The sequence below is a fragment of the Pinus tabuliformis genome, chromosome 5_1 (assembly GCF_031772625.1).
Source record: "Pinus tabuliformis cultivar Carrire ecotype Pingquan chromosome 5_1, CPIR1, whole genome shotgun sequence".
Taxonomy (NCBI): Eukaryota; Viridiplantae; Streptophyta; class Pinopsida; order Pinales; family Pinaceae; genus Pinus; species Pinus tabuliformis.
Window position 1 is genome coordinate 303,456,099 of NC_142305.1, and position 72,089 is coordinate 303,528,187.

Genomic DNA, 72,089 nt, shown 5'->3' on the forward strand with positions numbered 1-72,089 from the left:
AACCACACTCAGTGATCATCCAGATAACGGATCAATCAACTTAAATTAGCTCATGCATGTAGAGAATTTTAGTTAACCAGTTGAGATGGATATTTCAAGGCAATTTACTATCAGTTGTAGACTATTCCCATGTGTACAGGTGGTGCATGTAGTCAAAGGAAAGACCTAGAGGAATTGTGCAATTCAATAGTGGGAAATTCCTAAATAATAGGGGCTAATTTCCTCAAGGAACAGTGATCTGATTTGGATCGTTATATTTTTTCATCCATCTCGATGCACTTGGAGTGGAAAAAGTGGAGGAATCAGCTCACGGGACTGTTTTTATTGGCGGGACCTAGTTTGACAATAAGGGGTCTGAAACCTTCTGGGAGTGTTCTAAGGCATCAAACGAATTTTTTTTTGGGTAAAACTTTTCCTCTTTATCGTAGCACCTTTTCTTGTTATTCTACACATAAATACCTTTCTAACTGTGCAAGAAGTGCGTCAATCAGAGTCTGTATGAAAAAGTTTTGCCACTCATAAGTTGACCTTCCTCACACCTATAGTTCGGGAGGATGTCGCGTCAGCCCCCATTATTTATGAAAAAGGGGCTAGCCATGTGTTTTTGATGTAAAATACTCTATAAAAGTCTATTTTGTAACTCTATTTAAGATTTGAAGTAGCCAAACTTAACCACTAGTAGGTTATGGAACTGTGTTATAACCGGGCCACTAAGAGGAAGAGACATTCCATACTTTCGGGGAAATTTTGTTCCATAAATGAGAAAAGATAGCGAGGAAAGATATGAGGTAGAGAAAAAAGAGAGGTTCTATGCACTGTAGCAGCCCAGGGCCACAGGAATTACTTCTTTGTACCTGCAGCGATATTTCCAGACAGAGAAAAAGAGTGAAGAAGCCTCACCTTCCAGCTAGGTTTTCTCCTGAAAGGGCTTCCTAGAGAACATATCTTGTGTCGTGTGTGTGTGTATTCTTATTTTGTCATTCTCTATTTTTCTACATAATTTCCATTCTCATGTATGCACTAATTACAATTAAATTCATAGATCTTAAAGTTTAATAAATTGTAATAGTGTAAAATTTTCAGAGTCTTAATATAATATTATTAGATTTGTTGTGATGAATTGTCGAGTGGAATATACACAACAGTTTACGGATAAAACAACGTAAGGAAATAGGATCTTGGAGGGCTTAAAAATTAGCGAAGTGTTGGTCAAAGTCAGTCAGTCAGGCAAAGAGTAGACTATACACGTGTAGGTTGTGCTCAGGCTTCAACAAGCATATGTATTTCATCTCTATTCTTTGATTAATGCAATATAGATAGGAAGGGGTTTTGAGCAATTACTTTCTCCTAGATAATTATTTGTGCATATCTGATGTTTCCTTTTTCATGTATATGATTTGTGTTCTATCTGATGAATTAACTACCGAATATTAGTAGAGTCACTTCGAGTCTCATGATTTAGTAAACTTCAAGAGCAATTTCGAATCTACACATTAATTTCTACATATATTGTATCACAAATTTATGTTTGTATGACACATATTTCAATGACATTAAATCAAGAAAAAAATACACAGTAAGTGAACAATATGGTTTTGCAATATCGATACTCATTTCCATTACTTCCCGTAAATGTTGGATTTGATATTTTCAATTTCTATTTATTAAGAGTGTCGTATGTGGTAGTTTTCATGGCAAGAATAACAACAACTGGTAGTTGGGGCTAGAGTAGAAAATTATGAATTTATGCAACATTGCAAATGAATATAAGTAGCAGATAAGTGAACCAAGCTATTTTCACTTATACAATCAACGGAAAAGAATAGAAACATAGACATTTTCACTAGCAAATACTTTCCCCGTCTTACATCTCAGTAGATTCAACATTATTCAAGAATTCATTTTCTCAATTGCTCAAGTTATTTTGCAATTTTCTCTACAACATATTTCTTTTTCTGCACAATGGTTTAGGGATTTGTATTTTCTCATTTCTTACTTTATCAACACAAGAAATATTGCAAAAGTTTCAACACATGCAATAGTCATTGCATCTTATGAATTCACTATTTCTTTTTATTTTCCCTTTGATATTTGTATTTTCTTTGCCGTGATAACCTAAATTTCATCCGATAAAATACCTAATACAATTTTTGCATGTCATAATGTGCAAACAAATACCGCCTCTAAATCTTTGTTTAATTCAAAATATGTTTTCATAAAACATTGTATATTAAATTTGTGGGCAATCAATTATCAAATATCCACAATGAACACCCAAATACTAGTTGAAGCGAGACTAAAACAAAAATCCCTAAATCTTGCACAACAATATTCACCTTCCACACCTGTAACCGGTGCAACATCATCCATGATTATGCGAAAGAGAAAAAAATCCTAGTTCTGAAAAACTGGTCATTCGTGACTCAACAAGTGGTCAAAATGAACAAGGTATTTCACAAATTATTTTTAGACCAAACTCATACAATTCAAACAATAAAGTCAAAAAGTGTCGTAAATAGAGAAAGCATTCAACAACTAATAGACATGGAAAGTGGTAGAAGTGAACCACCTTATTGGGTTTCTACTCGTTTAGCAAAGAATCAAAATATAATGGAGCAAATTGAAGAAGAGGACATTATTTTTGATGAATGTCTCATCACATTGCAAAATGAAAAATATGACAAGGGCAACAAAAAATTGAAAATTGAAAAGGAAAGGGTTGAAAATAAAAAGATTATTGATCAAGAAAACATGGAAATTGATCTATCTGGCGATGGCACGATGGGGCTCATGGTATTGAATCAATATACCAATGATGCAATTACTCAAAATGTTACCAATGTGCTTGTAGAAAATCACATGTTGAAAAGGAAATTAAAAGAACTACAAGACATTGCAAATCCAATTCCTATATTAACGACTCCATTGGCAATACAATCACCTTCATTGTCAAGTTCTATTGTTACAACACCACAAATATTTAACAAGTTTGCGAGTCTTCTTACTACAATGAAGGCATATATCCTCGATAACATATGACAAATATTAGAAATTATTGATGATGCATGGAAATAAATTTTCAATTTAACATGTTTGCAAGAGAAAATGATGATATTTATGCAATTGGCTAATAATAATCTTGCAAAAGACAAGAAATTTGTTGACAGTGAATTATATACTTTTAAGTAAAGGCTAAAACTACTTATGACTTTGAGAAGGAAAACCAACAACTACCAGATATTGAATGGGTGAAGCAATTGGAAGCTCGATGGGTGGAAAGGGTCACTACACTTGAGAATATATATTTTTCCTGTAGTGACTTATGCAAAAGGAGAGCTAATTCCTATCTCAGGGAAATGGATATTATAAAAGGATTAAACGGTCCACCCATGCTACTGGATTCTATGTTAATTTCAAATGACATGTTACAAACTTAATTGCAAGATAAAAAAACAGAAAATGGTAGTGGGGTTTGATAGCATCAATGATTTTACTGCAAAACACATTAACACATGGCTAATTACTTTTTCCAATGTTAATAAGGAAAACACTCAGTCGATTCTCGACAAGACTACATTAAAAAATGATGAACATTTTTCTTCAACGAGTCATGGAATCGTAATACATGTTACATACTGTTATCGCATTTAAGTAACTGGAACACCAATTTCCGATACAAAAAATTCGTTTAATTTACAGTTTCTATTTAGTAATTTTTTCATTTAAGACTATGTTTTGAATATGATCTCATACAAATATGATTGTGATTCTATATCAATGTTATGATACTATTTTCTTTAAATTTCAAAAACATTTCTTTCAACTTTTCTATTACATTGAATGTTGTGTTTTTGCTTTAAACAAAATTGAACATTTCACAATGGTTTGGTATTTTATACATATATCTCTTAATAATAAAATATTGACACAATGTCTTCAGACCTGCACAAATTTCATTCCACAAAGTAATTAATTAATCATATTTCTGACACACCCTTTCTACTTATATCAAGATAACTCTCCGTATTATAGTTCTGAACTTGTTGAGCTTCATTTGCTAATTTTGTGTTATTTAGTTCCTTGTGCAGAGGTTACAATGAAAAGTTTTGTTGTGCAGAGCAAGTTTCTTTCACACAGTGAAATCTCTACACAAAGAAATACTGTATGGCCACGATCATTGACATTTTATTTTGAATATAATTCTTACTAAATCTAATTTTGTATTAATGTTATGATAGTTTTTTCTATAAATTTCCAAAAAAATGCTTTCAAGTTTTCTATTATATTCAATGTTGTGTTGTTTCTTTAAACGATATTGAATGTTTGATAATGGTTTTTCATCTTAGACATATATCTTTTAATAATAGAATATTGGCACAATGTCTTCAAACCTGCATAGATTTCATTCCACGTAATAATTAATTAATTATCTTTCCGACATGTTAGCACCTAAATCTGCCTTAGGCTGAAGGAAGGCAAAATTCAGGGTAACCACAAACCACGCTCAGTCTGGTAGCTAGCCCTACCAGAAAAGGAGAGGGCTCTCTCCGAGTCACGCTCAGCAAATAAGTATACGGAATGGTCTGAGATGACTAACAGTGAAATATTGATCTTAGGCTAGTAAGTAAATATGGATACAAGAAGCAATTTTTTATGAATGACTAAGTTTTTGGGATGGTATGGGACCAATGGACAGTAATGAGCAGAGAATTTAATACAAAGGCACAGATTACTTCGTGAGGCAAGACAGGCAGAAAGTCTAGCAATTTAGTTTGAAATAATGTGGAATGGAGGAATTGCTTAGGAGGGTGAAAAGGGCATAAGTACATGAATCCTTTTCAACAGAAGAAGAACACTGAACATGAAATTTTCCCATAGGCAGAGCAATAAAAATGAATTCTACCTTATCTAACTTAGAAAATTTCACTGGAAATGAATATGAAATGAACTGTGAAACATTAAGAAATGCATATGAAACATAAGAGACACATTTGCTACACTCACAACCACATGAATCTCATGAAACAGAGCCGCTGCCTTTCATTAATCCTCTGTCAAAATATACAATGAAGAACTGAGTTTCTCTCCCACAGTCTCCCAGAAATTACAAGCCAACCCAACCCTTTGCAAATGGTTTGCATACAATAAATAGACTATGCCATGAGGAAATAGACCGACCAAGAGTTGGGGAGTTTTTCAAATCATTACAAAGTGAAAGTGGAAAGCCAACCATTAGTTACAGGTGCAACGTTACAAAAATGACAAATGGCTTGGGTGACTGCTCGCCTTCCTTTGCCACTTGGATAGGATTCCACCTTTAGTGAAAATGATTTTTAAACATTGCCTTAGTTGCCAAGAAAAATATAGTGTAAATGAGCGGACCCACTTGGAGAAAGTCGCGAATCGAAATTTCGCGAAACGAGCGCGATTTTGGCCTTTTTCTCTATATGCATCGCGCCCAATTCTATATGTGCTGTGCCACTTTGGAGGCTATTTTGAGGTACCTACAGGAGTCCAAAATGTGCCCAAGTGTGCTTGTTGGAAATCCTGGCCTGTCTAATTTTCAACCCAAGTGGATTTCTGAATTTGGTGCTCATTTTCCCCTCCAAAACTTCATTCTCCCAAGACTGCTTCTTGTGTGTCAAAATAGGGCCAGAGAGGTCATTTTTTGAGTGTTTTTGACCTCCTGGAGACTTAAATCATGCCCAAATTTCTTGTCCAAGCACCAGTAGTCGTGATTTTTCATCCTGAATCCAAAAATGCAAACCATTTGTGATTTGGAGCTCCAATCCTAAGCGTCGCACCAGTGGCGTGGCGCACAGGGAGAAAAAACCTGTGTTGTGACAAAAAAATCTGCCATGTGACCAAAATTGCCCCAAATTTCTTGAAATTTGGGCTAGAGCTTCCTTATCAAGTGTTATGCTGGGTCAAAGAGGCTTCGGCCAATATCTGAAGTCGATTGAGCTCCCTTTGCCTCTTTTTCTTCTTGATTGCCTTCCTCAATTTCGCCCTTTGCCTCTTTTTCTTCTTGATTGCCTTCCTCAATTTCACCTTTAAATTCCTGATTCGGGCCTTGCACACTTTGTTTTACGCCATGTAGTGGAAAGCCATGTGTCTTAGTAATGCATGGTCCTTGTCAGCCTTTTCCAGTAGCCTCTCCAAGTGCATGTTAACTCTCTCAAGGTTGGCCTCCCGATCCTCATTAATCTCTTGCTCCAATGACGTGAGCTCAACTCTTCTCCTTTGTGCAGCTTGGCGATGCTCACGAATGTTTTGTAGCTCCATGATCGCTTGCTGATCCTCCAGCTATTTGTTCCTCTGCTCTAGATATTTCATGTTCCACTTAGCCCTCTCCAAATCAAGGGACAAGGCTTCGATCTCTGATTGCTGCTCCTGGATGATCTCTTTGAGTTGTGCACTTGTCGGTTCTGTATCTGTATCATCATCATGAAGGAGAACGAATTCAGTCTCTCGTTCACCTGATGGCTCACTTGAAGGCCCCTCATCATGCATTGGATCCTTACCTCTGTCCTGTACCTGTAGTGATGATGTCGGAAGCGAGGCCCCTTCCACCCCGGGTGGAGATAACACTCGCTTTGTTGCTGCAAACAAATGCCTATTGCCTCTCTGATAGGTGATGAATATTGGCATAGTAGTGGTCTCATGGCGCTCATACTGATGAGAAGGACTACCTATCTCATGTTCAACCTTTGACTCTACCTGTGAAGTGTTGAAGAGGTCACGGGAGATGAAGTCATCCCAAGTAATGCCCTGCAATCCCAACTGATGATCCACCAAAATCTTAATAAGGGCAAAGTGATAAACACTGTTAAGTTGCTGCTGAGGGGTCTTGTGTTGCATGAAGGTGTTCATCCTCTCTATGTTCCTGCAAATGAAAAATGGGATGTTCATCATCCGTACCCTGGTAAAGTGCATGAGAAACCTGATGTGATAGGCATATAGACGAGAGAACCTCCCCTCACAGCTGAAATATTTCATGATCACCCCCATGAGTGGAGCATATTCATCTCTCAAATATCTGAATGGAAAGACTCTTGTGAGCTGCCTCAAGCAACTGGCCTTAATGTAAGGCTCATAATGCTTCTGATTAACCTTTTGTTTCTTGTGCCATGGTTCTCCAACATTCGGTATGCCGGTTGCGAATGAGACAGTTTCGGGTGTCAGTGTGAAGGTGACCCAGGCCAAGATAGAGTGATCTCCATGTAGGTGAAGCACAAAAAGATGGGCCAACTCATGATGAACTCGAACATTAACCACTCTTTGACAAAACTCAAAACATGATAGATGTTGGAAACATGACATAGCAAGAGGGCATGTCTGCAATTCTGTGAGGGTGGTTGGCTCATCCCTAACATGTTTGCCACTCTTGTGATGTCACCTGGGAGCCTATTCTTCTGAGGATGAATCACTTTGTGTCTCATATCATACTTTGATGAATGCTCAGATGCCATGACTGTTGTGTGTACTATACTTGGGCTACCCTTTGATGATGGTGTGAAACTAGGTGTTGTTGTGATATCTGCCACCAAGGGGAATAATGAAAAAGAGAGTATTAGGAGGGGAATAATATGATGGGAATAGGGGTTATGGGGAGAAGTTTTGTTTAGGGATATGTAGGGGGGTTTGGGGGATTTGATAAGGTAGGGTTTTGGGGTTTTAATAAGGTGTGGTTTTGGGGTGTTATGTTGACAAATAAGAGGAGGGGATAGGGAATAGGGTTTGGTAGTGTTTTAGGGTAGGGATAATAGGAAAAATGAGAAAGGGAGGATAGGGAAAAATGGTAGGTGAGCGAAAAGTGGTGGGTGAAAATGGAACCTTGGCCTCAATACCACAATTATGCAACCCTAGCAACAATGGCCTTTGGTGTTTTCTTGTGGTTGATTTTATGAGTTTTGTTGCATTCAAACATAGCCATAAACCACCATATCATTTATAAACTTTGATGAACAAGTCATGTCATAGAGCCTACCTTTCAATTTGATGGGCTTCACAAGAAATTTGAGGTGATTTGGCACGGTTTTGGCCCTTTGTGGGTGTGCGCCGCGCGCCAAACCCAGTGCGCTGCGCCCTGGGTGTGCGCCACGCCCGTTGAAAACTTGAACTGAGGGGTGGCTCTGTGTGCACTGCGCCCTCTGTGTGCGCTGTGCCCCTGTGTATATGCGCCGCGCTCCTGGAAACTGCCTCCAACTCTCTCCAAACACGCACTTTGCCTCTCAAACACTTTGCAATTTCTCCCTATGCACTTGATTTGCACAATGCCTCTGATTTTGGTGAAAACTTGTATATAAAGACTTGGAAGTCATGGGTTAAATTTTTGCTTCTACAAAATCCCATTTATCTAATGTTATGTTTTGACACTTTTTCACTGACTTAAAGCAACACTGATTTTCACTTTCCCTTTGAAATTTTAGCTCAAATGATGAAATTTTCGGCACTCATTGCAGGGATTGCATGGCAGGACATTTGGCCACGGAAACCATGCCTGCACCTGAAGAAATCAACCGACGACCTTTTTTGAAAATTTTATCACAAATGACACTGTTTGACTTTTCTTCAAAATAGAGTTTTGAAGAAGAGTCGAAGTCTATCCACATGACGATGAAAATCTCTGAATCATAACTTTGTAAGGGCCCCACTCTGGCCTGCATGGCTTTATAGGACATGGTTGAAGACCAAATTGATTAATCCCTAGACCTGATTATCGAAAATGACTTTTGTCCATTAAAGGACCAGACCTTGACTGTCATGGACTTAGTGATCATTGACAAAAGACCTAAGCCAGCAGGAGCCAGACATGAGGGGAAATTACTAGCATGACCTTTTCCGTCAGATTATGGCATGCTCCTAGCAGAATGCAGCTGGGTAAATGGAGCGGGACTCCTAAAAATGAAATTCATAAAGAGTTTTGATCTCTGACAGAGGACTGACCAGACCGACTCTAACATTGGCTCCAATGGGGGATGGTAGCTCCTTGGAGGTGCCAAGAACAACAGATCTCTGGAAGAGCTAGACAGTGCCTTCGTCCATTGGGCTATGGAGTCATTTTTTCGACAAACAACACAGGACTCTTACTAATTTATGAAACTAAAATGACCTAAAAATTGACTCAAACTTGACATTGAAATGACTTGAAGACTAACTTGACAAACTCAAACCAAACTGAAATAAAAATGGTATTTACAATGACAGTGGAAGCAGCGTTAATAACTCAGAAATGGTACCGCTTGAGCAGCCGACCATTGATCGGCCCTCCTGGACAATCTTCCCCGTTCATTTCCTTCAGAAGAAAGGCATTCTGACCCCGATATGCTGCAATCTTGAAAGGACCTTTCCAAATATTCTCGAACTTACCGTGCTTACCTTTTTCCTCATTCCTTGCATCCCACTTCAGCACCACATCATCCAACTGAAATTTATCCGCCTTTGCTTTTCTGTCATAAATTTTCTTGATCTTCTCCTGCAATTTGGATGTGTTCTTGAAAACTTCTTCTCTGGTCTGCTGCAAGTGGACCATTTGATTCAACCTTCTCTGCATGGGATCTTCTTCACTGCCGGCCTCCTGAAGAAGTTTGACTACTGGGGCAGCGAGAGAGGTAGGAAATACTGTATCAACTCCATAAACAAGCTCAAACGGTGACGTACCAATGGATTTCTTCTGGCTGACCCGATCTGCCCAAAGTGCACTGACCAACCTCTTATGCCAGCTCTTCTTATTTATTTCCAGCAGCTTCTTGATGATGTTGACCAATGATTTGTTCGAAGACTCCGCCAATCCATTGCCTTGTGGATGATAGGCAGTTGAGTGACCCAAAATGATGTGATATTTATGACAAAACTCTACCATCCTTTTTTATTTGAAAGTTGTTGCGTTATCAGTGATTAACTTATTCGGGCCACCAAAGCAAGACAAGATGTTATTTTCAAGGAATGAAATGATTACCGCATCATTAGCTTGCCTGGTGGGAATTGCCTCGATCCATTTTGTGAAATAATCTGTCGCTATGGGGATCCATCTATGCTGACCGGAAGAAGCGGGATGAATTTCACCAATGAAATCCAATCCCCATTGCTGAAAAGGGGCACTCACCTCAATAGGCTTAAGTGGCAAAGGTTGTAACTTCTGCTTTCCTTCGAAAATCTGACACTTATGACAGCACTTGACCATATTATATACATCAGCGAACAATGTCGGCCAATAGTACCCTGCTCTCAGAATTTTATTTGCTGTTGACTTCCAAAAAATGTGACCCCCACAATCTCCTTGGTGGTAGTCCTCCATGACCTTCTTTGCTTCTTCTTCCACCAAGCAATTTAATAGAATGCCACCGGGATCTTTCCAATACAGTGCGGAATTAAGAATGCAAAACTTGGCAGCTTTCAACTTGAGTGTTCTCGCTTTGTTTCTAGTCATGCCAGGCGGTGGTGACAAATTTTTAAGCACGTATATGATATCTGAATACCACGGAGAGAGAGCAAACATTTCAGATACCTGAATTGATGATGCTTCCTCATTCTCATCGGACATAGCAGCGATCAGATTTATGTCCAAGGCGTGCAAGTTTGATTCAGCCATTAACTTTTCCAATCCCTGTCCTTTAACCAGCTTTGTGGGCTTTATTTCCACATCATATTCCAACAAGGCTGCAATCCATTTGCCTCGTCTTCCTTCCGGATCGGTCTACACTAAAACATCTTTGATAGCAGCATTAGGAACATAGGCCAAAATATGAGAATGAAGAATATATACCCGGAAATCTTTCAGTGCCTTCACAAGTGCAAAGGCTTGCTTCTCAATGATGTTGTATTTTAAGGCTGCATCTCTTATAGCTCTGTTGAAGAATGCAATGGGTCTTTCGTGATCATCTCTTTTCTGCAATAATACAACTGCCATAGTGTGCTCCGAAGCAAATGAAAAAAATATGAAATCCTGAGTGTAGTCTGAGCTGACTAGAACGGGAGCTGAAGAAAGAGCCAATTTGACTAAATTGAAAGATTTTACAGCCTCCTCCATCCACTTCACTTGGCTGTCCTTCTTAAGCATGTTTTTAATCTCTCTTACGTGCTCAGTAAGATTAGGTACAAAGCGACGTAGAAAATTCATTTTACCATTGAAAGATTGTATCTCTTTCTTATTCCGGGGCAAATCGATTTGCTGAATTGCTTGCACACGTGCTGGGTCAATACGAATGCCATCTTTTGAGATAATGTGCCCGAGTAGCTTGCCTTCCTCCATGGCGAACAAGCTCTTTTTCGGATTCAGTGACAAGCCATATTTTCTGCACTTTTGAAAGACAGTTTTTAGATGGTACATGTGCTCTTCATCATATTTGGAAAACACCGTCAAATCGTCCAGGTACACAACCAAAAAGACATCCTTCTCATTTGCAAAAGCCAAGTCCATTGCACGCTGAAATGTGGCACCCGCATTCTTTAAACCGAAAGGCATTTTAGCGTAATGAAAGGTTCCCCATGGAGTGGTGAACGTTGTCTTGTCTCGGTCATCTTCATGGACAAAAACTTGGTTATATCCAGAATAACCATCAAGTAGTGACATACGAGATGCTCCCACTACTCGCTGAAGTATATGGTCCATTTTGGGTAGTGGATAATTATCTTTCAACGAAACTTTATTGAGATTTCTAAAATCAATGCATAAGTGAATCTCACCTGTACTTTTTGTACGGGCACCAAATTAGAGATCCAATCTGAAAATCTGATGGGAACAATGATCCCTGATTTGTACAACCTGTTTATCTCCTTTTCAATAGATGGAAGCAACTTTGGATTTAGCCTTCTCAACTTCTGTCTGAATGGTTTTTGATTGGGCTTGATGGGTATAGTGTGCTGGATTATATTGGTATCATACGTCTTTAAGTCAGAATAGTCCCAAGCAAACACATCTGCAAATGAAGACATAAAACTGATATATTTGTCCTTGATCTTTGGTGGCAATGCTTTAGACAGTTTTACCAATTTAGGATTAGCAACTGTTTCAAAATTGACCTCTTCCACACCCTTCTCTGTTGGCTGCAATGTTGGTTTGCGGGCTACATCATCTTGATCGAAGAGTTCTTCTAAAGGTATCAAGCCTTTAGGAATAACGTTATTCTTTAGCTGCAACACGTCCATTTGATTGATCTGCACATCATCTGTACCATTACCTTTACCATCGTCATTTTCTACATCAATTGAGGTTTCTTTGAACTTACCTTTGTTTTGCAGAAAATCATCAATCTCCTTATCATCTTGGAAAACTTGCCAATATCTCTGATTGTCTGGGATAGTCAAACGATGCTTGACATGGATTTCGAATTTATTACTAGAGTTCATGGGGATCTTCAAACTACTTGTTGCCTTAGCAAGAGCATCAACAATACTATTTTGTATACGAGGCACACATGTCAAGGTGTATTCTGAAAATAATTTTAGGATGTCTAGGACTGCATTACGGTAAGCCCGCATCCGAGGATGCTTTGCTTGATATTTGCCTCTGACCTGCTTAATCACCAACTCGGAGTCGCCATAGACTGCAATCCTCTTAGCATTCAGCTTTCTTAGAATCTTTAGGCCAACAATCAGAGCTTCATACTCAGCCTCATTGTTTGAACAATCAAAAGTCAACTTGTAAGAGCATACCCGCACGTTACTAGGCACTTTGTTCGGGGGTGAGAAAGGACTGCGTACCCAAATCCCAATTCCAGCGCCATCATTTCCCACTACTCCATCGAAATCCATGGTCCACAAACCTTCTTCCTCCTCTTGCAAGTGTTGAAAATCTGTTTTATGTGCTTGGTCTGCTTGCTGTCCATTACTTTCAGCTGATCGCTTAGCGGTGCTCTGCTGTTTTTGTCCTTCTTTCTTTAAAACTCCTCTGAAAATTTCTGTTATTTCCAGAATATCATCTTCTTCTACTAACTGACTATCGATATCATTGAAACTATCAGAATACAAAACAAAAGACTCTAAATCTGTATGTACATAATTAATCGGATGATTTATTGGTTTCTCCTTGCTTGTGACCATGTATTTCATTTTTTTTTCCTGATACAATTTCCTCATTTGGCCAAACATCGGAATCGTTGCATAGGAGAAATCTAGTTGTAGTGTCCCTTTCAATTTCGCTACCCAAGACCTGGAAAGAAGCATGCCAAACCTGGGAGGAATATCTGCTACAACAACATCCATCAAAACATTCTTCATTGGGAGCTGATCCAGACTCACAACCAAATCTTTGATGAGTCCTATACATCTTACTCTGCTGGAATCAAATGAATAGAGATCATGGTATTGCCGGGTGATGTCCAGACCAAGCTTATCCATGATAGCCTTGGGCATGAGATTGTGAGAAGCTTCGGAATTGAACATGGCATTATGTAACACAAAATCATGCAACCTTAAACTGATATAAAAGGGTGGCACATCACTATCAGGAGACTCACCATTCGATGCTAGCCCAAAAATCATTTCAGGTTGATCGTCTTCGACATTCACCATGTCAAACATTGGGTCCAAATTCAACATTTTAGATACTTACCCTCTATAACTGCTATTCCTCATTATTTCAGTCAAGGGGATAGATACCTTTAATTTAGAAATCTCATTCTCTAAATTAAAAGTGGGAATCTTTTCTACCTCTTTGACTGAGATTTCTTTGTTTTCCTTTTCTTTCGATGCAACTTGCTGATATGATTGTTCTGCTGATGGTGATTTGCTGCTCTCCGGACCAACCGCCTCCTTTCCTTTCCTTTGTGTAACTGATGAATCATTCTTTGATGCCTCAACATCCTTCCTTTTCTGAATTGGTTTGACCAACACATCTCTGTTTCTAAGTGAATATTGCTGCTGTTGGGCGGACAGAGCGTTCATATAGCCTCTTTGGTACTCATCTGATTCTTCCTCCAAGACGGTGTTGTTTGCTAGAATGAAATCTACATCTTTGTGTGCAGCCGAACCTTCTGCATACTCCTCCTCCTCAGTGAGATAAATAGGCAAATCATCAAGAGTAAAGAGGTGGTTTTCTTCACCTATTATATTCCCGTCCTCATCTGACTCCGGTCCATGCACAAAATTTTGCTGCAAAGGTGTCTATACTGGCTGTTGTGTTGTCTGCTCTTGGGCTTGCTGATCTCTTTGTCTTATTCTATATTGTGGTTGTTGCTAACCACGAAAGTTAGGATTTCTAACTTGTGGCTTCGGTTTTTCAAGTTTCACCCTTTCAAGCATCTGCTCTACCTTCTTGAGTAATTGATCCATCAAGGAAGACTCTTCCTTGACTGTGACCTTCTTTTCTGCTTTCGCTCTAGCTCTTTTGGACAACAGATTTGCTTCAACGCTGACCGCTATCTTTTGCATGTCTTCCATTGTGGTCGGTTCTCTCTCTCTTAATTGATAAGCCATGTCAGCATCAAAACCATCCGGGAACTTCACCATGGCTAGTCCCACAGGTGGCCTTAGATGATCTGGAATTTCGTTATAAACTGAATTGAATCTAACGCAATAGTCTTGGACTGACTCACCAGCGTTTCGTTTGATTTGCTCATATTCAGCCAGAATTTGAAGAGGATTCTTTTTCACTTCCCATCGGTTTAAAAATTGTCTTTGTAGGTCAGCCAAGGTAGCGATACGTGCCGCCGGAAAACCTCTGAACCATTTCCTCACTTCACCTGCAAATGTCTGTACAAAGAGTCTCATTGCCACATTCTCCGCATCGATCTCATGAAGTTCATAGAAATCTACCATTCTGTCCACATGTTGCTGAGCAGTAATGCTGTTAGGAGTGCCATCAAAAAATGGGATTTTGCTTTGATAATCTGCGGGCATATCATCTAGAACTTGAGGCAGAACCAGGGGTGCAAAACGGGCAGCCATCACTCTTGGTGGATTTGGCCTTGGAGGTGTTGGAGGAGTGTGCACAATTTGTAAGGGGCTAGCAATTGGAGTTTGAAGCAGAGCTATAATGTAATTATCAATTGACCAGTTAGCCCTTTCTGTCTCCAAGTCTACAAGAAATTGTGGATTGGGGACAATATAGTCAACAGCCCTTTCGGATTTGGTCTCGAACAATGATAGTTCAAACTACTCATCAAACTCAAGCTCTTCAAGATACTCAAAAATGTCAGGACATGAATGGGATTTGAACATGGGAGGTATAGTGCTCTCTTGACGAAGGAGTCTTGGAATCAAGTTGGGATTTTTGTAAATATGAGGAGGATCCAGATCTGGATTGGCTCTGGTATATCGTCTCGAAGCCAGCGTGCTATTTTCGAAAAAATCAGAAGGACAAGAACAACTTACTCAGCCTATCAAATCCTAAACTTATCATCCGGAAGCTTAGAATTATCAAGAAGTAAGGGTATTAATTTCGATTCCCTAGTATGGTCGCCACTATGTTAGCACCTAAATCTGCCTTAGGTTGAAGGAAGGCAAAATTCAGGGTAACCACAAACCACGCTCAGTCTGGTAGCTAGCCCTACCAGAACAGGAGAGGGCTCTCTCCGAGTCACGCTCAGCAAATAAGTATACGGAATGGTCTAAGATGACTAATAGTGAAATATTGATCTTAGGCTAGTAAGTAAATATGGATACAAGAAGCAATTTTTTATGAATGACTGAGTTTCTGGGATGGTATGGGACCAACGGACAGTAATGAGCAGAGAATTTAATACAAAGGCACAGATTACTTCGTGAGGCAAGACAGGCGGAAAGTCTAGCAATTTAGTTTGAAATAACGCGGAATGGAGGAATTGCTTAGGAGGGTGAAAAGGGCATAAGTACATGAATCCTTTTCAATAGAAGAAGAACACTGAACATGAAATTTTCCCACAGGCAGAGCAATAAAAATGAATTCTACCTTATCTAACTTAGAAAATTTCACTGGAAATGAATATGAAATGAACTGTGAAACATTACGAAATGCATATCAAACATAAGAGACACATTTGATAACTCACAACCACATGAATCTCATGAAATAGAGTCGTTGCCTTTCATTAATCCTCTGTCAAAATATACAATGAAGAACTGAGTTTCTCTCCCACAGTCTCCCAGAAATTACAAGCCAACCCAACCCTTTGCAAATGGTTTGCATAAAATAAATAGACTATGCCATAAGGAAATAGAACGACCAAGAGTTGGGTAGTTTCTCGAATCATTACAAAGTGGAAGTGGAAAGCCAACCATTAGTTACAGGTGCAGCGTTACAAAAATGACAAATGGCTTGGGTGACTGCTCGCCTTCCTTTGCCACTTGGATAGGAGCCCACCTTTAGTGAAAATGCTTTTTAAACATTACCTTAGTTTCTGAGAAAAATATAGTGTAAATGAGCGGGCCCACTTGGAGAAAGTCGTGAATCGAAATTTCATGAAACGGGCGCGATTTTGGCCTTTTTCTCTATATGCGTCGCACCCAATTCTATATGCGCCGCGCCACTTTGGAGGCTATTTTGAGGTACCTTCAGGAGTCCAAAATGTGCCCAAGTGTGCTTGTTGGAAATCCTGGCCTGTCTACTTTCCAACCCAAGTGGAATTTCTGAATTTGGTGCTCATTTTCCCCTCCAAAACTTCATTCTCCCAAGACTGCTTCCTGTGTGTCAAAATAGGGGCAGAGAGGTCATTTTTTGAGTGTTTTTGACCTCCTGGAGACTCAAATCATGCCCAAATTTCTTGTCCAAGCACCAGTAGTCGTGATTTTTCATGATGAATCCAAAAATGCAAACCATTTGTGATTTGGAGCTCCCAATCCTAAGCACCGCACCAGTGGCGCGGCGCACAGGGAGAAAAAACCTGTGTTGTGACCAAAAATTTGCCATGTGACCAAAATTGCCCCAAATTTCTTGAAATTTGGGCTGGAGCTTCCTTATCAAGTGTTATGCTGGGCCAAAGAGGCTTCAGCCAATATCTAAAGTCGATCGAGCTCCCTTTGCCTCTTTTGCTTCTTGATTGCCTTCCTCAATTTCGCCTTCAAATTCCTGATTCGAGCCTTGCACACTTTGTTTCGCGCCATGTAGTGGAAAGCCATGTGTCTCAGCAATGCATGGTCCTTGTCAGCCTTTTCCAGCAGCCTCTCTAAGTGCATGTTAACTCTCTCAAGGTTGGCCTCCCGATCCTCATTAATCTCTTGCTTCAATGACGTCAGCTCAACTCTTCTCCTTTGTGCAGCTTGGCGATGCTCACGAATGTTTTGTAGCTCCATGATCGCTTGATGATCCTCCAACTGTTTATTCCTCTGCTCCAGATATTTCATGTTCCACTTAGCCCTCTCCAAATCAAGGGATGAGGCTTCGATCTCTGATTGCTTCTCCTGGATGATCTCTTTGAGTTGTGCACTTGTCGGTTCTGTATCTGTATCATCATCATGAAGGAGAACGAATTCGGTCTCTCGTTCACCTGATGGCTCACCTGAAGGCCCCTCATCATGCATTGGCTCCTTACCTCTGTCCTGTACCTGTAGTGCTGATGTTGGAAGCGAGGCCCCTTCCACCCCGGGTGGAGATAACACTCGCTTTGTTGCTGCAAACAAATGCCTACTGCCTCTCTGATAGGTGATGAATACTGGCATAGTAGTGGTCTCATGGCGCTCATACTGATGAGAAGGACCACCTATCTCATGTTCAACCTTTGACTCTACCTGTGAAGTGCTGAAGAGGTCACGGGAGATGAAGTCATCCCAAGTAATGCCCTGCAATCCCAACTGATGATCCACCAAAATCTTAATAAGAGCAAAGTGATAAACACTGTTAAGTTGCTGCTGAGGGGTCTTGTGTTGCATGAAGGTATTCATCCTCTCTATGTTCCTGCAAATGGAAAATGGGATGTTCATCATCCGTACCCTGGTAAAGTGCATGAGCAACCTGATGTGAAAGGCATATAGACGAGAGAACCTCCCCTCACAGCTGAAATATTTCATGATCACCCTCATGAGTGGAGCATATTCATCTCTCAAATATCTGAATGGAAAGACTCTTGTGAGATGCCTCAAGAAACTAGCCTTAATGTAAGGCTCATAATGCTGCCGATCAACCTTCTGTTTCTTGTGCCATGGTTCTCCAACATTCGGTATGCCGGTTGCTAATGAGATAGTTTCGGGTGTCAGTGTGAAGGTGACCCCGGCCAAGATAGAGTGATCTCCATGTAGGTGAAGCACAAAAAGATGGGCCAACTCATGATGAACTCGAACATTAGCCACTCTTTGAAAAAACTCAAAACATGATAGATGCTGGAAACATGACATAGCAAGAGGGCATGCCTGCAATTCTGTGAGGGTGGTTGGCTCATCCCTAACATGTTTGCCACTCTTGTGATGTCTCCTGGGAGCCTGTTCTTCCGAGGATGAATCACTTTGTGTCTCCATCTCATACTCTAATGAATGCTCAGATGCCATGACTGCTGTGTGTACTGTACTTGGGCTGCCCTTTGATGATGGTGTGAAACTAGGTGTTGTTGTGATATCTGCCACCAAGGGGAATAATGAAAAAGAGAGTATTAGGGGGAAATAATAGGATGGGAATAGGGGTTATGGGGAGAAGTTTTGTTTAGGGATATGTAGGGGGGTTTGGGGGATTTGATAAGGTAGGGTTTTGGGGTGTTATGTTGACAAATAAGAGGAGGGGATAGGGAATAAGGTTTGGTAGTGTTTTAGGGTAGGGATAATAGGAAAAATGAGAAAGGGAGGATAGGGAAAAATGGTAGGTGAGAGAAAAATGGTGGGTGAAAATGGAACCTTGGCCTCAATACCACAATTATGCAACCCTAGCAACAATGGCCTTTGGTGTTTTCTTGTGGTTGATTTTATGAGTTTTGTTGCATTCAAACATAGCCATAAACCACCATATCATTTATAAACTTTGATGAACAAGTCATGTCATAGAGCCTACCTTTCAATTTGATGGGCTTCACAAGAAATTTGAGGTGATTTGGCACGGTTTGGCCCCTTTGTGGGTGTGCGTCGCACGCCAAACCCAGTGCGCCGTGCCCTGGGTGTGCGCCACACCTGTTGAAAACTTGAAGTGAGGGGTGGCTCTGTGTGCGCTGCGCCCCTATGTATATGCGTCGCGCTCCTAGAAACTGCCTCCAACTCTCTCTAAACACGCACTTTGCCTCTCAAACACTTTGCAATTTCCCCCTATGCACTTGATTTTCACAATGCCTCTGATTTTGGTGAAAACTTGTATATAAAGACTTGGAAGTCATGGGTTAAATTTTTGCTTCTCCAAAAACCCATTTATCTAATGTTATGTTTTGACCCTTTTTCACTGACTTAAAGCAACACTGGTTTTCACTTTCCCTTTGAAATTTTAGCTCAAATGATGAAATTTTCGGCACTCTTTGCAGGGATTGCATGACAGGACATTTGGGCAAGGAAACCATGCCTGCACCTGAAGAAATCATGTAATGACTTTTTTTGAAAATTTTATCACAAATGACACGGTTTGACTTTTCTTCAAAACAGATTTTTGAAGAAGAGTCGAAGTCTATCCACATGACGATGAAACTCTCTGAATCATAACTTTGTAAGGGCCCCACTCTGGCCTGCATGGCTTTATAGGACATGGTTGAAGACCAAATTGATTAATCCCTAGACCTAATTATCGAAAATGACTTTTGTCCATTAAAGGACCAGACCTTGACTGTCATGGAATTTAGTGATCATTGACAAAATACCTAAGCCAGCAGGAGCCAGACATGATGGGAAATGACTATCATGACCTTTTCCGTCAGATTATGGCATGCTCCTAGCAGAATGCAGCTGGGTAAATGGAGCGGGACTCCTAAAAATGAAATGCGTAAAGAGTTTTGATCTCTGACGAAGGACTGACCAGACCGACTCTAAATCGACACACCCTTTTTTTCCTATAGAGAAATAACTCTCAGTAATAGAGTTTTGATCCTATTGAACTTTACTTGCTAATTTGTGTTAATTAGTTCCTTATAGAGAGCTCTCATTTTTCAAAGGTTACAACAAAAAGTTTCGTTTTGCACAACAAGTTTCTTTCACCCTGTTATCACTTAGATTTTCCTTAAGTTGTTTGGAAGAGGAAAGGGGTCCGAGATAACCACAAACCAACTTTTAGGTACAAAATCTAGCCAATTTGTACCCACAGAGGGCTCTCTCTTTAAGTTTTAGCTTTGTTTTGAAAGATATTAGGCTAGTTATGAAAGTTTAGGGGTTTTGATTGTGTTTGGTGGTGAAATTCAATAGCAGAGGGGTAGGACTGAGTAGTTTAGGCCATTGGGCTAATGGAGTCAAAGAAGATGGCTTAACTAGATTTGGTTTCTTAATAAGGGATGGTTTCACAGGGCAAGGTAGCTAAACAGGGAACAAATAGAGACTTAAAAAAGATGGACTTGACTCAAAAGGGATGAAGGGCAATTAAGAATCCTTCAACATATTTTAAAAAAGGGAACTTGGATGATTACCAGTAAAGAGCAATTAAGAATTATTTACTAAATAATCAAAGTGAATAAACTAGGAAACAGGAGAAACTAAGAATCCACCGTTTATGCTAGTTTAGAGGAAAACATTAAGAATAAAAACGATTGAAAACAGATTGCACTCAAGCACTTTCTGAATTATTCTTTTTCGTTTATCATTCAGATATGAAACACAGTTGATATAATAAACAAGAAAACTTTAAAACATGATATATAGAATACTTATTGATCCGGTGTCTGATTCATGAATCTTGTGAAAAGTCCTTTGCATTAATTCTTCATCCAGCTAGCCATACAAAATTTTGTCCAACAGAACTTTATTCCAAAGTAATCAGTTTTACAACAATGTCTAAGAATCCACCCCCAATACTCCAATTGAGGGAGTATTTATACAAAAATTTTACAAAAAATATCTCATAACAGAGTGAGATATATTCTAGGATGACTGTGAATAAGTTACAAGAAAATAGAGACAACTGGTCTCGTAGATAGGAGAAAAGGTAAAATGATGTTGTGATGTTCCTATTCTTGTGAGTGTGCTGGAGGCAGCTCCTATGATTTAGCTTGCTGCTATCTTCATTAGTAACTCTGTGCTGGCTGCCCTGTTTTACTGATACTATTTACCTATTTTGATACACTTCGACCTGTTTGATCTTTGTTCATCTTCTTTACCATTACTTATTGCAGTAAATAACCAAAATTTACATTTTACCAAGGATAATTTTACAAAATTTCCAATATGTCTTCCCACCATTTTGCTTCTGGCAATCTGTTTTTCTGAAGTTTTCTCAGGGTCTCATCAGTTTCTGTGTACCTGGAAAAGGTAGGCTGAATTGGGAACAAGTGCTTTATTTCATGCTCGACATAAAACAAGTTCTCCAGACTGTCATAGAGCACTCTACCTGTAGGCAATGCTTTTGTATCTGATGCACTTGTTGATGAACCTGCTTGGTTGCCTGCATACTTATTCAATTTCTCCACATAGTCTTTATGAGTCATTAGTTTATCATGAATAACTAAAGGACTTGGCAACCCTTTACCCTACAAAATATCAAATCTTTTCATGAAGGCATTAATTTCTTCTTACATGTCATGGCACCTTATTTCTAGATTCTATATCAGAGTTCTTTTAGTAAAAACCCTTTTGATTTCCAAAATTGTCCTGCTCTTCAAGCTGGTACTTATTCCTGGTATTAAAAAACTGTATGAGCCTATTGGCTTCCTCAGGCATATTTCATAATTCTTCCTTTGTCTTATGAATTTCTTCTTGAGCTAGTTTCACTAAATCAATTTGCTCAAAAATTATTTGAATTGATGGCCAAGCATCATTTATGGATTGAGTGATGTTGGTCCAAAGAATTTTCTTGATTTCTGAAAAAGGCTTGTCAAAAGTAAGATATTTTTCCAATGATTTTACTTTGTTTTCTAGCACTTTAATCTCTCTTGTCTTTTCTGCAGCATTTATTTTTGAGAGATCATACCTTTGCTCTAAGTTGGCATATTGCTCTTTTACCTTATTTAGCTCTGAGACTTGTAGTTTTAGGTCCTCCATTGATTTTATTAGCTCCTCTGTGCTCAAATTAGCAATGCTGCCCTGTGCTACTCCTGTTTTCCCTATTGTTGTTGTACATGTAATCACATCCGTTGTAACTATTGGAATATTTGGTGCTAGAGCTGCTCCGAGAGTTGAAGGGACTGCTATTAAGACTACTGGTATCACATTGGGAGGCTGAGAGGTTGACTCTCCCTGCTTTTCCTTCAATGCTCTCTCAAGTTCTTGCTCAGCCTCATTTAGTCATTCATTAAGCTTTAAGAGCAAATCCATCAGCTCTTCTTCAAATTTTTGTTTTATAACCTCAGCAATCTGTGGATGCCTAGAAGGAGGCAGCTTTAGTTGTTTCCTTAGGGCTGTAATATCTTTATCTTTTTTTTTATCAGGGATTTTGTAGTCTTTACATCTTTGGGATCATGGGCCAATCCAATAATTATTTATTCTAAGGACTTTATTTTGTTATCTTTGGCCTGAGATGAGGCTTTCTCCAAATGTAGTTGAGCAGTGGTGTTATCCAAAGAATTTTGCAACCTTTGGGCCATCATTGCCTTATGAGTCAAGGTTGAATAAATCATTTCTCCAGTTTGTTTATGCAACTCTATCTGATCCAAAGGATGAATATCCCTTGCAATGACTCCAAAATTTGTTCTGATATAATATGCTGTTGATTTAGGCTATTGTACCTTTGGCTTGAAATAGCTCATTATCATTTTTCCTTCTTTGATGTCATAGGCTGACATCAACCTCCGTTTATTTGTGGGAGCCATCTTCAAATATTGGTTATAAACCTGCAGACTCAATGGATCATTCCTGGCCTTTATTTCTGTAAATGTTTTCTTGATATCTGAGGCATCTGTCCCTAGTGGCCTGAAAGAAGATATCTCTGCACTTTGTTGTCTTTTTAGCTCCTACCTCTGTGAGCTAGTGGATGTTCCTCCTGCTGGAAAAGTTTGCTAGCTTTCCACACTCTCTTCCCTCTAACTATCTGTAGTTTCTTCAACAAATTCCTCCTCTGAAAGGGGATTTAGTCTTTGTTTTTTTGTTCCAGGATATCCTGAACGTTCAGTGGCAGGAGTAGTTGTTTCCCTGTCTCTCTTTTTGTTTCTTTCCTTATTTAGAGGAGTTTGCAGAACTGGAGACTCTCCCATATTGATATGAGTGGGAGGAGTATGTATTTGAGCTTGTTCTTTCGAAGTCTCAGGCTACTTAGACATTGTAGATTGTTCTGTGATTTGAAAGTTGGTCTCTAATTCTTTGCCCTTTAATGTTCCTGTGGCTGGTGTGCTTGTTTCCTGTGAAGGTTGCTGAGAGGTTCCAGCACTGGAGGCACCAATTTTGATCTTTGCGAAACTCAAATGGTACCTGCCCAAAAGAATCCAGGTCAAGTGTTTTCTCAAGATCTCTCATAACATTCTCAATATTGACCTGTTCACTATCATGTTCTACTAGGGTTCCTTCCCTCCATTCATCCATATTTACAAATTGTTCAATCTCTGGAATCCTATGGTGAATGTATGGTGACAACTTGTTTTTCATTCTCCTATCGCAGATAAAACTATTAAGGTCATATGGCCTCCAACCAAAACTTTTGTGCAACTTAAGATGATCTTCTAGAATTTTCTCTGCTTCTTTCCATGCTTCCCTATCATTGCAGACAAAAGGGCCTAACTGATTTTTTTATTCTGAGTTGAGCTTTCTTTTTTGCTTTGTAAAAATGAACCATGTCTGTATGTATCATTTGTCTGAAATACTCCAATGCAAACAGTCTCATTGGAACGTATTTAGGTAACTTGAAAGGGCAGAGCTCACATCCATATATCAGGATCTCTGTATGGTTCTTGTATAGATACCAATCACCTACTCTGTATTGCTTGGAGAGTTGTAGGATTTTCTTGATGTCACCACTGATTCTAGGAGGGGAAACCCTTGTCAATAGAGTGGTTGCAGGATGAACAAATTGGTTAATGAACTCATTGTATGAGTAAGGGGACTCATAAGATGCATGGAAAATGGGACTCCAAAAGGAAACAGACCTTGGATTGCCTTTATTGTCAAGTTTCCTCACAGGGAAAGGGAAGTTCTCTAACTGATAATACAACATAAGATGATAAATGAAAGTGGTGTATTTAAAGACTCCTTCATTGTCCAGTCTCAGGAATTGGTCATGAATTTTATTGGCAATATAGGAGGCATAATCATACTTAACTGTAGGGGGTTGTCTAGGAGTAAAAATTGACAACAACACTAAGGTTACATCATCAACATACTCACTGGAGTTGAATCCCATGATTAAGGATATCATATCAACAATGAGTTTTCCTATGTCTGTGAAGAAAGTCTGCAGATAGGGAGGTGGGCCTTTAGGCTGATGTTTAGGCTCCATGAAAATCTGACAGATGCGAGTCAGTTCTGACTGAGACAATTGGGTAGATTTCTCAAGTAAATATCCCATAGAAAGGGGAGTGAGAGCTTGTTCAGGGGAAAATTGCAACATTTCATTAATGGATGCAGTTGTTATGGGGAAAAGGACTGTTTGACTTGGGGACATAATAGCTCTGAGGTTAGGGTCATAGTTTGCCTGGCATTGATGAATCAGATCAGGGAAAATATGGACTAAGGGGAGAAAATACCTGGGAAGGTTTGATTCCCACAGTCCCAGGATATCTGAGCCATTTAGGTATTGGTTTCTGGCTTGGAAAAAGACTTTCAAGTGGTTTATGTTACTGGATAAGTCCCTTATCTGAAATTCTTTATCTGCAAGAGGCAGATAGTCTATATCTTTATGACGGGAATTCATGGGTGCAACAGACAGAGCCGCAAGGGTTTCCATTTCTGGTTCTTGTGGATTCAGAAAGGAATTTGGTTTTTGGTGAAAAATGGGCGAATTAACTGATTTGGGAACTTATTTTGGCAAAATAAAGACTGAATTTGAAATGAATTTTTCCTTTCTCTGTGGATTTTATACTGTAAAACCAAACTTGCAGGGTTTCAGTGGAAATTGGATAAAATCGTGTATTTGAGAAATGAACAGAGTAATAACAGGTGCTAATGGTGGCTAACAGGTTTTGGTTGCATCGACTACAATTTTCTTAACAGGGTGGCGGTTGGAAAGCTTGAACAGTTGACTTGGACGTTGTTTGCATGGGAGCACGGGTTGCAGTACAAAATAATAGAGAAAACGACACTTTGTTGGTTTTATTAACAAAGTCAAAGGTGGCGGGAGTTTTATTATTCGGGCAGATGACATAAGTGGGAAAGGATGTTTTGTCGCATGCGGAGGGCGGTAAGTGGTATGGTATCGCACCGCTTTTGGAAACGGATAGGTTTTGATCGGGAACCAGCGATTCCACAGGTTGTGCGACACGTGGCAAGGTACTGTGCAAAAACCACTTTGTGATCGCGTGCTAACACGTGGTCACAAAGTGGCACGCAATATTGTTAAGGACCGTTGGATGATGGAGGTGTAATCGGATGGCTGACGAGAGGCGTGATATGGCGAGGTTTAACATGAGCGGGCCCGACCCAATTAAAAACTATTTAATCGTATTAGGAGTGATATGATTGGTTGGGGAGGGTTCTTAATTAACCGTGAGGGTTAATTAATCCCTATTAATGTAGCGGGGGGATTAGGCTCTTAACTAGTTACGGGTTAACTAGTTAATCCTATTTAAACATGTTTATGGTTATAATTAACCGAGGGCGAGGTATATATAATTTGGGGATTTTATATAAAATAATAATACATGAAAGGGTAAAATGATGCAGGATTTATATAATTCAAATGCTAATAGTTAATGTGACATGAAATGCAAAAATCGCTAAGTAAAACATTAGAATGAGTATTTAACTTAGGCTTGAGTGAAAAAAAGGGGTTTTTATGTGATATTATATATTTTTCCTAAGTAAAATGGGATTTTACTTAGGAAAAGACTTATGAGAGTGAATGAACGATGATTTTAAGTACTTAGGCTTTTAGATTATTGGGCCGAGAGTCTGGTCCCTCCAGAAGTCAGAGAAATGCTCTGAGCCCCTCTGATTTTCAAAGACCTTAGTACTTTAGGGGGAATTAGTGAAATCTTTAGGAAAAAATGAGAAGGGGAGTTAATTATTTGACCTTGTCTTGCTTGAAATGGATCAAGTGTAACGTGTGCCTTGCACTTGTGATGAAAGTGAAAATTAACACATTTAGAAACATTATCCATCACATGTAATTCTGCAACATCATCTACCTACCCTACCTACTTTAACCTGACATTTTTTCTTCTTTATTAGGGTGCACTTGGACTGGCAAACCCTTATCACACTTTCTTTTCTTTTACATGTAGAAATCTATCTAAGTCTAACCTTATTACATCCAAGGGCTCAGATTAAACTGTTGAGCTCCTTTTATTCACTCTACCTATCTACTTATCTGCCAAGATTAAACAGTTTGGTCAGATTTTATTCTCTATCTCTAAAACATAAAATTGAAAATATGAACTAGTCAAGCTTAAGCTGTTTGACTGTTCATCAATTGTGGCATAAGTTACAAGTTGCACACAATTTGTTTATTACATAAGAGTAAAAAGTAGTGGCATTTAGACTTGCACACTTTCCTTGGTCTTTCTTTTGGTGGGGTTCATTTTCTTTCACTTTTTTGACCATTTTATTCTTTTCACCCTTTGATTTTTCTTTTAGGGTATACCCTCTTTACATTTTTTAAATTTTTTGATTTTTTGACAATATGGAAAACCTTTGCAACAAGTAAAGGTATGAACATATTACATAGCCCATCAAGTCAATCATGAAATATGACACCTATTGGTATAGGAGCATAACACTGGCTCCACTTGGGGATGGCTTTTCCTGGTGGAAAGTCAAGAACAGCAGGTCAGATGGCCTCTAAATGATTTTGACTGAACTATGAAATCTTCTTCTGCTTGTTGCTTTATTGTATGTATGACAGTGACACTTCTGAAGCTTAGGGCCTTCTCTTCGGGCTTCAACTCCAGCAAGTTACTATCCAATCAAAACTGTGACATTACCAAGGATATAGTATGTACATGTTAAAATCAGAATACATTAAAAAGTAGGATCAAAGTAATGTTTCAACATCCGACCATTAACTGGCCCTTCTTCTGTTTCTATGCCATCCAAGTTTTTGAGATAATAAGTATTGTTTCCTTGTAAAGCATAGATAATAAAAGGTCATTTCCATAGGAAGTCAAACTTCCCATGTTTTCCCTTATCCTCTCTCATGGAATCCCATCTTAAAACTTTGTCTCCAAAGTAGAAATCTTCTGCTTTGGTTCTTTTATCAAATATTTTCTTAAGCTTCTCCTACAACGCGTGGGATCTTTGATATACTTCCTCTCTGTTCTGCTGCAGATGGATGGTCTGGTTTATCCTCCTTTGAATATCATTAGGTTCCACCTGAGCTTCTTGAAGTAATTTCATTAAAGGAACTCCTAAAGATGAAGGAAATATAGCCTCCATGCCATAGACTAACTCATAAGGACTGATTCCAATAGATTTCTTGGTGGTGAGTCTGTCTGCCCATAGTGCATTTGTAAGTTTCTTGTGCCAATTTTTCTTGTTCTCCTCCAATAATTTTTTAATAATATTAATGAGGCTCTTATTGGAAGACTCAGCCAAACCATTACCTTGAGGGTAATAGGTTGTGGAATGGCCTAAGGTGATACGGTACTTGTCACAAAAACTTATCATCTTCTTGGATTTGAAGGCAGCGGCATTGTCAGTTATGATTATATCAGGACAGCCAAATCTAGACAATGTGTTGGTTTCTAGGAATCCTATAATCACTGTGTCATTGGCCTGTCTGGAAGGAATGGCTTCTATCCATTTGGTGAAATAGTCTGTGGCAGTAAGAATCCATTTGTGTTGGCCAGAAGAAGGAGGATGGATTTCTCCAATGAAGTCCAGGCCCCATTGTTGGAAGGGTTTTTCAATGGAAATTGGTCTCAAGGGTAAAGGTAAGAGTTTTCTCTTGCCTTCAAAAAATTGACATTTATGGCAAGCAATGACAAATTTCTTTACATCAGCGAACAAGGTTGGCCAATAAAATCTATCCCTTAGGATCTTATCTGCAGTTGATTTCCAGTAAAGGTGTCCACCACAGTCTCCTGCATAAAATTCTTGGAGAGCCTTGTCAGCTTCTTCTTTTAATAAACAATTCAATAGAATACCTTCATGATTTTTCCAAAAAAGAGCATTATCTAAAATACAAAATTTTGAAGCTTTCATCTTTCAAAATCTTTTCTTGGTTCTGGATAACCCTGGAGGAGCCTGCAGGTTTAATAGTACATAAATTATATCAGCATACCAAGTTGAATCTAAGAAGGCCTAGCTGATTTGTGGAGTCGCCATCTCCTGTTTGTTATCTAGTTCAATGATGTCCAGGGCTTGACAATTTGTTTTAGTCATGAGCTTGGCCAATCCCTGTCCTTTTATAAGCTTTGTTGGTTTTATTTCAATATCATACTCTAATATAGTAGCAATCCATTTACCTCTTTTTCCCTCAATTCCATCCTGGGTTAAGATGTCTTTGACAACAGCATTTGGTACATATGCTATCACATGGGAGTACAAAATGTAGACTCTAAAGTCTTTGATAGCTTTTACAAGAGCAAAAACTTGTTTCTCCATGATTTTGTATTTTAATGGTGCATTCCTAGGTGCTTTACTAAAAAAGGCTATGGGTTTCTCACATCCTTGATCATCCTTTTGTAATAAAACAGCTGCTATGGTGTGTTCTAATGCAAATGAAAATATTATGAAGTCTCTATCAAACTTTGGACTTGTAAGGACCGGGGTTCTGATCAAAGCCATTTTAAGTTCTTCAAATGCTTGTTTGGCTTCAACTGTCCATTTAATAATTGAGTCCTTTTTCAACATATTATTAAGAAATCTAATTAATTTAGCTAAGTTAGATATGGATCTTCTCAAAAAATTAATCTTCCCTAGGAAAGCTTGAAGTTCTTTGACATTTCTAGAGTGTGGTATTTGCAGAATAGCTTCTATTCTAGCAGGATCAATTCTAATGCCATATTTGGAAATGATATGGCCCAAGAGTTTGCCTTCCTCTAGACCAAACAAGGACTTCTTTGGATTCAAAGAAATACCATATTTTCTGCATTTTAGGAATATTTGTCTGAGATGATCTAAATGCTGTTGATCTGATTTAGAAAAAACAATTAAATCATCTAGATATATAACCAGAAAATCATGAATTTCTTTTGCAAATGCTATGTCCATTGCTCTTTGGAAGGTTGCTCTTGCATTTTTAAGTCCAAATGGCATTTTGACGTACTTGAATGTGCCCCATGGTGTTGTAAAAGCAGTTTTTTCCTGGTCATCAGGATGAACCAAAATCTGGTTATAGCTTGAGAACCCATCTAAAAGTGAAATCCTAGAAGCACCTACTACCCTTTGTAAAATATGATCCATCTTGGGTAAAGGGTAATTATCCTTCAAAGAAACCTTATTTACATTTCTTAAATCAACACATAATATGATTTCTCCATTTTTCTTCCTAGTAGGTACTAAATTAGACACCCACTCTGAAAATCTGATAGGAGCAATTATTCCTGCTTCATACATATGTTTGATTTCTTTTTCAGTTAAGGGTAGCAGTACAGGGTTAATTCTTCCGAGCTTTTGTTTGAATGGTTTTTGATTTTCTTTCAGAGGTATTGTATGTTGAATTATAGAGGTGTCATATGATTTCAAGTCTTCGTAGCTCCAGGCAAAGACATCTTGGAATTCTCTGATTAGTTCAACATATTTGAGTTTTTGGTCAGGGGGAAAAGATTTAGATAACTTGTCCATTTTCAGATTTTCTTCAGTCCCCAAGTTGTATTCCTCAAAATCTACTTTTAATTGTTCCACCTTAGGTTTCTTCGGAATATCATTAAAATCAAAGAGATCTTCTAGAGGAGTTAATCCTTTAGGCAAATGATTGTCTGTTAAATTAATGACTTCAGATTCTCCTTCAATAATCTCATCAATATCCATTTGTTTAAGGTCCTGCATTTCTTTGTTGGTAAATTTTGTTGGATGAAGCATTTGAATTGCACTTTTTGCTAAAATTTATGTTTCTATCTTATTTGTTTGATCAAACTTACTAACTGTATCTACATCTATGTTATTGCTAGAAAATTCTTCCTCTAAAATCAAGAAATTGTTAATCTACTTATCACTATCAAACACTTGCCAGTTCTTCAAATTGTCAGGTATGGCTGGTCTATGTCTAATCTCCACTGTGAACTGATGATTAGGTTCGAATGGTAATTTGCAGGTGCTGGCAAACATTGCCAAACTATGAGCTTGCAAGTTATGTTTTCTTGGGATTTTAGCAAGCTTAGTTTCCAGAAATGTATTGAGAATCTCTATCACTGTTCCTCTGTAATATCTCAATCTGAGATCATTTGTTAGAAACTTCCCTTTGATCTGTTGAATTATTAAATCAGAATCTCCTAAGACAGATACCCTAATTGCCCCTAATCTTTTAACAAGTTTAAGACCTAGCAACAGAGCTTCATATTTTTCCATATTATTGGTGCACCTGAAGTTTAATCTATAGGCATGGCCTTCAGCATGATCATTCTCAAGATTGTGCACCCAAACTCCTACTCCTGCTCCTAGTTTGTTAACTGAACCATCAAATTCTAAGTGCCAAAGAATTTCATGTTCATAATTAGTATCAGGAGTCTCAGGAATCTGTTTAATAGGGAGATCTAGTTTTTTACTTCCTTCTGGTTTCTCTTGGGTATCTGATGTTTCATTGTTCTCAGAGATTTCCTGGATTTGAACACTAGACTTTCCATTTGTAATTTCTTTTGGTTCTGCTGCTAAAACTTCTAATTCATTTGAGGGATCACTTTCAGCATTGTAAAGAATAAAAGAATCCATATCAAAGTGTACTGAGTAGATAGGGAAATTTTGGGGTTTCTCCTGACTACTTACCACATATTTCATTAAGGTTTCTCTGTATAGTTTCTTAGGTTGACCGAACACTGAAATAGTAGCATAAGACATGTCCAATTGTAGAGATCCTTGAAGCTTTGCACCCCAATATCTGGACAATAACATGCCATACTTTGGTGGAATATCTGCTACTACTATGTCCATTAAGATTGTTTTGGCAAGATATTGAACTAGTGATACACACAAGTCTTTGATTAATCCTAAACATGTCAGGTGACTCGAATCAAAAGAAAAGAGGGCTTCGTATGGCCTGGTGATATTTAGGTCTAATTTCTCCATTATAGACATAGGCATTAGGTTATGAGATGCCCCATAATAAAACATGGCATTATGAAGTATTTTATCATGTATGTTCAAACTTACATAGAAAGGAGGAATTCTTCCATCTACTGGTTTTCCATTCACTTCAGGGCCAAAGATTAATTTAGGTTGGTCATCAAAAACATTTACTGATTCTTCATTTGTAGATATTTTGAGTGATCTATTAATTTGGCTTCGATAGACATCATGTTTAGCTAATTCAGACAATGGACAACGATTTTTAATTTGCCTGCTTCAGCCTCCAGATTAAAAGGTTTTTTAGTCTGAGTTCTTGTATTTCGGACAGTTGGATTCTCTTTATCTTCTGTATTCTTTGTGTTTTTCTCCTTTTCAGGAGTGGGTTTATGGGCTGAAGTTGTTTCCAAATCAACTTCTGGAGGTTCTTCCATGTTTCCTTTGGGAGGAAGAGAAGTGGAGAGTTGTTTGTTATTAGGTTAATTATCAGATACATCTTCAATTATTGGGTTAGCTAGATTAGGATCTAATCTAGAAAGAATATGTACAGGGGTGGTATTGGTCTTACCTTTGTTGGGTTGTTTTGTAGCTTTCTTTCTGTTGGTTTCAGGGACATCAATTCTTCTGCTCCTCAGATTATATTGCTTGTGGACTTCATAAATGGTTGTATCATATCCCTCCCTGAAGTCAAATGATTCACCTGATTGAGTTTGGAATTGTTTAAGAATGTGAGCTTCTTGATCCTCTTGGGTCAAGAAAACTTGTTGTTCATTGTTGAGTCCCATCAAGTTTATTTGAGTATCTTCTAATGGTTCATCAGAAGTTGAGGCTTTAGCATAATTTTCCTAGAATGGGGGCCTAATGTTTTGATCAGGACCAGTCTTTCCAGTGTTCTAGTTTTCGTTTTTCCTGAAATTTGGATTTCTCCCAGTATTACTTGGTTGACCATCCCAAGGAGACTTCCTCTCAATTATTTCTACTCTATCTCCTAACCTATCCATTCCTTTAATAATAGCATCCAGTTTCTGTTCAAAGGTCGAGGGTTCTTCTTTCAATGGTATTCTTCTTTCACTTTTGGCTTTAGATCGTTTGGATATCATGTTGGCTTCAACACTGACAGCTATACTTTGCATATCTTCTAAAGTCTAGGGAGCTCTTTCCCTAAGCTGGTATGCCATATCAGAATCAAATCCATCAGGGAATTTGATCAATGCCAAATCTGGAGGAGGTCTAAGGTTTTGAGGGATAGCATTGTAAACATTATTGAACCTAGTGCAGTAATCTTACACAGTTTCTTGTGTTCCTCTCTTCAGGTTTTTATATTCTGATAAGATTTGGAGAGGATCTTTCTTCTTTTCCCATCTATTTAAGAATGTTCTATAAAGAGCTTCTAGGTCATTGATACTGTTTGCAGGGAGGGCTCTAAACCAGGTTCTAACTTCTCTAGTCAGACTTTAAACAAATATTCTCATTCTGACATCATCTGTATCAATTTCATATATCTCAAAGTAGTCAGTCATCTTTTTGGTGTGTTGTTGTGCAGTGTAAGTACTAGAGCCATCAAAAGGAGTGATTTTACTTTGATAGTCTTGGGGCATAGCCCCTGGATTGGTTGGTAATACCAGAGGAGTATATTTGTTTGCCATTGCAGTTGATAGTGTTGAAACAACTGCTGGGGTTGGTATTGGAGTGGTGGATGGAGGGGTGGAAGGGGTGGCTTGAGGTTGAGATGTCTAAGGTGCTGATGATGAACTTGGAGAGGCTATAGTGATCACAGAAAGGTTTGGTGTTCCTTCAGAGGTAAGCTGAGATTGTATGGAGTTCTGCAAATGTCTATCAAGATGTGAAGTGACAACTTCAAGTTGTAAATATTCAATAAATACTGGGTCATGAACTGTGCGGGCTAACCCAGAGTCAGAAAAGGTTATAAATAAAGAGGTCTCAAAATACTCATCAAAGGGTTTGTCCTCAAGGTAGATCCACTTCACAAGGCAGGATCTTGATCTATATAGAAGTCGAGAACTAGCATAACTTTCTTGGCTTTCCTATCTCCTAAGAATTCTGGGGATCAGATTAGGGTTTTTAAACATAGGTGGTGGATTTGGATCAGGATTAGCTCTGGTGTAATGAGTCCTTTCTTAAGCCAGGTTTCTAAGTGTATTTTTGGTTTTTTTTTTTCTAAATGAGTTTGACAATACAACTTCTATAGTTTCTTTAAGAGGCTTTAGGTATGCGATTTGAACTTTCTTAAAGACTTATTTGATAAGAGGAACTGATCAAGTATTTGAAACCAGATGTTCAATCCATAAACTACACCGGAGATAAACTGAAGCAACATTCATTTACTTATGCAATTGCAAAGCAAGAGTAGTTCAAAGGCTACCTGGCTAACTTTAGGCTCCGTTTGTAGCTTATAAAGTAAACAATAGTAACAAACAAATTTTTCAGATCCCCAGTGGAGTCGCCACTATGTTATCACTCAGACTTTCCTTGAAGTTGTTTGGAAGAGAAAAGGGGTCTGAGGTAACCACAAACCAACTTTTAGGTACAGAATCTAGCCAATCTGTACCCAGAGAGAGCTCTCTCTTTAAGCTTTAGCTTTGTTTTGAAAGATATTAGGCTAGTTATGAAAGTTTAGGGGTTTTGATTGTGTTTGGTGGTGAAATTCAATAGCAGAGGGGTAGGATTGAGTAGTTTAGGCCATTGGGCTAATGGAGTCAAAGAAGATGGCTTAACTAGATTTGGTTTCTTAACAAGGGATGGTTTCACAGGGCAAGGTAGCTAAACAAGGAACAAATAGAGACTTAAAAAAGATGGAATGGACTCAAAAGGGATGAAGGGCAATTAAGAATCCTTCAACATATTTTAAAAGAGGGAACTTGGATGATTACCAATAAAGAGCAATTAAGAATTCTTTACTAAATAATCAAAGTGAATAAACTAGGAAACAAGAGCAATTAAGAATTCATTGTTTATGCTAGTTTAGAGGAAAACATTAAGAATAAAAACAATTAAAAATAGATTGCAATCAAGCACTTTCTGAATTATTATTTTTCGTTTATCATTCAGATATGAAACACAATTGATATAATAAACAAGAAAAATTTAAAACATGAGATATATAATACTTATTGATCCAGTGTCTGACTCATGAATCTTGTGAAAAGTCCTTTGCATTAATTCTTCATCCAACTAGCCATACAAAATTTTGTCCAACATCACTTTATTCCAAAGTAATCAGTTTTACAGCAATGTCTAAGAATCCACCCCCAATAATCCAATTGAGGGAGTATTTATACAAAAATTTTACAAGAAATATCTCATAACAGAGTGAGATATATTCTAGGATGACTATGAATAAGTTACAAGAAAATAGAGACAACTGGTATCGTAGATAGGAGAAAAGGTAAACTGATGTTGTGCTATTCCTATTCTTGTGAGTGTGCTGAAGGTAGGCCCTATGATTTAGCTTGCTGCTATCTTCTTTAGTAACTCTGTGCTGGCTGCCCTGTTTTACTGATACTCTTTACCTGTTCTGATACACTTCAACCTGTTTGATCTTTGTTCATATTATTTACCATTACTTACTGCAGTAAAAACCAAAATTTACACTTTACCAAGGATAATTTTACAAAATTTCCAATATGTTTTCCCACCATTTTACTTCTGGAAATCTATTTTTCTGAAGTTTTCTTAGGGTCTTATCAGTTTCTGTGTACTTGAAAAAGGTAGGCTGAATTGGGAACAAGTGCTTTATTTCATGCTCGGCATAAAACGAGTTCTCCAGACAGTCATAGAGTACTCTACCTATAGGCAATGCTTTTTTTCCTGATGCACTTGTTCATGAACCTACTTGGTTGCCAGCATACTTATTCAATTTCTCCACATAGTCTTTATGAGTCATTAGTTTATCATGAATAACTAAAGGACTTAGCAACCCTTTACCCTGCAAAATATCAAATATTTTCATGAAGGCATTAATTTCTTCCTGCATGTCATGGCACCTTCTTTCTAAATTTTGCATCAAAGTTTTTTTAGTAAAACCCTTTTGATTTCCAAAATTGTCCCGCTCTTCAAGCTGGTACATATTTGTGGTATTCAAAAACTGTATGAGCCTATTGGCTTCCTCAGGCATATTTCCTAATTCTGCCCTTGTCTTCTGAATTTATTCTTGAGCTAGTTTCACTAAATCAATTTGCTCAAAAATTATTTAAATTGATGGCCAAGCATCATTTATGGATTAAGTGATGTTGGTCCAAAGAATTTTCTTGATTTCTGACAGAGGCTTGTCAAAAGTAAGATTATTTTCCAATGATTTTACTTTGTTGTCTAGCACTTTAATCTCTCTTGTCTTTTCTATAGCATTTATTTTTGAGAGATCATACCTTTGCTCTAAGTTGGCATACTGCTCTTTTACCTTATTTAGCTCTGAGACTTGTAGTTTTAGGTCTTCCATTGATTTTATTAGCTCCTCTGTGCTCAAATTAGCAATGTTGCCCTATGCTACTCCTGTTTTCCCTGTTGTTGTTGTACCTGTAATCACATCCATTGTAACTGCTGGAATATTTGGTGCTAGAGCTGCTCCGAGAGTTGAAGGGACTGCTATTGAGACTACCGGTATCACATTGGGAGGCTGAGAGGTCGACTCTCCCTGCTTGTCCTTCAATGCTTTCTCAAGTTCTTGCTCAGTCTCATTTAGTCGTTCATTAAGCTTTAAGAGAAAATCCATCAGCTCTTCTTCAAATTTTTGTTTTATAACCTCAGCAGTCTGTGGATGCCTGGAAGGTGGCAGCTTTAGTTGTTTCCTTAGGGCTGCAATATCTTCATCTTTCTTTTTGATCAAGGCTTCTGTAGCCTTTACATCTTTGGGATCATGGCCCAATCCAATAATTATTTCTTCTAAGGACTTTATTCTGTTATATTTGGCCTGAGAGGAGGCTTTCTCCAATTGTAGTTGAGCAGTGGTGTTATCAAAAGAATTTTGCAACCTTTGGGCCATCATTGCCTTACCAGTCAAGGTTGAATAAATCATTTCTCCAGTTTGTTTATGCAACTCTATCTGATCCAAAGGATGAATATCCTTTTCCATGACTTCAAAGTTTGTTATGATATAATCTGCTGCTGATTTAGGCTGCTATACCTTTGGCTTGAATAGCTCATTATCATTTTTCTTTCTTTGATGTCATAGGCTAACATCAACCTCTGTTGATTTGTGGGAGCCATCTTCAAATATTGGTTATAAACCTGCAACCTCAATGGATCATTCCTGGCCTTTATTTCTGTAAATGTTTTCTTGATATCTAAGGCATCTGTCCCTGGTGGCCTGAAAGAAGATATCTCTACACTTTGCTGTCTTTCTAGCTCCTGCCTCTGTGAGCTAATGGATATTCCTCCTACTGGAAAAGTTTGCTAGCTTTCCAGTCTTTCTTCCCTCTGACTATCTGTATTTTCTTCAGCAAATTCCTCCTCTGAAAGGGGATTTAGTCTTTGTCTTTTTGTTCCAGGCTATCCTGAAGGTTCACTGGCAGGAGTAGTTGTTTCCCTGTCTCTCTTTCTGTTTCTTTCCTTATTTAGAGGAGTTTGCAGAACTCGAGGCTCTCCCATATTGATCTGAGTGGGAGGAGTATGTATTTGAGCCTGTTCTTTGGAAGTCTCAGGCTGCTTAGACATTATAGACTATTTTTTGGTTTGAAAGCTAGTCTCTAATTCCTTGCCCTTTAATGTTCCTGTGGCTAGTGTGCTTGTTTCCTGTGAAGGTTGCAAAGAGGTTCCAGCACTGGAGGCACCAATTCCTGATCTTTGAGATAACTCAAATGGTACCTTCCCAAAAGAATCCAAGTCAAGTGTTTTCTCAAGATCTCTCATAACATTCTCAATATTGACCTGTTCACTATCATGTTATACTAGGGTTCCTTCCCTCCATTCATCCATATTTACAAATTGTTCAATCTTTGGAATCCTATGGTGAATGTATGGTGACAACCTGTTTTTCATTCTCCTACCACAGATAAAACTATTAGGGTCGTATGGCCTCCAACCAAAACTTTTGCGCAAATTAAGATGATCTTCTAGAATTTTCTCTGCTTCTTTCCATGCTTCCCTATCATTGCAGACAAAAGGGCCTAACTGATTTTTTATTCTGAGTTGAGCTTTCTGTTTGGCTCTGTAAAAATGAACCATGTCTGTATGTATCATTTGTCTGAAATACTCCAATGCAAACAGTCTCACTGGAACGTATTTGGATAACTTGAAAGGGCAGAACTCACGTCCATATATCCAGATCTCTGTATGGTTCTTGTATAGATACCAATCACCTACTCTATATTGCTTGGAGATCTGTAGGATTTTCTTGATGTCACCACTGATTCTAGGAGGGGAAACCCCTGTCAATAGAGTGGTTGCAGGATGAACAAATTGGTCAATGAACTCATTGTATGAGTAAGGGGACTCATAAGATGCATGGAAAATGGGACTCCAAAAGGCAACAGACCTTGGATTTTCTTTATTGTCAAGTTTCCTCACAAGGAATGGGAAGTTCTCTGACTGATAATACAACATAAGATGATAAATGAAAGTGGCGTATTTAAAGACTCCCTCATTGTCCAGTCTCAAGAATTGGTCATGAATTTTATTGGCAATATAGGAGGCATAATCATACTTAACTGCAGGGGGTTGTCCAGGAGTAAAAATTGACAACAACACTAAGGTTACATCATCAACATACTCACTGGAGTTAAATCCCATGATTAAGGATATCATATCAAAAATGAGTTTTCCTATGTCTATGAAGAAAGTCTACAGATAGGGAGGTGGGCCTTTAGGCTGATGTTTACGCTCCATGAAAATATGACAGATGCAAGTCAATTCTGACTGAGACAATTGGGTAGATTTCTCAAGTAAATATCCCATAGAAAGGGGAGTGAGAGCTTTTTAAAGGGAAAATTGCAACATTTCAATAATGGATGCAGCTGTTATGGGGAAAAGGATTGTTTGATGGGAACATAACAGCTCTGAGGATAGGGTCATAATTTTCTTGGCATTGATGAATCGGATCAAGGAAAATATGGACTGAGGGGAGAAAATACCTGGGAAGGTTTGATTCCCACAGTCCCAGGATATCAGAGCCATTTAGGTATTGGTTTCTAGCTTGGAAAAATACTTTCAAGTGGTCTATGTCACTGGATAAATCCCTTATCTGAAAGTCTTTATCTGCAAGAGGCAGATAGTCTAAGTCTTTATGAGGTGCATTCATGGGTGCAACAGACAGAGCCACAAGGGTTTCCATTTCTGGTTCTTGTGGATTCGGAAAGGAATTTGGGTTTTTTGTGAAAAATGGGTGACTTAACTGATCTGGGAACTTATTTTAGCAAAATAAAGACTGAATTTGCGATGAATTTTTCCTTTCTCTGTGGATTTTATACTGTAAAACCAAACTTGCAGGGTTTCGACGGAAATTGGATAAATACCTATATTTGAGAAATGAACAGAGTAATAACAGGTGTTGACGGTGGCTAACAGGTTCTGGCTATGTCAACTACACTTTTCTTAGCAGGGTGGCAGTTGGAAAGCTTGCACAGTTGACGTGGACGTTGCTTGCATGGGAGCATGGGTTGCAGTATAGAATAACAGAGAAAACGACACTTTGTTGGTTTTATTAAAAAAGTTATAGGTCGCGGGAGTTTTATTATTCAGGCGGATGACGTAAGCAGGAAAGGATGTTTTGTCACATGCGGAGGGTGGTAAGTGGTATGGTATCACACCGCTTTTGGAAACGGGCGGGTTTTGACAGGGAGCCAGTGATTCCATAGGTTGTGCGACACGTGGCAAGGTACTGTGCAAAAACCACTTTGTGATCGTGCGCTAACGTGCGGTCATAAAGTGGCATGCGATATTGTTAAGGACCGTTGGATGATGGAGGTGCGATCGGACGGCTGATGGGAGGCGTGATACAGCGGGGTTTAACATGAGCGGGCCCGACCCAATTAAAAACTATTTAATCATATCGGGAGTGATATGATTGGTTAGGGAGGGTTCTCAATTAACCGTGAGGGTTAATTAATCCCTATTAATGTAGCGGGGGGATTAGGCTCTTAACTAGTTACGGGTTAACTAGTTAATCCTATTTAAACATGTTTATGGTTATAATTAACCAGGGGCGGGGTATATAAAATTTGGGGATTTTATATAAAATAATAATACAGGAAAGGGTAAAATGATGCGGGATTTATATAATACAAATGTTAATAGTTAATGTGACATGAAATGCAAAAATCACTAAGTAAAACATTAGAATGAGTATTTAACTTAGGTTTGAGTGAAAAAAAGGGGTTTTTATGTGATATTATATATTTTTCCTAAGTAAAATGGGATTTTGCTTAGGAAAAGACTTATGAGAGTGAATGAACGATGATTTTAAGTACTTAGGCTTTTAGATTATTGGGCCGAGAGTCTGGTCCCTCCAGAAGTCAGAGAAATGCTCTGAGCCCCTCTGATTTTCAAAGACCTTAGTACTTTAGGGGGAATTAGTGAAATCTTTAGGGAAAAATGAGAAGGGGAGTTAATTATTTGACCTTGTCTTTCTTGAAATGGATCAAGTGTAATGTGTGCCTTGCACTTGTGATGAAAGTGAAAATTAACACATTTAGAAACATTATCCATCACATGTAATTCTGCAACATCATCTACCTACCCTACCTACTTTAACCGGCCATTTTTTCTTCTTTATTAGGGTGCACTTGGACTGTCAAACCCTTATCACACTTTCTTTTCTTTTACATGTAGAAATCTATCTAAGTCTAACCTTATTACATCCAAGGGCTCAGATTAAACTGTTGAGCTCCTTTTATTCACTCTACCTATCTACTTATCTGCCAAGATTAAACAGTTTGGTCAGATTTTATTCTCTATCTCTAAAACATAAAATTGAAAATATGAACTAGTCAAGCTTAAGTTGTTTGACTGTTCATCAATTGTGGCATAAGTTACAAGTTGCACACAATTTGTTTATTACATAAGAGTAAAAAGTAGTGGCATTTAGACTTGCACACTTTCCTTGGTATTTCTTTTGGTGGGGTTCATTTTCTTTCACTTTTTTGACCATTTTATTCTTTTCACCCTTTGATTTTTCTTTTAGGGTATACCCTCTTTACATTTTTTTTTTTTTTTTTTTTTTTTGACAATATGGAAAACCTTTGCAACAAGTAAAGGTATGAACATATTACATAGCCCATCAAGTCAATCATGAAATATGACACCTATTGGTATAGGAGCATAACACGCCCAATGAAAGCTCTACACAAGGAACATCGTACTTAAAAGCCTATAAACCCAAAAAACATAGACATAAAATAAATTAAATTAGTTCTAATGTTGTTTTGAACACATTTGAAACTTTGAACACATGCTTTGAAACTTTGTTTAGATGTCATACTGCATTATTTATTAAAATACAAATTAACATTTAACAATAGTTTTCGACCTAAGACATAGATCGCTTAAGAATATAATTACTAATTGCAATTCATCTCAGTTAACCTTTGATTTTTTCATTACAACTTTTAATCAATTAATGAGCTTCATTTGCTAATTCCTTGTTGTTTGATACTACTTACTTCCTTGTACATAGATGTCAATGTGCAAAGATTATAATGAATATTTTCCCTGTGCAGAATAAGCTTTTTCGGACAGTAAGACCACAACTTTATGTAAACTGACCACTGATATATGCATTATTTATTATTATTGGTACTTGTATTTACGTTTTGACATTATAGAGATCTAATATATTTTATATAATATGAGCAAAAGTTCGTAATGAAGAACTTTTTATGTTATGGTATATTAACATCGAACTTTTCCGCACTCAAACAAAGCTCCACACTCAAACAAAATATTGAACTTTCCAACAACAATTATGGATAATTTAATACTAAAATATTAGCAATAGAAGTCTTTAGTGTGAAGTACGGAGTTCCACAGAAAAAACTTTCTTCTTATAATGGTCTTCCTCCGCACTTTTGCATGAGCATAAACACTTCCAAAATGATCATCCCTATAATTAATTGATTAATGCCACGTTGCTTTCATTGGGGTATGCATTTTTCTCGCATATACATCTTCGCACAAATTCTTCTGCACTCATTTCTTCTAATTAATTGATTAAGGCAATATGGGGTCCACATTTTGTCATTTTTTATAGAATTCTTCGTTCTTGGAATCATCTCTGCAATCTATCGTTATTCATGTATCCATACAGCCTTCCTCCACACATCTGCACTCAACACAACCAAATTCATCTCCGCACAACTTCCTCCACACACACTTCCTAATTCCTGTTATGTATTCTAAAATACAGTTTAATTATTAAATAATGCATTATAATTGTGAATTGCATCATAAGATATGCACCAGAATAACTATGGGTTATAGTGTAATGTTTATTAGACTTTCTATATTCCCAATGAAACCTCTACGCACACTGAAATATATCCACAACAAACTTTCCGCCTAAGCACAAATGTAAACGAACACCTCTTGGAGATCAAATTGTGCTCTCCACATAGTGAAATATTTTCTTGTGGTTATCTTTGTGTAAATCGACATATGTGTCAAACTATAGAGGAAATGCATTGTGCAGAGGAACCTTTCAAGCTTTCATCATACAAACCTTTGCACTCCACACAAGAACAAATATTCTGCATAATTCATGCACAGTTGCACTCATAAACAAGTTTTTTTTATCACATAATTTACAAAAAATACTTTTGTTCATGTCAACACCTATAAAAAGTCAGTCTCCACTACTATGTTATTAGCTCACTTTAGAAGGAACTACCGAAGTGTGACGAAAACTAAGAAAATTGAAATCTATCCAAAGCATGGAAACTTAATCAAATCTTTTATTATAAAAAATGAAAACTGGAAAATTCCCCTGTTCTCGGGCACATTACCCGCCCTCTGCACAGTAAAATCTTCACACAACAAAAGCTTCACAAAAGGAAACATAGTAATACTAAATTGAATTTTGTTCATAGTTAAATTAATTACGTGTCAACGACATAAATTTCTATAATTCACCAAGTTTATTAGCGAGTGAAATACAAAGTGAAGCTTATGCAACATTTACAATTAAAATATTATCAATAATATAAACATAAACATTGTTATTCCAAATAACGAATATGGATTATGTTCTAATACTAAAATATTAGCAATAAAAGCCTTCATTATAGGTTGTGGACTCTGTACTTCGCCAAACAAAGCTTTTGTTCAATGAAATATGTTTCTGTACATAATTCTTTTGTAGTACATTTAAATCACTTGTATTTCGTCCATCTGATAAAGCATAATCAGATTTCACAACAATAATAATTAATTAATATCAATTTCGAATGTCAATGACTATGGGTGTTATTGAGTGTGGAAGTAGTTGTGCGAAAGTGATTGTGCATGATTATCTTATTATTAATAGATTCTGCGAAGTGCAGATATGCATAAATGAAAACGAAAAAATGAAAAAACGACTAGATGTGCATACGAAGCTTTGCGGAAACGAAGTAAGATGTTGGAAGGTGGCTTTTGTTGTTCATTTCTAGAGTCAGTAATAACAACATATTGAAAATGTGGAATAATAAGAATAAAATGCGAACCCCACATTAACGATTCACCTTTACCGATTTTTGATTCACATTTGGAAGTTTCTTAGCTAATTATTGTTGGGAATTAAGAATTCCATTAGACCAAAACCCGCAAGCGTTAGTCAACAATCGCATCTCCAGAGATAAGGATCCATGAGAGGCAGTTAGTCCATGTCGCGAAACACACGAGGAGCATTGGTTTTATCCAATGTCTAACAATCTCCCCCCCAATGAGTGCCAGGTGTGTATCAAACTCATGACCTACGCTCCGATACCACTTGTTGGGAATCACGATTGTCATTAGACCAAAACCCGCAGGTGTTAGTAAACAATCGCATCACAAGAGATAAGGATCCACTAGAGGCAGTTAGTCCATGTCACAAAACACACGGGGAGCGTTGGTTTTATCCAATGTCCAACAATTATCATGATTATAGTTAGTTCGAACTTGTTTTGTAAAGTAAATACAGATGATCGCTCATTTTGCAGAGAAGTGCACATGCTTTGCACCTCTGCAAAGTTCCTTCCACATTGTTTTACGAAATATTGTTATTAGTTTAGTAATGCAAAACTTTAATTTTATCTGTTTTTAACGAGGTGTTATCTTTTAGCAATAAATAGTTTCATTTTATTTTATTTTAACTAAAACAGATAATAATTATGAACAAGAGGAAAAATGGTTAGTAATTGTGTGGAATAAGTTGTACAGAATTGGAAGAAGATTTGTGAACGTGACTTTCATTGTGCGTGAGCACAGGCAACAATACCGACATATTGGAAATGTGAAAATCATTCTCGAATAAGAATGAAAAGAGGATTTAATAACAAATAAATGACAAAGTGACTAGTTGTGCGGAGAAATCTATGGGGAAACAAAAAAATATTCTTGAATAGGGATGAAATACGGACCCCACGCTAACGACCAAATGCACAAAAAACACAACCTTAAGCAATTAATTAGTTGTAGAGGCATGGACTATTCTATATCGCAGCTATTCATCTTGCTAATATTATCTATGCAATAGGTTCTAATACCATTTAATAATTTTTTTCATTTCTTAAATTCACTAGGTGTGTTGGGTGTAGTTGCTAACATAGGTTTTTGGCCTTTAATAGCCAACGGAAACATGAATAGAGGTTTGGGGCTGATCTCTTCTATCTTGTTAATCTTTCTCTTTAATCACATGTCCTTAATCTCTTGCTCTGTAACAAAATAAACAAGTGCACCCCTTATAGTCATGTGAAATTTAAGAAGTCATGTAGGTCCAACTATTGATACGTCCACTTCTAAATTCCATTCCTTTGTAAGTTTTGTTGATAAATCTAGGTCAATATGGTTAGGTTTTATTTTTAGCTTGAATTATCTTATTTTGACAAGTTGTTGTGATGCTATGTTACTTATTGTTTCTTATTATTATGTTCCTTCATCATAAATATAAACTCCAAACAAATGAAGATCGCGAACACAAGAAAATAACACAAGATGTAGGCACTCTGCCAGGGAAAAACCGCTAAGGAGGGGAAAACCCAGTCAAACTCTTCCTTAGTAGAATCAAAATCAAATTGAGACAAACCAAGACCCTTTTTGACCAATACCTCTACTTCTCCCACCAAGTCAGCCTCCATGAACAAATCATACTTCCACCAAATCAATTAGGTTCTTGACTCTCTCTTCCTGCAAATTCTTGCTTCTGCAACAGTCCTGCATTTTTCGGTCCCCTATCTTCTTGCTTCTAATTTCCTCTGCTTGATTTATTTTATTCTTGTAATAGGATGGGTGTTCTTTAGTATGTACCTCACACTTCTTCCTATATTCTGCTACAGATCAAGTATGTATATGTCTTCTCTCACTAGGTTGAATTCAATTGCATATATAGTAGTTTCCTTTTATGTTGACTTGAAAGGTTGGAGGCCAACTTGGTATAGGAGATTTATAGGACCTATTTTTTATAAAATGAATTTTCTTTCTTAACATATAAATCCTAATAAGGATCTCTTATATCATTATTTTGACTTTGACTCAAGAAAAAAATCCTAGAGCACACAATGGGTGCTTTTGACCTATTGATTATTGACCCAAGCATGAAACCCATGCTTTAATAAGACAATTTTTTTACAATTAAAATTATTTTTCTTTCTTTTTTTCAAATACAATTATGAAGACCGACACTAGTTACATTCTTCAACACTCCCTCTTAACTAGGTAGGTATTCATAATTACATATATACACAGGTACAAGGAAGATCTCAAATGATATGTTCTATGAAGAGTCATAGGACATGTAGCGCTATAGATTATATACTTGACCAAGGTATTTAACAAGCTCAGACTAAGGTGTGTTCCAAGATTTAGCCACTCTAGGTACCATAAGTCTTTAGCTCTAACACAAACCCAAGGATATAGGTGCGTATATAAGGTCGGAGCTCCAAGACCAACACCACCCTCCCTAGTTCGAGATCTAGACATCATCACAAGCCGACCAAATTTCCTCCCAATCATATTGTAGCCCCAAGATGCTTCATCTCTCCATATCAACTAAACCATATATATCCACCACTTTAAGCACGCTTCAAATGTTCAACCTTCTTATGGAGAGATCTTGCACAATCACAACCCCAATCAATAATAAACTTTCAATAGATATATATATATATATATATATATATATATATCTATATATATATATATATATATATATATATATATATATATATATATACATATATTTTCGGCACAAACCTTTTGGGCCTTTATTTATTTTGATGTTTCTTAAATCATTATATTATCTAAATACATCTCGTTCGGGGCTTCCTTCTTCAATTTTTTAGTAGCACCAAATTCACCCTCAATAATTTTCAACATAACCAAGTTTTGTTTGTAACTTCATCAATCATGAACAACTTGTATGTAGTGCTTTAGCTATTCTCCAATCTCAATCATCTTTATGATATTTATATCAAGTTATCAACTCGAAGATATTAACTTTTCAACCAAGCTCCCTCTCAACTAGGGAAATATACATTTTTCCTTTATCCAAGTTTCTTCTTAACTAGGGAATAAGTCCATCAACAATTTTTATTCTTTCAGCCACAGACTTTTTCTTTTTCATCATCATTACATCTAATAACTTCAATATTTCAAAGCTTCATTCCTTCAAGAACATCATCCTTTTTATGGGAACAATATCATCTATTCATTATTAATGTCATCATTTTTCTTACAACTCTCTCTTTCCATCAAGCTCATCATTATTACCAAGACATATTTAATTATGAACATGTACCTAAAAATATTTAACAACAAGTACAATTGTTCAATTATGGTATGTTCTATGCTTAGAGAAGTTTACTTCTTTTCTTCTTATTAGCCACAGATTAGAAATCACATATATATTAAGTAAAGTGCAGATAGAACATTAAACAATCAAAAGAAAACAAGCCAAGATAAGAGACACAAGATGTGGCGGCTAGCCAGGGACAAACCCCAATGCGGGGAAACCCTGATCAAATCTTCTTTTATCTTCAATAATTGAGCAGAGATAAATAGTACAAAATCAAAATTCTGTAATTTTATATCAGCAGCAGCATACCCTAGATCAGCAAAGTCAAACTTGGTCAAACGAGTTGAAATTGACCTCCAATATGCTTGGTCAATTTCTGGTCAAATAGCCCTTGAATAGCCTGAAGAAACAACCCTTGAATAGCCCCAAAAACATAGTCAAACTACTGCTGATTGAAGTCAACCTACTGCCCAAAACTAGGGCAATCAACGCTGGCCAACCCAATGGACGGATTGCCTCGATTTTTGTGCCACAATCTACAGCCTACCTAGGAGAAGCAGCCACACCAAAACCACACCCTTGATGAGTCAATGCTTGGTCAACATAGGTCAAAGAGACCTTCAACAGCTTCTGCGTCCTCCTTGCCCCAATGTGTCCTCCTTCTTCCCACGTGTGAGCTACTCCTTGTATAACCCAAAGCTAAGGAGAGAGAGAGAAGAATGAGTGAGATGATATGATGAGAAAATGAATCAACCTCTCTTGTATTTATATGATTCACTGGGCATGTGTGCCACGCATTTAATTGCTGGCCGACCTTGATAATTTTTCAAGTAAATACAATTACATTCATATCTCCATAAATACTTGTCGGAATCAGATGATATTTAGGTCAATCCTACACCTCTCGACAAGAGGAATCTAGGAAAAATATCAGCTACCATAAATAAGGTGACCCACATGTAGTTTTGCCCTAGTTTCAAATTTTAACACTCCCTCTCAACTAGGGAGAACTCCATCTGTAATGGGTCTGACTATCGCTACTATCCCAGCCATTAAATGCACTGCCCTACACTGCTTGGCCTTGCTTTTCTCTGCTCTGCTCTGTTCGAACTATGAAAAATAAGAAATGATCAAGGATGTATCATACCATCCTCCATTGACCCGAAGTTAGTCTCAGAGTGTGTTATACCACTCTCATTGATACCAGATCAAAGGAGGTCATCCTAGCATAAGTAGTACGGTAGATATAATGATGCGTCCATTGATAGTACTACTAATGGTCCCTAACCCCATTTCCCTACTCATTGATTAGATGAGGGGTACTTCCCATGAGTCCTATATTGCATGGGTAGGGTGCCTCGACAAGAGAACTAATCATCCTATCCACATGGGAATGAATCATCCTGTCCAATAGTCACCACAGGAGAACTAATCATCTTGTCCTACAGTTGCCACGGAGAACTAATCATCCTAGCCCACAGGAGAACTAATCATCCTATTCCATAGTCCCCACAGAGAACTAATCGTCCTAGCCCATAGGAGAACTAATCATCCTATCCTACAGTCGCCACGGGGTGTCACAAAGGAAGTTTGAACTTTTCACCCTACATACATAGTGCACCACCAGGGGATGGTGAGTGACCTTGTGGTCGCATGTCGCTCCAAGAAGTACCTCGCGCCCCCCTAGAGCTCCTAGAGCTCAATACATCATACTCGACCCTCATAAGAGGGTCTCTGAACGACACCAAGTCGTTCTCAGAAAGTCAAGAATTTGACCTTTCCCAGGGGTTTCGTTAAAATGTCGGCGACCTGTTCATCTGTACCGATATGTTGGAGCCTTATTGCTCCCCACTGCACCATATCCCGAATATAGTGATACCTAATATCGATATGCTTGGAGCGATCATGAAATACAAGATTCTCTGATAAATGAATCCCGCTCTGGTTGTCACACAGGATCACAGTGGTATCCAATGTAAATCCAAACAGCTCACTGAAGAGATTTCGCAACCAGACCGCCTCACTGGAGGTCATACTAGTAGCAATGTACTCTGCCTCAGTGATGCTCAAAGCCACCAACTTCTGCTTCCTGCTCATCCAAGATATTGAGGCAGATCCCAAAGAGAAACAACACCCGGAAGTTCTCTTTCGGTCCACCACACTGCCTTCCCAATCAGTATCGGTATATCCAAGTAGTCTCACATCTCCGACAATGTATCTCAACCCATGAGTGATTGTGCCACGAATATATCTCAACAGATTCTTGGCACCAATCCAATGTGTGTGGTGAGGCTCAACCATATATTGACTCAAAGTGTTGACTGCAAAGCATATATCCGGACAGGAGTTCACCAAGAACATCAATGCTTCGACGAGTTGATGATACTCGGTAGCATTTTGTAAAACAAGTCCAGCAGCACTACCGCTTAACTTCTTGAATTCAAGCTCCATCGGGGTAGTCACGGGCTTTTAGTCCACCATATCGAATCTCTCTAATATTTTCACCACGTATTTTCCTTGAGATAGGAAGATCTCCCCTGGTTTCTACCAGACTTCCAATCCTAGGAAATAGTGCATCAGTCCTAGGTCTTTCATCTCTAACTTGGAAGCCAACTCGCTCTTACATTTGAGAATGAGTGGGTCTGCACCTGTTAGAAAGAGATCTTCAACGTACAACACTAGTATGAGAGGTTTGTCATCTTCAACCTTAAAGTAAAGGTTAGAGTCGGCTTCACTCCTAGTGAATCCCAACTTCATGAGGTAGCTATCAATCCTCTCATACCACGCTTGGGGTGCCTTCTTTAGCCTATAGAGGGCTTTCTTCAATCTGCACACATGAGATTCTCGATCATGAATCTCAAATCCTTCGGGTTGCTCCACATAGACCTCCTCTTTGATCGAACCATGCAAGAACGTGATCTTGACATCCATCTGTTGTAGGTTTCATCCTTGCGAAGCAGCAAGGGCTATGATCGAGCAGATGGTGGTATATTGGGAAACAGGTGCAAATATCTCATCATATTCTATAACTTCCTTCTGAGAGAATCCACGAGCGACAAAACAAGCCTTATACTTTTCCTCACTTCCATCAACTACATGCTTTATCTTGTAAAGCCATTTCGAAGTGACAACTGCTTTATCCTGGGGTCTGGGGACCACATCCCAGACATCGTTTTTCATGATGGACTCATATTACTTAGTCATATCATCCTTCCATATTAGATGCTTGACATCTCCTACGAATGACGAAGGCTCATTTTGGATGATCGTGCATATGATGGTCAAGTATACCTGATACTTGGTCGGATTCTTACTTTCTCAGAAGGTTCCCCTAGGTGAAACATGCCCTTCAGCATCATCAAGTGTCCCCCTTAGCCATGAAGGCCTCTTCCTAGAAGAGGAAGGCTCTTGTAGAGGGGGATTAATAGGATCCATAGGTTCTTCCACATCGGGCATTGTCTCATCTTCCTTTTCCTTTGGTTCCCTGGTGTCAGCTTCTTTAGATCCCCTTTGAGTAGGAAGATTGTCAACTTTGCTAAGAGCCATATCTTCGTCAAAGGTGACATCATGGCTACTCTTGATTTCCATTTGATCATCCACATAGATTCTATAGCCCTTAGTGTTTTTTCTATAGCCCACGAAGATTCCTTTCTTTCCAGATGCACCCAATTTATTCCTCTTCTCCTTTGGCACATGAAAATATACGGGATGTCCACAAATTCTAAAGTGAGATACGTTAGGTTTCTTACCAGTGAACATCTCTTTGGGAGTCTTGGAACCCAATGCTTGATGAGACCATCGGTTTTGCACATATACGGCAGTATTCGCAACTTTGGCCCATAGAAACTTTGGAAGTCTTTGATTGTGAAGCATAGCACGGACAACTTCCACAATCGTATGATTCTTCCTTTCTGCCACACCATTCTTCTCAAGAGTATATGGTGTTGTAGTCTCCCTCTTAATGCCAGATTCTTTGCAAAATTCATGGAACTCATTGGATTCATACTCAGTCCCATTATCAGTCCTTAAGATCTTGATTTTCTTTTCAGTTTGATTCTCGATCAAGGCTTTGAAGTGACAAAACCAAGTGAACACTTCATCCTTCTTTTTCAAGAAGTCTATCCAAGTCTTGCGAGAATAGTCATCTGTAAAAGTGAGGTAATATAAATATCCTCCCAAGGGGTTCACAGGCATCATACGAGATATGTCTAAGTGAACCAACTGAAATATATCAGAGGTCTTGCTTAGGCTTGAGGGGAATAATCCCCCTTTTGAGCTTCCCTTCGGCACATCCCAGACATACACCTTCTTTCTCTACTCGGAACTCGGGCATTCATGTCACAATTTGTCTTGCATTGGGTAGAGCTTTATAATGAAGGTGAAAACCTCTGATGCCATAGTTCGGACTGAAGTGATGTGTCACAAGACATGACACCCAGCGAACTTCCTCCGACCTAATATAATGAATCAACTCAAAACCCCAGAGTGAAAGCTTCTTTAAAATTCTTTTTCCATACACATACCTTGCCATCAATGAAGGTTACCTTGTAGCCTTTGTCTTCCATTGCCAAAACGGACACCAAGTTCTTTTTGAGATCAGGTACATATGGGACTTCTTGCAAATGGACTGTATTACCCTAATTCAATTGAAGAGTGACATTCCCTACGCATTTCACAAGATATTTTGCGTTGTCCCCATATAAAATTTCCAGGTTGGTCTCCTTCTCTATCAGATTAGAGAGAGCTTCTTTGAAACCAGTGAAGTGCCTTGAGGCACCACTATCAATAAGCCAATTTCCCAATGTGTCTGGGGGAGCAGTAGTAGAGAGGGCCGCTGGTAGACAATATTCATATTGCTTATTGTTAACAACATTAGATTCATACCTGGAGTTCCTTGCCTTCTTGAAGGGTTGTCCTCTTCCTTGATTTCCGACATTTCTTTTACCTCTGCCATTGGACCTGCCATTCCTTTGATTTCCTTGAGAGTGATTTTGGTCATCGTCATGGTGTGAGTCCCTTTTATCAGGGCACTCCTCGCATAGTCGCCCATTTTATTACAACTGTAACATCATCCTTTTCTTCCACCCTTCGGTCTAGCCTTTCCTTTGGATTTAACCCCAGAATTGTTTCTTCTTTTAGAATGAGAAGAAAAGGCAAAGGGATGGCCTTTAAGTGCGGGCATTTCTTGCTCTTCCATCCTTGTCTCTTCTTGAATACATCTAGCCATCAATTCCTCAAATCTTGGGATGACATTATTGTTGAGAAGAGTAGTCCTGAATATATACCGTTTGAGTGGTAGTCCTCCAAGGGTTGTGATAGTCATTTCCCTGTCAGGAACTACTTCCCCAATAGATAGGAGATCATTCTTGATATTGGTGATCCTTAAGAAATATGCTTGCATACTCTCATCTTTTCCCTTCTTAATTTCCTTCAGCTTATTTCTAAGGAACAAAACTTGATTTGCATCATTAACATTAAATAAACTCACCAGTCTATCATAGATTTCCTTAGAGGTTGTCAGCTCGGAAACATAGGCCACCAGGTGCTTGTCGATAGAGTCCCGGATGATCTTCCTTGCTTTGACTTCTCCCTTGGACCACTTTCTTTTGGCAGCAGTGGATGCATTTGATGGAGGTGCAACAACATTGCCTCTCACATGGTCCAACACTTCCTGATCTTCTAAAGCCAGATCCAGAGACATATTCCATCCGTGATAGTTAGACTTCTCACGGAGCTTGTCTTCGGCAGGAAAGAGTGTTGAGGACCCCATGAAGTTTTTAGGATAGCCTTTCCAACCTTCTCTTAGGTGATTTCTCTTACTCTTGCTCTTGCTTGGGCTTTGTCTTCACCTCAGTTCTGATACCATGTTAAATTATGGTCTGTTCTATGCTTAGAGCAGTTTACTTATTTTCTTCTTATTAGCCATAAATTAGCAATAACATATACATTAAGTAAAGTGCATATAGAACATTAAACGATCAACAGAAAATAATCCAAGACAAGAGACACAAGATGTGGCGGCTAGCCAGGGACAAACCCCAATACGGGGAAACCCTTTAATAAAATCTTCTTTTATCTTCAATAGTTCAGCAAAGAGAAATAGTACAAAATCAGAATTCTGTAATTTTATATCAGCTGCAGCAAACCCTAGATCAACAAAGTCAAACTTGGTCAAACGAGTTGAAATTGACCTCCAATATGCTTGGTCAATTTCTGGTCAACTAGACCTTGAACAGCCTAAAAAAACAACCACAAAAACACAGTAAAATTTTTGTTGACTGAAGTCAACCTACTGCCCAAAACTACGGCAGTCAATGCTGGTCAAACCTGTGGACAGATTGCCTCGATTTTTGTGCCAAAATCTGTGGCCTGCCTAGGAGAGGCAGCCACACCAAAACCGCACCCTTGATGAGTCAATGCTTAGCCAACACAAGTCAAATATACCTCCAACAACTTCTGCATCCTCCTTGCCCTAATGTGTCCTCCTTCTTCCCACGTGTGAGTTGCTCCTTGTATAACCCAAAGCTAAGGAGAGAGAAAAGAATGAGTGAGATGAGATGATGAGAAGATGAATCAACCTATCTTGTATTTATATGATTCACTGGGAATGTGTGCCACACATTTAACTGTTGGTTGACCTTAACAATTTGTCAAGTAAATACAAATAAATTCATATCTCCATAAATACTTGTCGGAATCGAATGATCTTTAGATCAATCCTACACCTCTCAACAAGAGGAATCTAGGAAAAATATCATCTGCCATAAATGAGGACCTGTTGAAGCCCCGAAAATCGGGTCTACAACAAGGGGGATACCCGCCCAGTCCGGACCTTGGTTGGCAACTTCTTTTCCGTTTGGTATATCAGGTCCAACTGGGGATATGGGACCAGTTTCCCAATTTGTGTGTGTGTGTGAGAAAGATCTGATATTTCTGTTTCTAACAGTTTCTAAATGGAATACTTCTAATCTAATAATAAGGAAACTATAATTCTAATGACAAAAATATGTAAATCTACACTAACCCAAGGTGTGATTTTTATTCTATGCAATCTAAAATGATTTCAAACAACAACTGGTAATAAAGATCATTCAACTGTTATGAGAAAAGAATTCAGTACAGATGAACCACTTCGTATAAAAAGTTAGACAAAACAATTGTGCAAAACATATCGCATAATGAGCTATTCATACACTAAGAATAAATAAATAGCTATCACCGTACAAAAGTGCCAAATGATAACTCAAGCATTCATACATTAATATATAAATAACTGAACTAGAAATCACTCTAACACAAGGCAGAAATAGTTAAGAGATAGAAATACCATTTATAACTAGTCCTACTCATGAGCTTCAAGTGATAATGATTTATCTCTCCTTGATCAAATATCGACTAAGAGTATAGAAGTGAAACATCAGTAGCAGATATCAAATGCAAACATCAATAAATCTTGTTCCATTCATTCATCAAAAACTCCTCAGAGGGTACAAAAGTGCATGTTCTGGGGATAAGTTTTTGATAAATTTCAGGACCCTTCTCTAAATGAATGAGAAGGGTTTAAATACTACTAAACTAATTCTAAAAATAAATTATTACAAAAATGTAGGATTCGGTTTAAATGACCGTCCTCTTTTCAGGAAAATAAAACAAAATTAAAGCTAAAATTAAATCTAACATTAAACTACTTCTGTATTTGGTCCTTGAAATCGCACGCATGCAACATATGTTTGAGAAGAGTTGGCTGGCTTACTTCCGCTTTTAGCTAAGTTGAGAAAACAGAATCGACGAGAGTTGGCGCCATTTTTTTAGCCGAATTGATGATACACTTAACAGTCATCCACTGGCTATGTGGCTTTACCAAGTAAGCCTAGTAATAATCCTAGTTCAACTTGGTTAATCCTTGAATTGCTTTTGCCTTTTCTTGAGCTCTCTGTTTCCAATCTATCTGTAGTTTTACTTTCTTGCGATTTTCGGGACTTACAGGTGACTGGGCAACTAGCAGCTTTCCTTTTCTAGAAATGTTTCTCAGTGCTAGCGTGATTGTGCATCGGAAACTGCCTCCGTTCCTTGATCCGAGTTTCCTTGATGCATTTTTTGCCTTTTGCGCTTTTCCCTTCCAACAGATATAAAGTTCAAAATTTGTAAAAATAATACTTCTTTGAACTTTTGACCTTGAGCCTTAAACTATTTGTTTATGATTTCTACGTTGTCCAGTATCCACTTCACCATGTCTGTATATGGGAGGATTTTTGGCCTTGCTTCTATTCGGTGTAAGAATGAGCAAGCTAGCTCTAAAAGGGATGCTTCTGTAGAACCATTTGAGCCCGCGGTACCAACTACTTCCATTACTCTGGGATTTTCCTCTTCGAGCAGATTATACATGCCTTCCCACGTAGCTATTCCTGCGTCTCTGTTACAGGCCGTGTCTATATATAAGGGCACCATTTCCTTTTCTTCTGAGCTCGAGGCTTTGCCTTTCTTTCCCATTTCAACTTGTGTAATGCTTTGTATCAGCCTCTGTCCTCCATTCTTACAATTCACAAGTGAAGCGAAAATGAATGACAGGGAAGGGTGATGGGAAAGGTTTTAAATTCCACAGACATATCAAGCATACCACCTTATGTGAAATGATTCTTTCGATAATCACGCACCCATAATCCATTATAACTGGCAACTACCTCATTTATTAGCATTAAAGCGCATAACCAGGTGTCAGCTTAAGGAAAATACTTTTCTTGAATAACTCGCCCGAAATATCTGCGATGAAGCGATATTGCGATTTGCTTCGCAACATCATAGATCGCAAAATCGTAATATCGCAATATCGATCGCTCGTGACATCGCATTATAGTATTATCGCCACATCGCAAAATCGCAATATCACAATATCACAAATCGCAGAAATGTTATGTATGACAGACTTTGTTAACCTGTTTCCTGTGAGATGCGATCTTGCAATCGGCGTTATTGCATATCGGCAAATTTTAAAGTATTTCATGAAAGTTATGCTGAATGCGATGCGATATTTGTTTATTATCGCATATCACGATCTCGCAAATGGTGGAATTGTGCTTGTAAGGTGGCGTCCCGCTATCTTATGCGATGCGATATTTCCTAAGGAAAGATTTTATTTTACCTTATTATAAAACTTAGCTTTTTTGGATTTTCCAAGAGGGTTTCCTAAGCTTATGATGATAAATTTATTCAAAAAGAAAATTTAAACACTACTTTAATTTTTTAGATTTTAACTAAGGGTCTCCACTTATTTAGGATTACGAATAACACTCAATAAGAAGGGGGGTTGTTGATGGCCACAACAGGACCCACATGGAGTTTGGCCCTAGTTTCCAATTTTAACAACAATCAAGTAGAAGTATAAAGAAGCATGAAGTTAACTACATCAAAATTATGTCATTACAATGGAAGCATCAAAATAATCAAGCTTTAGATATCATATACCTAAACCTAGTTAGGTTCATAGTCAACAAGGGTTACATCTTTTGGACTTCAAAAACTTGCTAGGGTAATTTTAAACCCTATATTCCATCATCAAGACTTAAAGCCTTAGATATCAACAACTAAATCAAGTTATCAATCCAATCATAACACCTTTTCATTTTTAATATTATGCCCTAGAATTTCATGTCAAGTTTTACTAGGGTTTTGTCACAAACCCTAGATTTAATCAATGAAAGGTGTTGAGAAATGGAAACAAGAAATTCCAATTTAATTTGTCCTTGAATTAAACTATGAATTAAAATGGAATTCTTTTCTCATAGCAATTTGAAAATAATTAATTAAGTTTAATTAACTTAATTAATTTAGGAAATTCTAATTGGAAGTCTTTTAGAAGACATGTATATGTTCTCCCTAACTTATAGGAGTTCAGGATGAGTTATGAATGAGTTTTAATTAGTTAAATCAGTTTATTGAGTTAAGTCCAGTTAAATTAGTTCCAATCAGTTTCAAGAACTAATAGTGGGTAAACAGTCAGTTGGGACACTAGTGACCTAATTAGTGCTACTCTAGTTAATTGAAGATTTCACCATCAGAAACTCATGCATGTTGATTCTGAGAAAGACCCAGATGAGACTAGAGTGCAGGGATATTGTACTATTTGTTTTAGATTTTTTTGAGTTGCACTGATAGTGCATGCATTCAGGAACTGATCCTTGAGGGATTGCTTTTTAGAGGCTTTATTTCCCTTTAAATACAAGCTATCCTTCATAGGAATTATATATTGGAATAGAGACTTGGAGAGCTTTTGAATTGGCTAAGCTTTGGCCTTGAGCTTGCTTATGAGTTGGATATTGAATTTGCTGAGTGCTGGGATTTTTCTAGAGAGAACAAGCATTGTAATTTCATCTTGATTTTCTGGATTAATACAAAACAAATAGTGGGGTTTTCAGTTGTGGCTTTCCCTGGATATTTATTGTGTTATGTGCCTTTGATTATCTTCCTCTATTGATTATTGTTTGCTCGATGTTTATGGTCTTCCACTATAAAGAGTAGAAGTAGATTCTTGTCTCTTGCTTTAGCAAATTGCATTAGCTTGTGAATCTACAAGATTTTCTACATGGTATCGAAGCAAGATTGTTTTTTTGTCTGAGAGTTTGTAGAGAAGTTCTGAGAATTTATGTGCAAAATTTTCAAAAAAAAATTACATATTTGGATACCTTAAGAAAATATACCAAAATTAAAAAAATAAATAAATAAAAATTAAAAAAATTTTAAATAAATAAATAAAAAATCGCCCGAATCGAAGTTCGGATGAGGGATATATCGTTGATTTAAAATCAACTCTCTAGAGGAGATTTCGAAGTTTTGAGTTTTTGGTTACAGGTGAAAGTCAAATTTTCATAGATACTTCAAGATCAGAAGATGGTGTTCCATGGGTTAAGGTTTGAGTATGCCTTGGAAGGAAGCTCGAATTTTATAGCCTGGAGGGATAGGATGGAGGTTGTGCTAGAAGATAATGGCTTGAAGGAATTCATTGATCAAGTGTGTGGCGAAGGAAAGGCGAATAATCCTTGAGGGTGTTCGAGACCACATTGTCTCGAGTCTCCATGGCAAGGAAAATCTGCATGCTATGTGGAAAACATTGATGGACTTGTATTAGAATAGCAGTGACCAAAGCAAGTTGGCATTGAAGGATAAACTTCGCAAAATCAAGATGGAGAAAGGTGAGACGATTCCAAAGTACTTGACCAAGTTCACTCAATGTCGGGATGAACTTGGAAGTGTTGGAATCACAGTTGTCGAGGAGGATATGGTGAGCCTTGCTCTTCTTGGACTCCCAAAGAGTTGGCATAGTTATCACGAATTTTTCAATGGTTGGAAGAAGCTACCAGATTGGGAATGACTATGGTCGGATTTGATGCAGGATGAGATCAGGAGGAACACCAGGGATGGCTCTTCATCAAAGATTGATGATGAAGAGAACTGTGCCTTAGCGATTAAGGCAAGGAAGGGGAAAGGTAAAATTTATCGTTCCAAATTATTCTCTTATCATGGAGGTAAGAAGAAGGACATGACGCAAGTTAAATGCTTTCATTGTCACAAGATGGGTCAATTTACTACAAATTGTCCATTGAAGAATTCCAAGGAGAAGTCCTCAAGAGGAGCAGCGGGTGAGGTTTTGGCCTCCCAATTTGAATTGGACTTTTCCCTCATTGCATGCATGGTGTCTTCAATGATGGGAATTTTATGGTACTTAGACAGGGGAGCTTCTTTCCACATGACTGGTGACAAAGTGTTATTCAATGAACTGGCAGAGAAAGATCTCAAGATGCATATGGAGATGGGTGATGATGGTAAGTATAGTGTTACTGGTGTGGGCACTATTACTTTTCAGAGGGAGCATGCGGCTCCACTCACCTTGAAGAATGTTATGCATGTACCCAGACTGACAAAGAACTTGGTATCCATTGCCATGCTTGACGATAGAGGCTATGATGTGATCTTCTCGAAAGGAAAGGCATTGCTTTGACACATAGCCACAGGTCAAGTAAAGAAGATAGGGATTCGGGTGAAGAATCTCCATAAGCTGGAGGTAGAGGAGTATGATTCTTTGAGTTCAAAAGCAGAAAAGATGTTGAGCCAAGACGTCGGTGAGTTGTAGCACAAGCGATTGGGCCACTTGCATCATGGGGCTTTGAAGATATTGCAACAAATCTCTACCGGTATTCCCAAAAGGTGAGCTTGAGCAAGTTGATACATGCAAGGGTTGTACTTTGGGAAAATACACCAAATGTTCCTTTGGAGATAGAGATAGTCGAGTAGATTCTATTCTGGAGAGAGTCCATTCACATGTGTGTGGACCATTCTTGACAGTATCCACTGCCAAACATAGGTATTGTGTTATATTTATAGATGACTATTCTCGTGAATGTTGGATATTTTCATGTAGACAAAGGATCAGACATTCACGAAGTTTTCTGAATTCAAGGCATTAGTCGAGAAGGAGTCAGGCAAGAAGGTTAAATCTCTACAGAGTAATAACGGTGGAGAATATGTCTCCAATGAGTTTAAGAACTTATATGTAGTGGAAGGGATTAAACGAGAGTTGACGACACCTCATAACCCTCAACAGAATGGGGTTGCCAAGAGGAAGAACAGGAGCATAGTAGGGGTAGCAAGGGTGATGTTGCATGATCAGGGCCTACCACTACACTTGTGGGTTGAGGCATGCAACACAGTGGTTTATGTTCAAAACCGTAGTCCACATCAGATACTTGAGAGTAAAACACCAAAGGAAGCTTATTCTGGTAAGAGGCCAGATGTTGGTCACTTCAGGATTTTTGGGTCATTGGTTTATTGCCATGTGACCAAAGATGCATGGAAGAAGCTTGAGCCAACAATAGAGTTAGGGATCTTTGTGGGGTACACTGATACTCCCCACAACTATCGGGTGTACATGCAAACTAGTCGGATGACAGTGGTTCACAGGGATGTCAAGTTTGATGAGAAGAAGACCATGTGAGTATCCCTTGAGAGGGAGATTGAGCTACATGTGGAGGAGGAATTTTTAGGTCTTAAGGTTGAGGAGCCTCAGATTGATGTAGAGTAGCCACATGCAGAGGTTCCGAGAGTGGAGACATCCACTCAGGAAGAGTCTTCTAGGGAGGGAAGAAAGCACACTAGAGAGGCTGACAGATTGTTGGATGATGCACGAGAGAATGTGGTAGCACCCTCTTCTCAGTGCAGATAGAGGAGGTCACTAGAGAGGTACACTGGATACATGGCACTTATGGGTGCATGTGTTGTGACAGAGTCGTCTTCCTTTCAGGAAGTAGTGTAGCAGCCAGTTTGGGTTGATGTGATGGTGGAGGAGTATGACTCCATAATTTGAAATAGTGTTTGGGATGTGGTCCCGAGACCAGAGGACAAGTCAATTGTGAGCTCTCGTTGGCTTTACAAGGTAAAGCAAGTTGCAGATGGTAGTGTGGAGAAGCATAAGGCCATATTTGTGGCCCCTTGCTTTTCACAAGTAGAGGGAATTGAATATAATGAGACCTTTGCTCCTGTTGCAAGGTACTCATCTATCATATCTATTTTGGCACTATCTGCACAGATAGGTTGGAGTATTCATCAGATGGATGTGAAGACGGCCTTCCTCAATGGCATGATTGAGGAAGAGGTGTACATTGAGAAGACCGAAGGTTTTGAAACCATGGACCGTGATTCACATGTGTGCCAACTCAAGAGAGCGTTGTATGGGCTGAAGCTTGCACCCCGTGCTTAATACACCAGGATAGATAGCTACTTCACTGGGTTGGGCTTCACGAAGAGTGATGCAGATGCGAACCTGTATCACATAGTGGTGGAAGGTAAGATTTTGATCATTGTCCTTTATGTAGATGATCTCATACTGACAGGTGATGAGAATCTCATCAAATATTGCAAGGAAGACCTTGCAAGAGAGTTTGAGATGAAGGACATGGGGCTCATGCATTACTTTCTTGGCATGGAGGTATGGCAGGGAGATGGGGATTTGTTTGTTTCTCAAGGAAAGTATTCCAATGAGATACTCAGGAGATTCCGCATGGAAAGCAATAAACCCATGGAGACTCCTCTAGCTGGTAACTAGAGGAAGGAGGATGCTACTTCAGGAGAAGTAATGGAAGATATTGTTTACAGGCAGCTTGTGGGTTCACTCATGTACTTGGTGAACACACGACCAGATATGTGTTATGCAGTTAACCAGCTTAGTCAAGTGATGGTTAGGCCTACCAAGCTGTATTAAAAGGTGACAAAGCATGTATTGAGATAACTCAAAGGCATTACTCAATTTGGGTTGTGGTACAGACGGACAGAGAGAGTGAAGCTTCAAGGCTTCACCGATGCAGATTCAGCGGGGAGTCCATCTGACAAGAAGAGCACATCAGGAGGGATATTTAGTATTGGGTCAGTTGCATTTTATTGGTACAACAGGAAATAGAGATTGGTTGCACTCATTTCGGCAGAGGCAGAGTACATGGATGCAAGTCGAGTAGCATGTGAGGCTATTTGGATGAGGAAGATCTTAGTTGGTTTGTTTTCTCAGCAGATGGATCCGAGAGTGATTTATTGTGATAATCAGAGTTGTATCAAACTCCCTGAAAATCTAGTTTTTCATGATCGGTCCAAGCATATAGATATCCGGTATCATCATCTCAGATATTGTGTATTGAGCTGGATCATGTTGTTACATTACATTCACACAGAGGAGCAAGATGTTGACATATTGACAAAGGCATTGCCAATATGTAAATTTGATTTTCACAAAGACAGGATCAGGGTAGTGCATAATCCCTTTCTTGTTGAGAGGGAGTGTTGAGAAATGGCAACAAGAAATTCCAATTTAATTTGTCCTTGAATTAAACTGTGAATTAAAATAGAATTCTTTTCTCATATCTATTTGAAAATAATTAATTGAGTTTAATTGAATTAATTAATTTAGGAAATTCGAATTGGAAGTCTTTTAGAAGACGTGTATATGTTCTCCCTAACTTATAGAGTCCTGGATGAGTTATGAATGAGTTGTAATCAGTTAACTCAGTTTATTGAGTTAAGTTCAGTTAAATTAGTTCCAATCAGTTTTAGGAACTAATAGTGAGTAAACAGTCAGTTGGGACACTAGTGACCTAATTAGTGCTACTCTAGTTAACTGAAGATTACACCATCAGAAACTCATGCATGTTGATTTTGAGAAAGACCCAACTGAGACTAGAGTGCAAGGACAATGTACTATTTGTTTTAGATTTTTCTAAGTTGCATTGATAGTGCATGCATTCAGGAACTGGTCCTTGAGAGATTGCACTATTTTTAGAGGCTTTATTTCCCTTTAAATACAAGCTATCCTTCATAAGAATTACACATTAGAATATAGACTTGGAGAGCTTGTGAATTGGCTAATATTTGGCCTTGAGCTTACTTATGAGTTGGAGATTGAATTTGCTGAGTGCTGGGATTGTTTTAGAGAGAACAAGCATTGTAATTTCATCTTGATTTTTTGGATTAATACAAAACAAATAGTGGGGCTTTAAGTTATGGCTTTCCTCGGATATTTATTGTGTTATGTGCCTTTGATTCTATTCCTCTATTGATTATTGTTTGCTCGATGTTTATGGGCTTCCATTGTAAAGAGTAGAAGTAGATTCTTGTCTCTTGCTTTAGCAAATTGCATTAGCTTATGAATCTACAAGATTTTCTACAAAAGGATATCAACAATCAAGTTAGCATACTAGTATTTCATATCAATTTCTACTAGGATTTTATCATAAACCCTCGATATAAACATCAAAACATTAGTTATACAGCTTGACCTAGCTAGGGTTTCAATGGAAGCATATACAATTAAGGTTTTGTTCCTAGGAATTTATATTGAATTATTGCAAGGGTTTTGTCATAAACCCTAACTTACCAAACCCTAAAAATATAGGGTTTCATCATATAACCTACATATTATTGACAAACCATAAAATGCTAGGGTTTCTTTATAATGTTATCAAAATCCCAAACATCAAGAGAGTAGGATATCATTATGTGTTCTAGACTTTATTAACAAACCCTAAGTAGACTAGGGATTCTTTATTATTGTCAACATACCCTAAGCATCAAGAGGCTAGGGATTTACAATGAACCCTAAAGGTTAGGATTTCACAAAAATGATCAAACATGAGATAATATGATAAGGGTAGATTCAATCTAATTATTAATCACCCAAACAAGAATCCTTATGATTCAAAATACCTAGACATAAAAAGGTTAGTAATATAAAACAAATTAAAAAATGATTTCACCTTTTTATATGAAGAGGACTAGTTACAAATTAAGTGGTCATATACATACCTTGAGATACTTCTATTACAAAACTTGTAGGGTTTCATATTTAAAGGAATCCCTCTGAATGTGCTATTTATTCTTAAGAATATACCTGCAAGCTTAGTTCTTCAAGAAAAATAGTTAAGCAACAAAGATAAAGCCATAAATAGAAAATCAAATAATACTTATATTTTGTGAGAAGATGGAAGCTCCCTTTGGAGGCGTTCCCTTTTACCATTAAACAAAACAAAATGTACAAGTACGCGATTTGAAACATACCCTAGATTTATTACAAGCCCTAGGAAACAAGAGATAGGAATTTTTAAGAGAACAAGTTAGGGTTAAGTTTTTCCTCAAGGGTTTCTTAAATATCACTTAGGATTTACCATCCCTAGATGTTAATAATAAAAACCCTAAACTTTAAATATATTACAATACTCTAATGCTTTTAATGTTAGATCTTTAAGAAATGAAGAAACTATACATACCTCAATATTGCATACCTTTACCTTCCATGATTGAAGGATTGATGTTATAGAGCTTGTTGCCTCTTCTTGCAAAAAGCTGGTGCAAGACAATTTGAACAAGTTCTTCTTACTGCTTCCTTGATTCTTTTCAATGGTGTAAATTGTTTCCTTTCTTCAAGACTGAGATTTCAAGGCTTTTATATCACTATTCAGGTTCATACTTCCACGGTTCTGTGACCTCTATTCCAGGAATCTTGACTTCTAAATTGTAGCTAGGTGACCTTGTTCCAGGCCTTGATCCAAAACTGATATTAGTATCATTGCTCCAGTCCTTGTTCATGCTACAATTCTTGTTCCAAAACTGATATTTTCTTTATCAATGATAGAGTTTCCCTTAATAGGTCTAGATACCTATAAATATAGACCTTGATAACAAGATTAAAGGACTAAAACTATTTCAAAATTGTGATCCCTTTTGGTTGATTACTATAACATTATGGAGGCTCGGCTTATATGAAAGTGTACAGGATTTCAATCTCTTTGTTATCAGGAAAACTAGTGTCTATGCAGAGCTGCTAGTCCCACTAAGGCTGGTAGCTACCTTAGAAACAAACAAACTAAAACTACTTTTGTTTTCCTTTATGAGAAATAGATAAGAGGGGAATAAGGAGACCAACCTCTGTCTTGCGCTTGGTTCCTTGCTCGATTCCTCTCCCTTCTGATAGATTTTTGCTACTCACTTCCTTGTCTAACCAACTTCACAGAGCACCTGTAGAATCAAAGCAGCATAACACTATCCAAGAACATAGATCTATTATCATAAAAAATATAGGACCAGATATATATTGACCACACAAATGCACATAACATCAATCATACAAGAATGTGGAGGAAAGTTTGAATAGCTTTATTGATAATCAAGAAAGAGCAAAGAGGATTACAACCAATTGTTCTAACCCAGCATCATCCTCTCAGCAAGAAAGCCCTTCTTCACCTCATGAAAAGATTAGATCACCCAACGCTATGATATTTCACCAAGAAACCAGCAACACTTCCTTACAAGATACAAAATTCCAACCTCTGGATCTCTGGGATGAGGGATCCATATATAGATGTTTGTAAGGGGGGTGAGTCAGCTTTTGAGAGTTGATTAGTGTCCTCTCTCTGATAGTTCTTGATTCCACTTGGAGATTGATGATCTCTTACTCATCCCTGGGCGAATGTAGAGAGGCAAGTGTCACAGGAGAAGTTTCTAGAAGATTCCATGATCCTCCACCTCGCAGATTGACCCTGCCATTTGTACACTCTCGCCCATCGCACCCCATAGAAGGGCTTTTCAAGATGCATCACACCTACTGTATGTATTTAGGTGGGATGCAACGCACTTTGACCATGGAGCAGGTGAGATGGTCTAGTTTTGACCAGTTCTTAGCAGTTTTTCATGGAGAACTTCTGGGAGAAGATGTAATCAGTTGACCTTGTTCTTTTAGAGGTTGGAACAACACTTTTAGGGACTTAAGAGACCTTGTTTTATGGACATCTATGATTGGGGTTGCAGTGCCCAAAAATGTCTATAACAGTTTCCCCCTAAAGCATGAGGTCGTTAGTTTGTTGATGTCGGGTGAAATGCTTTATCATGAGGATTTGAAGTTTTTTCAAGCTGGAAGGCGACCTGTAATAATATAAAATACAATACATTATCTTCATAATATTTTCATGATCTAGCTGAGGCGGGCATTCCCATGCTCAGCTTTATAAATTCATTTTTATGTACATAAGAGAGACAATCATCTAAGTGTAGACTGATGATTCTGGTAGAGCCATCATCCCTTAGGTTGGATGATTATCTGTGCAGTAATGATGTACATTTGATGTCTTTATTTTCCTGAATATATATCGCAGCCTGGATGGATGAAACTAGATCCAGGGTCTTCAATCTCGTTCGATCTTCACTCAAAGTACAAGTCGATCCATGTGAGAGATGTTTAGGAGTCGAACATGGAAAGACATCGCCTGATTACCAGCCAATGGTGTAAGATGTTAAGAGGCACGAGAGGAATCACCAATAATGATGATGACCCTCAAGGTACTATAGTACAATTCACGTGGTGTGAATAAGGGACTTGGCGTCGAACACCACGTAAAATCTTTCGGTCGAAGGCCATTGATGTAAACCTGTCGCCGGAAGTGAGAAACTTGTCATTGAGGCATGCAAGCTTCAAAGTACTGGAAGGGTTGTTCCTAGATCGACTTCTTGGATAATGAGCTGATGTCGACAAGAAGCGATGCATCATAGGAGGGCCTTAGGGAATCGCACATCAATGACACGGAACAGAGAAAATGATTTTAATGGAGGTGAAAACGATCTAGTGATATAAGGTTCAGGGTGGCGGTCATGAAAGAATGGAGCGTGAATGTATTGTAGCGGGTTAGACACAGGTGAATTCTCTGAGCGACTTCTCTTGAACATATCGGCGACACTGACATGATGGATCAGTAGCATTAACCCCAAATATGGATGGTGTGACGGAACCACGGTGATGTGACCAATGAATGGAACAACCCAACCCGACTCGGATGCGGAGTGAAAGTGTCATGTTCAAGAGCGACTTGCTACCAATAAAGTTTTTTTCAAGTTTTCTTCCCAATTTTTCCCCAGCCATTGCTGACCAGTACCTCTTTATTTTTGTCAAGCTTGAGGAGGATAACATATGCTTGTTCTATAATTTGCCCTTCGGGCAAACCCATCGCTATGTTTTAACGAGCTTAGCGATAGTGAAACTCGTTCTTGTCTGTTATGGACAAGTTTGTCGCTATTCGGTTTTAACGAGTTTAACGACAAGGATAACTCGGTCCTTTTCAATTTTAGAGAGTCTGAAAAAGGGACGTAAAGAAAACTCCAATGATCCTTTTTCGTCATATAATCCCTTGAGTCTGAAAAAGTATAAAACGATAAAAAAGGGATGAATCTTCGGTACTTTTAACGAGCCGAACAAAACAAGCGCTCGATCTTTTTGTGTAATAATCCCTCAAGTCCAAAAAGATTAAAATCTAAAGGAGGGATAGCACTTCCGGTCCCTTTAACGAGCTGGAGAGGCCAATTGCTCGGCAATCTTTTCATATTTTATGAGTCAGTTGAAAAGAGATTAAAGGAGACTCGTTTTTTAAGGAACGAGTGATAAATTTGGGTAGAAGCTGATTCCAGGTAAGGTTTGGAATTTTTCAATCACGGTAGTGTCAGAAGGAAGGCTAACAGGATCACTCTTCACAGTTGTTCCTCAAAAGGGGTAAACAATCAAATGGAGGTGAATGATCGGCCAAAACAAAGTGGAGGTGATGATGAGAACACGACCAAGGCTTCAAAGGCTGATGGTAATACATTCACGATGGTTATTTACTGGAAAATGGTTCATTTTTTAACGAGCTTAAACTCTGGGGGAACATTTGCTCATTGCTTATGTTTAATTTTTAACGAGCTTGAATTCCGCGTTAAAACTGCTCGATAAAATGGTCATTGATTGTCTTGATTTTACCATTGACAACTTTGTTCTTTCAAAGGTTGTATTGCCTGTTCAATTACTTCATCAAACTAGTTAGAAACGAACAATATACGTTAGAAGAATGAGTTAAAACACTAATATTTTACTTGAATTACATGAAAAGTAATTTAAAAGTGCTTTTTACCTCTCATTTTACCATTTCATTTGAACTTTGGTTTGTTGGAGCTTTGGAGGTGTTTTCCCCCTTGATTTTCACTAGCTGATTTCAGGAGATTCTGTGGATGATTCTCGGCGCCGTCTGGACCAGGTAGGAGCTAAACCTAAGCTCTTTAATTTCATCCTTTCCGTTTTTCATTCTGAGCATGTTTTCTGGTTTTTCTGAGCCTCTGGGGTTTGAAAAACTCGCCCTGGCTCCATCGCACCTCTTCTACATCGAAAGGTGCGATGCATGCTGGCTTGGCCATTGGCCAGTCAGCATGCATCCCACCTAGAACACTGCTGGGGGTGCGATGGGCGCAAAAAGGGCCATTTATGCACAGTTTTTCATGGAAATTTTTGCCTGTTTCTCACCAAATCAGGACCTTGACTCTTATCTTGTTTGTTTCAAATGTTGGAAATAATACTGAGAGGGGGGGTGAATCAGTATTATCTAGCAATTAATAAATCTTCCTTATTTGATCTTTGAATTATTTTTGCATGTCAGTACCATAAAATAATGAGCATGAACAAAGAAAACAGATAGTCACACCAAAGAACACAAGATGTAAGGTGGAAACCCAATGTGGGTGAAAACCACCTGCTGCAATATGTCTCTATCTTCTTTCAAATTAGATACTCCTTTTGCAATGATTTTGTACTGGTGCAGTCCTTTACCAGTACGCAGGCTGCAACCTGCAGAGAGCTACAACTCTCTCTCGTTTTCCAGTCTCTCCTGGAAGGGAGCTACAACCCCCTACTTCTTTTCATAAAGCATCAAATGGTCACCAAGTACATATCAGTTACAGTCCACTACAGTTATCATATCAGCAATAACAGAACTAACCCAGAACACCTTATCAACAGAGAAATTCAATCAGCAGAACATCTTAATACAGAGACGCAACTTTCCCTTCTGTGACCTGCGTATAGACGCAGTTCACCTTCTGCTTTCCTGTGACCACCCGCAGAGATCCTTCTGCTGCGCTGCGTGCCTACGCATTGTTCCTTCAACTGATCTGCGTCCTGTTGCTTCAGGGATGCACCCAAAAACACTATCGCGCCGCGTCCTGTTGCTTCAGGGACGCACCAAAGACACTATCGCGCCGCATCCTGTTGCTTCAGGGACGCACCTGAACCTTGGTCGCCCTGCGTCCCCACGCAGATCTCCAGATACTGAACTGCGTCCCGGACGCACCTGAACTTCGTCTACCCTGCGTCCCCACGCAAGTATCCTCCTACTGCACTGCGTCCCGGCGCACTTTCCTTTCACTGTACCTGCGTCCTTTCGGGTATGAATGATTTCAAGACTTTAAGTGTAACCCAAACAGTCAGATCTACAGATCCGATCTTGCGCCAAAGAGATCTCAGTCCTTCAGTAGATTCACCTTTTAGATCTAGACCAGATCTCACCTCATAAGATATTCAACCAAAGACATGCAAAATCCAAATGATCTCCTTTGCTTTATATAGGCAAGCTCCTCCTCAAAACATGGAACAATACCACGAGCCGACACCATAATAACACAATACCGTCGGCTAGATACCAAGAGTAAAACACAAGAAACCCCCATGTGAGCTTTTCTCTACCTTGAAATGTTTGCACTGGGTGGACGCACCTCCTGAATGGCTGGCTTGCGTCTCTGGACGTGGTCCCTGCAAGGTGTACCTGCGGGTACGCACCTTCTGAACTGATTTCCTGCGTCCTTCTTATTTTTCAATAAAAAGAGAGAACCTTGTCATGGGAGTTGCCGTCAAGTACAACATCTGTAACATATATAGCCATTCATGAAACATAATGCCAACAATCTCCCCCTTTGGACTTGATGGCAACCTCACAAACTTTGCTTCATTCTCCCCCTTTGACATCAAGGGCAAAGGGTATGCTCCCCCTAAGATCATGCTCCCCCTGAACCAGATCTGCAATAAAGAACCATAATCCTCCATGAAAGAGATAGAGACATATTGCAGCTATTTCCAAGATCTCCTTCTGACCATCCTCCATAATGCCAACAATGCATTATATGCTCCCCCTGAACCTGTACCATCAATCAGAAAGGTTCAACAATAAGATGATGCATCAACAACCCCCAGCTGTTGCCTGAGGTATTCAAAAGTGTCCCTGGGCAATGGTTTGGTGAGAATATCAGCAACTTGTTCCTTAGAAGGAACATACTCCAACTTGACCTTCTGTTCAAGCACTTGTTCCCGGAGAAAATGATACTTGATTGGTATGTGCTTGGTTTTTGAATGCATAACCGGATTCTTTGAGATGCTGATTGCACTTGTGTTATCACATAAGATGGGGATAGGTGGTGTACAAGTGATTTGAAAATCCTGCAAAGTTTGCATCATCCAAAGGAGTTGGGTGCAACAAGATGCAGCAGCAACATATTCCGCTTCAGCTGTAGACAAGGCAATCGAACTCTGTTTCTTGCTGAACCAAGATACTAGTCTAGAACCCATAAATAATGCACCACCACTTGTGCTTTTCCTGTCATCCACGCTTCCGGCCCAATCTGCATCTATATAAGCATGAAGTGTAAGATCTGTATCTCTAGGATACCATAAGCCATAATTTTGAGTCCCTTGAAGATATTTGAAAATTCTCTTCACTGCCTGAAGATGAGTCTCCTTCAGATTTGCCTGAAATCTTCCAACTATTCCAACTGCATGCATGATGTCCGGTCGGGTACCTGTCAAATATAGTAAACTTCCAATCATAGATCTGTAGGTTGGTTGATGTACTGCTGCAGATTCATCATTTGCACTGAGACTACATCCTGTGACCATGGGTGTACATACTGGTTTTGCATCTTCCATTCCATATTTCTTCAAAATATGTTTGAGATACTTGGTTTGAGATAAAAAGATTCCTCCTTCTTTTTGTTGGATTTGCAAACCAAGGAAATATGTCAGTTCTCCTAGCAAGGACATTTCAAATTCTTTCTGCATGACCGAGGCAAAGCTTTGACTCATAGCTTCTTCATTGCTGCCAAAAATAATGTCATCTACATACACAACAAGTATTAGCAATTTGTCATTTTCAACTTTTATATAAAGATTGCTATCTGCTGATCCTTTTGAAAAACCTTGTTGATGAAGATATTTGTCCAAACGGTAGTACCAAGCCCTTGGAGCTTGTTTGAGACCATAGAGAGCCTTTTTCAATCTGCATACAAGATTTGGATCATTTCCAAGAATGAACCCATCTGGCTGTTCAATGTACACTTCTTCTTCCAAGTCTCCATTCAGAAAGGCTGATTTCACGTCCATTTGAAATACTTTGAAGTTTTGAAAACTTGAGAGAGCAAGAAACATTCGGATGGCCTCAAGTCTTGCAACAGGAGCAAAGGTTTCTTCAAAGTCTATTCCTTCTTGCTGCGCATACCCTTTACAAACAAGTCTGGCTTTGTTTCTAATTACTTCTCCATTTTCATTTAATTTATTTTTGAAGACCCATTTTGTTCCGATAACATTCTTATCCTTTGGTCTAGGAACCAGCTCCCAAGTGTTGTTCTTTTCGATTTGCTCAAGTTCTTCATCCATTGCTTTCACCCAACATTCATCTTTGCATGCTTCTTTCACATTTTGTGGTTCAGTAGAGGAGAGTAATGCCAAATAGCTTGAGGCTTCTGCAACTGTTCTTCTTGTTTGTACACCTGCTTCTTTCTGTCCCATAATCTGAGATTCTGGATGATTCTTCTGAACATATCTGGATGGAGTCTTTTCTTCTATTCTTGTTTGCTCCTCTGGCTCTTCTTGAGGTTCTTCTTGAGGTTCTTCTTCTTCATCATTCTGTCTTTGAGGGTAGCCTTCATCTTCTTCGATGTCTTCATGATGGACTTGCCTAGGAATGTATCCCTTCTCATCAACTACTACATCAATGTTGTCAACAATTCTGCCAAGTCTTTTATTGTAGCACTTGTATGCTTTGCTATATGGAGAGTAACCAAGAAGAATGCCTTCATCTGCCCTAGGTTCAAGTTTGCCAAGCTGCTCATCAGTATTCTTGATATAGCATTTGCTCCCAAAGATTTTGAAGTGCTTTACCTAAGGAGTCTTGCCATTCCAAAGCTCATGAGGAGTTTGAGTGCTGTTTACCCGGACATTTGTCTTGTTGAGAATAACAACTGCAGCATGTGCAGCTTCACCCCAGAAAGTTGCGGGAGTTCTTGACTCATCAAGCATAGCACGAGCCATTTGTTGGATTGTTCTGTTCATCCTTTCCACAACTCCATTTTGCTGAGGAGTTCTTGCTGTAAAGAATTCTCTTCTTATCCCATGTTCTTCACAGAAATCGAAAAATTCATTTGAAGTAAATTCCCCACCTCTATCAGATCTGAGGCACTTAATTTTGTGACCTGATTGATTTTCAACCAAGGCTTTGAAGGATTTGAATTTTTCGAATGCTTCATCTTTGTGATTCATAAGTCCTAACCAGACAAACCTGGAGAAATCGTCAATGAATAATATCAAGTATTCTTCTCCTCGAGGTGTTCTTTTCCTGAAAGGACCGCATGTATCTGTATGTACTAGCTCAAGAGGCATGCTAGCTGATCCTTCTTTCTCTGGAAAGTTAGTTCTGGTTTGTTTTCCAAACTGACATGATTTGCATATGGTGTTGTCGGGAATTTTGATATCTGGAAGATTGCGAACTGCCTGATATTTGCATGCTTTCCTTATTTGTGAGAAGCTTAGATGTCCCAACCTTTGATGCCATAACCAGTGCTCTTCATCCTTGCTTAGATAGCATTGTTGTTGTCCTTCTTCAAATATGTACAGATTATTTGGAGTTCTTTTGCCTTTGAGCACTGTTTTACCTGTATCAAGATCACGAACAAGACATCCATTCGATCTGAATATAACCTCAGTTCTTTGATCACACATCTGACTGACACTTAGAAGATTATGCTTCAATCCATCAACATATAGTACATTTCCAGCCTTGACCTTTTCTTTTAACTGAGCAATGCCTTTTCCTTTTATAGTTGCAGGAGTATCATTTCCAAAAGAGACTTTCTTTCCCTTTTCTAGAGCATAATAAGATTCAAGTTTTTCTTTATCACCTGTCATATGCTTCGAACATCCACTATCAATGTACCATAGATTTTCCTGTCCCTCTGCATAAAAAGCTATCCCACATCTTTCTATTTGAGGTTCCTTTATTCTCCATGTTTTGGTGCTTGAGGCTTGTTCCTTTTTCTGCTGAAACTTGCTTCTGCATTCAGAGTCTTCATGACCAAAGTTATTGCAAATAGAACATTCAACTTCATTTTCAAGAACCGAAAAGTTGTTATAGGTCCTTTTTGTAATCCCTGTCATACTTCTTTGTTTTTGAGCTTCCCTAGTCATGATTATTTTATATGCAACACATTGAGCTGCTTTGTGACCAAAGTTATGGCAAGAAAAGCATTTTCCATTGAAGAAACTTCTGCG